Below are 64,508 nucleotides of genomic sequence, written 5' to 3' on the forward strand. Positions count from 1 at the left end.
CACCCCTCAGAGAGACCCTCTAAATTCGTCTGGGCTTCTGCACATGGGCCTGCTTTCCCATCCTTTTTTTTTTTTCCTATACTGAGCTCAGGGTGAGACGGGATGTGTGTGTATTTATGCACACACACGCGAGTTGCATGTGAGCTTGCGTGTGTGCTTGTGTGCATGCCTGTGCAGGCTCACTGTGGAAGGATCTGGAAAAAGAGGGCTTTCCTGGGTGGGTGGGGAGCCTGACCCTCTCCTGCCAGAGGCTGTCTAGTGCTACAAACCTCTCGGGAACTGTGGCCTTTTGGGGAGCTGGGGCAGGAGACACTAAGAGACAGGGAAAGCAGGATTCAGGGGTGGGGCGGGGTGTGGGGTGGGAGTTTCCCTGCCCCTGAGAGTCCTCTTCGGTAACCCCTTGTCATATGTGGCCAATGAGCACGTGGCATCCGGCTGGGGGGACCTACCTGAGGAACCGAAGGTTAAATTAACCCATTTCTCGTTTGTCCCAAGAGCACGGTGCTGGGGGGGCAGGCTGCACTTTCCTTTCGTCCTAAATGGAAAATGGATTAAATTTAATTTTAATGATTTAAATTTTAAAATGCAGTTATTGGAAAACGTTTAAGTATGTTTGGAATCCCTGTCCACATGAATCCACATTTTCAACCGTCGTATCCGAATGGAGATGTGTTACATAATACACACCGGATCTCAAAGCCTCAGTACCAAGAATGAATGTCAACTCTCCGAATTCCACATTTTTAACACTGGTTGGTTGCCTATGGGAATGATGGTATTTCTGTTAAGTTGGGTTCAATAAAACATATTATTGAAATTAATTTCACGGTTTCTTTTTACTTTTTAAAAATCCGGTTACTACAAAATTACAAATGACACCGGTGGTGTCAAATCCTATCCTGTTCCTCCTGTCCCTGTCACCAAGAAATAGTCCATCAACCTCACTGCACTGAGACATGAAGTTGCCTTGTTTGAGGTTGTTTTTATCGTCTTCATTCTTCTCTTGTTGTAGGAAGAAAAAGTTCCACCCAACTGAAATGAACAATTTTTAGAATGGGAGGATTAACGAAGCCTCGGACTGGTAATGCTGGTTTCAAAGCCCGCCCGCCCCCACCCGCTGTATTCCTTGTCTACTCTGGGGTGTGGGGGCGGGCAGCAGAGAGTGAGGTCTGTCTGGACTGGGAGTCGCTTTTTGACTCTGAGGTCTTGAGAGTCTTTCTTCTTCTTGCTGCTGGCTGGAGCTTCATCCTCAAAGAACTGGTTGTGTGAGATGCCAGACAGAGAAAGAGACCTGCCTCTCGGTTCCCCCAGGCCGGTGTGGTTTTGCTAGGACCACTGTAGTACCCTGAGGAAGATGAGGAAGTTGGCCCAGGACCCCGATAGATACCTGTGGCCAGGCGGGAAGCTGATGTGTAGGTCCACAAATACGCTGAGTGTCTTCAATGTGCCAGGCAATGGGTGGACAGACACCAGCCCTGCCCTCAGGGGTTCCAGCCCTATGGGAGACAGACACTGAACAAGAACAAACACTTGTACTGCTAAGAGACGCCGTGCTGGTTGGTTCCATGCATTACCTCATCTAATTGTCACGTCAGTTCTGTGAGGTGAGGCTTACTGCTCTCCTTATTTCACAGAAGAAGAGCCTGAGGTCAGAGAGCTGGGAAGCCTTGGCCAGGGCATGTGCACACTGAAACTGGGGCTCCAAAGTCAGGCAAGCCCCTCCCCTGGGCTGCCTCCTGAATGCTCCTAAAGGGGTGTGGGCTACAGGTGGCCCACCTGCCCTTTGTGGCTTGCTCCTTCTAGGCCAGTTCCCTCTCCCAGCTTTCCTTCACAGCACTCTGAATCCGTCATCTCTGCTTTTAATGAAAACCCTCAGTGAACCAACGTATATTTTTAGCCTGCACCACCTCTTGGGATAATGAGGCTCATACGTTGACTTCCCACTGAGTAAAGCACTCTAGCACTTTAATTTTTCCTAAAATGGCTTTGAGCGTCCCCGGGAGATGTAGGTGAGAGGAGAGAAGTTACTTGGACTCCCCCCCATCCGCCTCCCTGTCACGGAGCCTGTGTCTCTCTGAGGGGCGGCCGGTGACAATGGGCTGGCCTCGCAAAGGAGCCATTTAGACAGGAGTCTGTGCCTTCTCCCTGAGTCCGGGATTGGAGGCTGTGGCAAGAGCTTCCAGCTTGGCCAGGTTTGGATTTGCCCGTCTGTAAAGGGGGAACAGGGACACAGGCCCTGCAGGGCATGGGGGACTCCATCGAGGGCTTGTGGGTAGAGAAGGAAGCCTTCCTGGCCATCTCAGCTTTGGCATGGCTGTGCTTCACGGATACACGTGGTGGTGGGAAGGGGATGGACGGAAGAGGAGTGTAATTTATAGATCTCCAGTAGAAAACACACAGGATGTCAGCTAACATTCTTGCTGTTGCCCTGATACCTCTCTGTCCTCATTCTTTCTCCCTTCCAATGCTCCAGTGCCCCGGTCTCTTACAAGCCAGGCACATTTCAACCTCAGGGCTTTTGCGCTGGGGTGTTGCCCCTGCCTGTAACACTGTTTCTCCAGTTATCTGCACAATCACCTCCCTCTTCTCCTTCCAGTTGCTGCTCAAATGTCCTCTTCTCAGGGACGCACCTCCAGGCCACCCTATTGAAAAATCACAACCCTGTCCCTGCGTTTTCCCATTTGCCATTTTTTTCTATGTATCACCTTCTACCAAACTCTATAATTTATTTATGATGTTAATTTTTTTTTTTTTTAATTTTTGCCCACTTCTTCAAGAGCAGGGATTTTTTATGGGCCTTGTTCCCCGCTATGTCCTCAGCACCCAGCATTCTGCCTGACATACACCAGGTGCTCAGTACACGTGTGTGTAATCAGTGCTTGGTCTTTACCTTCATCTTCCCAGAGTCTTGTTGATAGGTTAATAAATATTATTATGTGGCCAGATACAGTGGCTCATGCCTGTAATCCCAGCATTTTGGGAGGCCGAGGCAGGAGGATCACTTGAGCTCAGGAGTTTGAGACCAGCTTGGGTAACACAGGAAGACCCTGTCTCTACAAATAAATGTGGAATATATTAGCCAGGTGTGGTGGTGCCTGCCTGGAGTCCCAGCAACTCAGGAGGCTAAAGTTGGAGGATCCCTTGAGCCCAGGAGGTGGCGGTTGCAGTGAGCTGAGACCACAGCACTGCACTCCAGCATAGGGGACGGAGTGAGACCCTGTCTCAAAAAAAAAGTTACGCAACAACAGCAAAAAAAAAAACCCAATAACAATACAATTGTGGAGGGGATGTTTATGCTCAAACACATTTAATAATAAACTAATTTTTTTCAGGAGGGCATTATTTTGGGCTGGGTGAATCAGATGCACATCCAGGAAATACATGCTGGGAAAAACCAATCTAGACCAATCTGCCCATTTCACAGCTCAGGAAACTGAGGCCATTGGTCTTGGACTCTCGGCCCAGATCTCGGACTTTCAGGACAGCTTTGCCTGCTCCTCCATACCTTCTCCATCTCCCAGTCCCAGGTCCCCATTCAAAAGGGGCTTCTTTAAGACATCACGTGGTTGACCAAGGACTTCAGGAGAAGAGGGATCGTCTTCTCTGCCAGGAAGTATGCAGGGGTGCCTGGGCAAGTGTGGAAGAGACGTGGATTTGAGCATGGCTTACTTTTATTAGTCTGTGGCCCAGATTCAGAGCCGTTATAAATATTTAAGAAAGATGTGCATTTTTCCATGCACAAAACGGAATGGCCTTTGATCAGAAATGTCTAATTTTAGTGAAAATGATCATAACATTGCCAATCATTTGATATGCTGACCAATGCTCAGGAAGAACCTTATACCCTGATTTTGCCCTAATGTCCCCACCATGGCCTTTCAAGGCTTGATTAGGCCCATTTTACAGATGACAAAACTGAGGCTCAGAGAAGGGAGCAATTTGTTCAAAGTCACAGGGCTGGTGAATGCAGGAACCAGTTTTCAGCTCTAGACTGAGCTTTTTACCTCTAATGCTCTTTGTGGAAAGGGGCTAAGTGGTAGGGAAAATATCATAATTACTTTTTTTCTTTTCTTTTCTTTTTCTTTTTCAAGACAGAGTATTACTTTATCGCCAAGGCTGGAGTGCAGTGGTGTGATCTCGGCGCACTGCAACCTCCGCCTCCTAGGTTCAAGTGATTCTCCTGCCTCAGTGTCCTGAGTAGCTGGGACTACAGGCGCCCGCCACCATGCCCAGCTAATTTTTGTATTTTTAGTAGAGACAGGGTTTCACCGTGTTAGCCAGGATGGTCTCGAACTCCTGACCTCGTGATCCGGCCGCCTTGGCCTCCCAAAGTGCTGGGATTAAAGACGTGAGCCACTGCACCCGGCCCCCATAATTTATCATAAAGAATAAAAAGGATGGACGACGTAGGGAAAAACCATCACAAAACCAAACAGATGAGATGTCTTAATTCCCATTCCCATCAATGCAACTAAAGGGTATTTTATTGTTTTGTTGTGTTCGGAGTCGTTTGCATTCTTTCTTTTCTTTTTCTCCTTTTAATACTGGGCATTATATTTGCGGTGTCATTTTGTGCCTTGTTCTCTTTTGTCTTTTCAATGACTATTATGTTACAATTATGTTTCCATGTTGTTATTCATTTTTGTCCACATTGAAATGGCTGTGTAATATCCTCTCCTATAGATAAGTCATAATTCATTTTTCATTTTCCCTTGGGTGGACGTTTAGGTCGCTGCCCATTTGGGGGCTCATATTTAATGTCACAGGGAGCATCGTTCCTTGTGTGTTGCTTTCTTCAATATCTAGAATGTTCCGTGGAAGCTGGGACACAGGTCCGAGGAATGCATGGTTGTAAAGAGTTTGAGATGTAGCACCTCGTTCCTCCAAAGACACGCTACCCTCACTGCCGGCAGCACATGAGCGGGCCCTTCTCACCCATCCTGGTTCAGGTGATGGACACATAACCTGAACAACAACAGCAATGACAATGTGCTTTTAGAAAATTAAGTGAAAATGGTACCTCCTCGCTTGAATGTCTTTTTCTCTGATTCCCACAAAGCTGAGCTTTTCCCCATATGTTTGTTAACCAGATACATTTCCACTTTTGTAAAGAGTCTGTTTATGGGAGGAATATTCTTAAAGTTAAAATAGAATTTGAAAAATATTCAGAAGCAAGAAATTAAGGTGGAAACTAGAAACCAGGCAACAGACCCTGAGCTTGTCTATTAAATTCATCGGCTCATCTCACTCCCCAGTTTGGACGCAAAAAGCACTGATGCCCTGCGGGCAGGGGTGGGGCAGAGGGTGGGTCTTGGTCCTGAGGTTGAGCTGGGGAGACTCAAATGTGGGGAGGGGTTCCCACACACAGATGGCCCTTGGGTTGGGGCTGAGAGGGTGAGCTCATCAATGGATGAGACACACCTGTCATCCAGAGCCCAGACCCCTCCCCATTCCAGTATAGAGCCAGCCAATTATGTTTCACTGTGCTCTGGGCTGGGACGAGGCTCGCCCAGGGGCTGGGAGGGACGGTTACAAGACAGTCTCTGACCCAGCCTGGGGCTGGGGGAAGGCAGCTGTCTGGGGAGGCACCATCTCCCTGTTTTCCTACAGCAGGTGCTCCTGGCTACCACCATCACCTGTTGGGATGGGACCAGAGCCTTTCCACTGGCCTCCTGTGGCCATTCTAGCGCCTCTCGAGTCCAGCCTCAGTCAGTCCAATACAGCAGCCACATACACTGTGATGGATCCTGTCACTCCCCTACAGGGGGAGCCCGCCTTCTACCCGAAAGGAATCCAGCCTCCTTCACTCTGCCCTCTTGGGTTCTCTAGCCTCATCTCCTTTCCTACCTCCCATCTCATGTCTCTCCAGGAACACCCACTTTTCTGTTCCTGAAACACACTCAGTGCACTTTGCACATGCTGTTCCCTCCGTTTGGAATGCTCTTCCCCAGATCTGCACAGCGCTCAATGTCACCACCTCAAGGAGGCTGCCCTGATTGCTGCTCACACTTTCCCTCTTGAGACCCTGTTTCTTTTCTTCCTGGCACTGAGCTGCCTCGGAAATGTCCTTGGAGCCTCTGCCTGCCACTGATTCTTCACTTTGATTGGCTGTAGGATCCTCCTGGGAGCTTTTAAAATTACTGATGGCTGGGCTCCACCCCAGACTAATTAAATCAAGACCTCTGAGAGGTACATGGGGGCCTGGGTTATGTTTTCAAAGCTCCCCTGGGGATTCTAATGTGCAGCCAGGGCCGAGACCACAGATATTTGCCCATTTATTGCTCAGTTATTGACTTGTCCGACTCACCCCCTTCCCCAATGTCAGTTTCACAAATGACAGAAACCACAGCTCCACCCTCAGAGCCCAGCACCTGGCCTGGCACATCTGAGATGCTTAATTTGGGGAATGATTTTTCAACAGAAAACCCTGACTTGCACAACTCAGCCACTGCAGAATCTACACTACGTCCAGTAGTTCCAAATGGCTGCAAAAAAAAAAAAAAAAAAAAAAAAAGAGACGGACGGATCACAGTACTATCCCCAATTTTCCAGATAAGGAATCACAGTGTGTTAGGAATAGAAGCAACTTGGGTGCTATTCCCAGTGTGGATTGGAGGAGAGTTAAGTAAACATCAGAATAAAGAGGGGAGCCTCGTTTTGTCAATTCAAAGGCTGACAATTAAGATTTGAAAAATAATAGAAGAGAAATTAGCAGGCCTTGCATCTAACTCTTTTGAAAACAATAAATAAAAGGACTGCGTGTCTCTAAGGCAGTGAATGTGGGGGAAAAAATAAGGTACCTCATTCTGTGCCTGTTCTCCAGGCTTGTCTGTATTCCTGTCGGCAGCCGGGCCCACATAAACATTCGGCACGCAGCACTTGCAGACACTTTTTAATAGAATCGCTTAAAACAATTAATTACTAGAGTTTTCATTCAAGCTGCAGTGCAAAAGATACGCTGGCAATAAAAGGCATTTATCCGCGGGTTTCTCGAGGCCTGTTTGTTATTAAGATGTAAATTAAATCATCACAGATGTTCCATTTTTTAATCTAGGCCTGGGAAGATCAGGGCCAAGCATGGCCTAAACGGGTTTATTTCATTACCCGCACATTCATTAGAAACCCACCGTCTTATTGGATATCATTTTTCTTGGGTGACTTTTTTTTCCCCTTCTTAAACAAATTATCAAGATAATTTGTTTATTTCCCTTTCTGTTCGTTCTTAGCTCCAGGGTGGGGTCTGAGGGCTCCTGGTGAGGGGAATTTGTTTGGGGTTCTGGTGGGGAGGTCATTTGCCCTCCTGGAGATGGGAGAAACCTAGCACCATCTCCAGACATCTGTGAATTTCTGGAAAATAATTCTCTTCTGCAACACAGATGCATTGGAGAGTGGGATTGAAATCCTTGGCTGTAGCTCACAGAGAGTTTAATTTCTGAATGGGAAGGGACTGTCACGCGCCCGACAGCTTAGCCCCACTCTTTGCCCTTGTTCTCCTAAGATGCTTAGAGTGTGTGTGCCACCATCGGAAGGCACCTGCCACCCTTGCCTGCTTTTTTGTTTATATTCTGCCTCTATGTCAGGGCTGTGAATGTTTTGTTTACCACTGTATTCTCAGAGCCTTGCACAGTGCCTGGCACAAAGTAGGTGCTCAGTTAGTAAATAAATGAATGTTAGCAGTGACTGTTTAAATGCCTGGCATGGTGCTTAACACACACAACTTCGTGTAACTCCCTCCCTCACCCAACAACCTAGGCGGGAGAGACTATTATCATCCTCATTTTAGTGATGAAGTCAGCATGTTGCAGAAGAGTACAGGAATTTGCCCAAGGCCCCATGACTAGCGAGTGGAAGGGTCAGGATTTGAACCCTTGTCTGCCTGGCTCCAAATGCCTGTGATTTAACTCCTCACTGTTCCACAGCTGGGCATTTGGGCATCACTGAGTCTCAAACTCACTGGGGTATTTAACATTTATTTGGTGTCAAGCACCTCGCTGGGCATAGGGAAGTGCTTACCAATAGCTCAGGAAGGCTCTCAGAGGCGGGCAGGCATCACCCTTAGCCTCACTCGGTCCCCATCTAATGTATCTGTTTTGCAGATGCAGAAGCTGAAATGCAGCCATAGAAGGGCTACGTAGGCTGAGACTCAGGATTAGCAAATAATTTGCAGGGTCCAGTGCAACACGACAATGCAGAGACCCCTGTTTGGACAAGGGATCTTATCCCATGATAAGAATTTCATGACCACAGGTGACAGAGCATTAAACAGAGCTCCAGGCCTTCGGGGTTCTGAGAGACTGCAGAGGTCACAAGCCAGTGACCTGGCCCTGCTGAGACTGAGGGCTCATCTCACTTTTTTCTACCACATGCTGCCCCTCTTCTTCTGAACTGCCCCACTCCACCTCTCCAACCCACCTGCCTTCCCACCTTTTCTCCAGGTTTATCTGAATTTTCCGTAGAATAAGCCCATCTGAGCTTGTGTAGCCCTCATGTATAGGAGGGAATTAAGCCATAGGATCACACATTGGGGTGAGCCACTGAGTAGGGTTTGCTGTAATGATGATGATGATAATTACAGATGAGATTTTGTTGCATCATCCAGACTGGAGTATGGTAGCGCCATCATAGCTCACTGCAGCCTCTAACTCCTGCACTCAGGGGATCCTCCCGTCTCAGCCTCCTGAGGTGCTGGGACTACAGACGAGTGTCACCACATCTGACACTTGTCCATGATTTCCTTGTGTTTCTCCAACAGCCAAATGCAGCAGATATCCCTATTCCCATCATGCAGGGGAGGAAACAGAGAGGTAAAGTGACTTGTTCAAGGTCACACAGCCTGTGGATTCCAATCCTGCTCTCTTCTGTGGCACTAGTGGCTGCTGGACCTGCTTCTTTTGCAAAAACAATCTTTCACAGAAACCTGACCCTCCTATAAGACAGAAACCCAAACGATTTGTGTGAGGTGGGACCTAGGAGCTAGTGTCTGAGACTTGCCCCTGTTGCCCAGTGGCTGCAGGAGGAGGCGCAATGTCCCTTCCCAAAGGCATGCTATCTCCCAAGTTCACACAGTGAGTAAGAAGTGGAGTAGCACGTGAACTCGGGACTGCCAGCATCCCTGAACACCTTCTGCTAGAAATCAGAAGGCATTTGCTTGGCCTCTTTAACTCCTAAGGCCCCCACAGCAAAGTGCGTGGCTCACCTAGAGCCTAGGCTTTACCCAGGGAACTCAGGGTATCCGAGACAGAGCAAGGAGGTCCCGGAGACAGCGGTGATGGGGGTGCTAGGGCACGCAGAGGGAAAGGGCCCTGCCAGGCTGTGGAGAGACCATCCCTCAGAGGCACCAGCCCAGACGCCCCCTCCCACTTGACAGCACACTCTGTACAGCCGCGGCAGTCCCCTGCTGTGAAATGATCATTTTCTGCTTCCTGCCTGTGGATGGTTTCATGTTTTCATCAAGTTCTGAAGAAAAAGAATGGGAAAATATCATGGCTTTTATCCCCCCCTGCGTGCTACAGAAATTGCCTTTTTATGAAAGTCCTTGTGGTTTCTTGAGTATTTCACAAACTCTCAGAGCTGGGAGATCCCTTCAATATAGAGCTTTATATTCCCAAACTTCTCTCTCTTTGAAAACTCCAGGAAAACTGGGTTGGAGTGTTGGGAGTGAGCAGGACAACTGAGAAAATTTAGATGGGAAGGTACTTTTTGCAGAAGATGGTTGAGATGACACACATGACTTCAGCTCCCGCGAGGCTGTTACAAGGAGGCAGTGCTGCTGTTCCCTCTGGCACCCAGGGAACAGCGGGTGTCATGCAAAAAGGGCCACAGGCTTTGGGAGCAAACACACCAGGTTGCAAACCCTATCTGTGAAAGCTGAATGACCTTGGGCAACTGCCAGGACCTCTCTGAGCCCAGTTCCTCATCCGTGAAATGTTATAGTGATCCCTACCATGTAGGGGTGTTATGAGGATTAAATGAGAGGCTGTTTATGAAGCTCCCAGCGTGGTGCCTGGCACACAGCATGCTCTCAGCGCAGGACAATTTGCCACTAACCCACCCCATTTCTCTTTAAGTCATTTTAGGACAAAAAAATAAATCACATGAGATTAAGATCTCTCTCCCCTCTCTCTCTCTTTTTTTTTTTTTTTTACCCCCCGCCCCGATTTGGTAAATGCTGAATGTATAAATAGTTTCAAAAAAGGCTTGGACAAATTCCTGCGTAATTGCACCATGGAGTTATTAAAGGTAAAACACCTGCTCTAAGATACTTAGCAAACTTCTGCTTGCACGTCCCTGGGCTTCAGGTTGAACTTGTTTGCCTGGAATTGGCATGGTTGTCACGGGGAGAAGCAGGCCTAGGGTGTATGGTCTGCCCAGCCAAGGCCTTTATCATTATGAAGAGTTAATTGAAGGATTAATATGTGTTTTCATGAAAGATTCCTTTCCTTGTTCAAAATCGAGTTCTCCATAAGGAATAATTGCAACATTCAAGAACAAAGCGTACACATCTACACACATACATGTCCACACATATATCTTATTATATATTTTATTTTATATATCTTATGAGATTTATTTTATTTTATTTTATTTTGAGGCCAGGTCTCACCCTGTTGCTCAGGCTGGAGTGCAGTGGCATGATCATTGCTCATTGCAACCTTGACTTCCCAGGCTCAAACAATCCTCTTGCCTCAGCCTCCAGCTAATTAAAAAAAAAATTTTTTTTTTAAGAGAAAGAGTCTTGCTGTGATGTCCAGGCTGGCCTCAAACTCCTAGGCTAAAGCAATCCTCCCACCTTGGCCTCATGAAGTGCTGGGATTACACACATAAGCCACTGCGCCTGGACTATGAAATATATTTTAAATCCTTAAGTAAGATTTTACTCCTAGGTACAAATATGTGTCTTTCTCACTGTTTCTTAACAGTTTATCTTCAGTCTCTCCCTCAAAATCGCAAAACTAAGATTGTTCAGCAACTACAAACAAAGCAACAAGAAAAAGCACTCTAGCAAATACTTGCAAGGAACAGAATTAGACCACATAAGGATATATTTTTGCAGAATTGTCTTTACTGAACTGATGCCATTTTAAAACAGTACTACGAATGTTGCTCCTTTGAAGGCATTGTTCATAAATTCAATCTTTTGTCTCTAAATGAAGTCCCATTTGGTACATTTATTTCAAAGTGGAGAGTAAGGACAAGGACATATTTGGCCAACATTAAGAAAATTTTCTGAAAAGGGTTTTGCAACTTACTTTTTAATTAATTAATTTTATTTTTATTCCTTTTCCCAGGCCTCTAGAAAGTTCCAAGTGAGATTTTATTTCTCATATCAGAGCATTCATTTTTTTTTAAAGCTGATTCCATTTTCCTCTGAATTATTTTTATTTTTTATTTTTTATTATACTTTAAGTTCTAGGGCACATGTGCACAACGTGCAGTTTTGATACATAGGTAAACATGTGCCATGATGGTTTGCTGCACCCATTAACTCATCATTTACATTAGGTATTTCTCCTAATGCTATCCCTCCCCGAGCCCCCTACCCTTCTACAGGCCCCAGTGTGTGATGTTCCCCGCCCTGTGTCCAAGTGTTCTCATTGTTCAATTCCCACCTATGAGTGAAAACATGTGGTGTTTGGTTTTCTGTCCTTGTGATAGTTTGCTGAGAATGATGGTTTCCAGCTTCATCCATTTCCCTGCAAAGGACATGAACTCATCCTTTCTTATGGCTGCATAGTATTCCATGGTGTATAAGTGCCACATTTTTTTAATCCAGTCTATCATTGATGGACATGTGGGTTGGTTCCAAGTCTTTGCTATTGTGAATAGTGCCACAATAAACATACGTGTGTATGTGTCTTTATGGCAGCATGATTTATAATCCTTTGGGTATATACCCAGTAATGGGATCACTGGGTCAAATGGTATTTCTAGTTCTAGATCCTTGAGGGATCACCACACTGTCTTCCACAGTGGTTGAACTAGTTTACACTCCCACCAACAGTGTAAAAGCGTTCCTATTTCTCCACATCCTCTCCAGCACTTTTCCCTGACTTTTCCCTGAACAACAACAGCACCGTTGTTCCCTGACTTTTTCATGATCGCCATTCTAACTGGCATGAGATGGTATCTCATTGTGGTTTTTATTTGTATTTCTCTAATGACCAGTGATGATGAGCATTTTTTCATGTGTCTGTTGGCTGCATAGATGTCTTCTTTTGAGAACTGTCTGCTCATATCCTTTGCCCACTTTTTGATGGGGTTATTTGAAGTGTGATGTGGTGCTGAGAAGACATATATTCTGTTGATTTGGGGTGGAGAGTTCTGTAGATGTCTATTGGGTCTGCTTGGTGCAGAGCTGAGTTCAAGTCCTGGATATCCTTGTTAACCTTCTGTCTCGCTGATCTGTCTAATATTGACAGCGGGGTGTTGAAGTCTCCCATTATTATTGTGTGGGAGTCTAATTCTTTTTGTAAGTCTCTATGGACTTGTTTTATGAATCTGTATTGGGTGCATATGTATTTAGGATAGTTAGTTCTTGTTGAATTGATCCCTTTACCATTATGTAGTGGCCTCCTTTCTCTCTTTTGATCTTTGTTGGTTTAAAGTCTGTTTTATCAGAGACTAGGATTGCAACCCCTGCTTTTTTTCACTTTCCATTTGCTTGGTAGATCTTCCTCCATCCCTTTATTTTGAGCCTATGTGTGTCTCTGCACATGAGATGGGTCTCCTGAATACAGCACACTGATGGGTCTTGACTCTTTATCCAATTTGCCAGTCTGTGTCTTTTAATTGGGGTATTTAGCCCATTTACATTTAAGGTTAATATTGTTATGTGTGAATTTGATCCTGTCATGATGTTAGCTGGTTATTTTGCCCGTTAATTGATGCAGTTTCTTCCTAGCATTGATGGTCTTTACAATTTGGCATGTTTTTGCAGTGGCTAGTACTGGTTGCTTCTTTCCATGTTTAGTGCTTCCTTCAGGAGCTCTTTTAAGGCAGGCCTGGTGGTGACAAAATCTCTCAGCATTTGCTTGTCTGTAAAGGATTTTATTTCTCCTTCACTGATGAAGCTGGATGTGAAATTCTGGATTGAAATTTTTTTCTTTAAGAATGTTGAATATTGGCCCCCATTCTCTTCTGGCCTGTAAGGTTTCTGCCTAGAGGTCTACTGTTAGTCTGACAGGCTTCTCTTTGTGGGTAACTTGATCTTTCTCTCTGGCTGCCCTTAACATTTTTTCCTTCACTTCGACCTTGGTGAATCTGACAATTATGTGTCTTGGGGTGGCTCTTCTCAAGGAGTATCTTTGTGGTGTTTTCTGTATTTCCTGAATACTGCTGCTTCAGCTCCTCTCTGGGGCTGCTGGGGAGCTCGGGATGAATTTTCTGCCACATTTTAGGTCATCCCAATTCCATGCTGAAGGGCAGAGAGGGTAAATTCACTGGAGCCTGGCTCCTTCCCCTTGCTGTTTGGTCTCAGGGTTTCCTTGGGGTCTGCCTGACAACTGCCATCGTTAAGAATCATGAGAAAACATGGGTGTCTCTGAGTCCCTTGGGCAGGGCCCTTGAGGCATTTCCCTTCTGTTTCATCTTTTTATTCTTTTTATCTTCCTCTCATTCTCAGTCTTTTCTTCCCCCTCCTATTTTCTGTCTTCAGAATCGCTTTGCCTATTTCATTTCCTCACTCCTTTCTCTCTCTCTTTTTCTTTCCTTCTCTTTTATTTCTCAATATTTCTTTTTTTCTTTTCTCTGGCCATTTTGCTAACTCTTTTGTTCCTTGTCTCCTGTCTCTCTGTTCTCATGTCTTCACTTTTGTCTTCCTTGTCTTTTTCTTCTCGCTTCTCCTACCCCTTCTTTCTCCTGCTCTATTTCATTTCCATGTCTGTCTTTCTTTTCTCTCTCCTTCTGTTCTCCTCTTTACCCTGCCTGTCTCCTCTTCCCTCCTCCCCATTTCCTCCCTCCCTCCTTCTCTCTCTCACACACACACACACTTTCTTCAGAACATGGCAGTAGATCAGGAACTAGACACATTGTGACTTTGGTATTTATTGACGGTACAGTGTCCTTACAACCTGACAGACCAAAAAGACAAAAAAAAAAAAAAAAGAACTCATCAAGTCTTGCAAGCACTTTGATGCTGAAAGCCCCATGTTTGACACAGGCGTGAGCCACCTTGAGGCTCTTATATTGATTAGCTCAAAGGGGAATTGCTTCCTCTCCCAAATCTGTCAGCGTTTTCGACATTTCTGAAAACGATAGGAGACTGGGAACAAAAACCTCCTCTCTAGGCTCCCTGACATCCTGCGTTAAGCAAAGGTACATGCCCAGTTGGATTTTCTGGCAGCCAAGACTGCTGTGGCATGGCTGAAGGTCACATGTTTTGGCTATTTCAAAAGATGTTGTGGCCTGATGGGAAGGTGAGGAGCTCTACATTGGGAATGTGTCCAAGGCTGGAGACACCAGCAGCCAGTGACAGGGTAGGTCTGCTCAGCTGCTCAAGGGCCTGCCCTTGGCAACAGTCCCCAATCCCCCACACCCCGTCCTCCTCACATGCAGGGCTGGTTACCCTCCAGACATCATCCCCCTTATGAATCTGACTCCCCAGGTGTGGGGGAGCAGGTAGGAGTGGGGTGAGATTGATAGACAGGCCTGGATATGCCACTTGGGCTCATTGATGCCTTTCTTTATGCAGCAAGCATTTATTAAGCACCCATTGTATACAAGGTATTGAGCAGATAGCAGTGAATACTGACAGAGACCTGACCTTCAAGGACCTTAAGTATAGCTGGGGAGATAGACAAATACAAGAGGGCAAGAAGGATCTAAACAAGTATATCTGGACATGCACTTACCTATGAGCCAGCAATTCCACTTCAAAGTACACACCCAACGTCACCAAATATTTATAGCAGCAGTATTTGTAATAGCCATCCACTGCCCATCAGTAGTAGAATGGATACATAAATTGTGGTCTGTTCACATGATGGAATACCACACAGTAATAAAATGAATGATCTACAACTACACATAAGAGTTTGGATGAATCTCAACACACAATTGTTTTAGTCCATTCTCACACTGCTATAAAGAACTACCTAAGACTGGGTAATTTATGAAGAAAAGAGGTTTAATTGACTCACAGTTCTGCAGGCTTAACAGGAAGGATGACTGGGAGGCCTCAGGAAACTTACAATCATGGCGGAAGGTGAAAGGGAAGCAAGCACTTCCTTCACATGGCGGCAGAAGAGAGAGAGAGAGCAAGTGAAGGGGGAAGTGGCATACACTTTCAGACAACCAGATCCCGTGAGAACTCACTCACTATCATGAGAACAGCAAAGGGGAAGTCCACCCCATGATTTAATCACCTCCCAGCAGGGCCCTCCCCCAACACGTGGGGATTACAATTTGAGATGAGGTTTGAGTGGCGACACAGAGCCAAACCATATCAACAATGTTGAGTAAATGAAGTGAGATGCAAAAAAGAACATATTGTATGTTTCTATTTTACAAAAACCAAGAATAGGCAAATCTAATGTGTGGGGTCAATGGGTAGGATAACAATTATATTGAGGGGGTTGAGTGAAATGGGGTGCAAAGGTGGCTTCTAGGGTACTGATAGCATTATATTTCTTAGTCTGGGTGCTAGGTACCCAGGTGTGTTGACTTAAATGAGGATTCTTTGAGCTGTAAATCATGCTGCACCTTAGGACGTGTACCTCTTTAATGATTTTGCAAGTGATGTTTCAATGTAAATATTTCACTGAAGCAATAATAGATCATGGAGGACGTTCAGCAGCATGGTTGACTGAACTGGGGTAGTATTTCCTCTCTCCCAATACAAATGCATAGAATTGTGACGACAATATAATAAAATAATAAACACAATTATAAAAATTTTCCTAGCGTGACAAAAGAAGGAATATCCCCGGGATTCAGAAACAAAGACAGAAGACAGAGGTCCAAGTCAGGGCCGTGTGAGAAGCTGACATTAAGAGTAGCAGGCTGGGCCGGGCGCGGTGGCTCAAGCCTGTAATCCCAGCACTTTGGGAGGCTGAGACGGGAGGATCACGAGGTCAGAGATCGAAATCATCCTGGCTAACACGGTGAAACCCCGTCTCTACTAAAAAATACGAAAAACTAGCCGGGCGAGGTGGCGGGGTACCTGTAGTCCCAGCTATTCAGGAGGCTGAGGCAGGAGAATGGCATAAACCCGGGAGGTGGAGCTTGCAGTGAGCCGAGATGGCGCCACTGCACTCCAGGCTGGGTGACAGAGTGAGACTCCATCTCAAAAAAAAAAAAAAAAAAAAAGAGTAGCAGGCTGGTGTTAGGACCTCAGACCCCAGCCTCAGGGCCAGAGCAGACACAAATCCTGAGGCTGGAATTTGGGGTCCTAGCACCATGGGCAACCAGAGATGCCACAAAGTAAAGGGCTCAGAAACAAACCTTCCTCCTCCACTTCACTCTGTAAAGTGCTCCTGGATCACATAGACTAAAAAAATTCAACCCTACCTCCATCACAGAGCAGCAGGTAGAAACAATATGGGGCTTTGCGAATGGCAGGTTGCAGTCAGCCAAGATTGAGCCACTGCAGTCCAACCTGGGCGACGGAGCAAGATTCCGTCTCAAAAAAAAAAAAAAAAAAAAAAACAGGGCAAAGATCATATAAAGAAAAGAAAATCTCCTAAACAACTCAAAACCTTATCCTGCCCCATGTATGGATATAGAGTACAGATGCCCTCTTCCTCTGTAGTGTGGGAACCACAAATAAGATGGTAACATAGGAACTGGCCCAGGACAATAGAATTCTCTTGAACTGCAAAATAGGAAGCCAGAAAGCCCTCATTGTGGATTGTACTGTAACTCAGGGTACACTAGAATCCCACAGACAGTCAGTTCTGCTGAGGACGAGCTCACAAGCAGAATTAGAGAGAAGCATAGGAAATAAATCAGTCAGGGGAGGGCCAGCAGCAGGAGCTATTAGTGGAAAATTAGTACCTGGAAAACTCAAACATATAGAGTAGTCTGAAGGAGATTTTTAAAAAGTGATATTTAAGAGGATTAAAAAGATTTAAAAAGTACAAGAAAATGTAATAAAAAAGAGGATGCTATAAAAGGCAGGTTTGAGGCTGAGTGCAGTGGCTCATGCCGGTAATCCCAGCACTTTGGGAGGCCAAGGTGGGTGGATCACCTGAGGTCAGGAGTTTAAGACCAGCTTGGCCAACATGGGTGAAACCTGTCTCTACTAAAAATACAAAAAAGTTAGCCAGGTGTGGTGGCGTGTGGCTGTAATCCCAGCTACTCAGGAGGCTGAGGCAGGAGAATCGCTTGACCCTGGGAGGTGGAGGTTGCAGTGAGCTGAGATCGTGCCACTGTACTCCAGCCTGGGTGGCAGAGTAAGATTCTGTGTCCAAAAAAAAAAAAAAAAAAAGAGTAGATTTGAAAAAGAAACAAGGAGTATTTGAGTATTTATTATTCTAAATTATCTATCTATCTACTTATGTCTTTATCTAATTTATCTATCTACTCACAGCCATTATAATCTCAATGGATAGGACCAAAGGCAAGTTATACAAGGGAAGAGAGAAATTATGAATAGGAAGATATGCTTGAAGAAACTCTCCTGGGTACAGCAGGGAGAAATAAACACATGGGACATATGGAAAGGCAACTGAGACACATGGATGACAGAATGAGTGAATCCAACATAAGTGTGATAGGGCTTCCGAAAGAACAGAACAATGGTGATGGGAGAGAGCATGAATCAAAGAGATAAAGACAAAATTGAGGAAAGATGTGTTTTCGGATTGATGGATCACAAAGTCCTTCTTCTCAATAGAGAAATGAATCAATAAATAAATAACAAACTATCTGACCAAGGCACATCCTGGTAATTGCAGAACACCAAAGACAGAGAGAAAAATCTGAAAAACTATTAGACATAAAAGACAAGTGGCCTTCAAAAGAACAAGTATCAGACTGACAGTGGACTTCTATTTAGCATGAGTACATGCTGGGAGGCCACATATAACATTTTCAAAGTGTTGAGGGAAGAGATTGTCAGGTTAAACTTTTCTTTCTTTTCTTTCACACAACTAAACCATTATAAAAGGGTAGAGGTTAAATATAGACACTCTAAAACAAAACGAAGAGAGCTTACTTCTCAGAGACACTCACTAAAAGAATTACCAAAGGATTTAAGTAGAAATTGGAATGTAGGGAGAAGAAATAGAATGGAAGAAGCAACACTGAGCGAAGAAATTAGTAAGATGTTAAAGAAATCCAAACCAGCACAGAGAATATAGATATAATAATGTCTATGGTTTAGGATAATTCAAAAAAATGAAACTAAAATATCAGTTATGAAAGAAGGGGAGAGTTAGGAGTTCTAGAGTTCTTATATTGCCTGACAGGAAGATAATAACAATGATAAATCTTAGCATTTAAGACAAGTTTGCATGTTAAAAATGTATGAGGCACTGGAAGAATAAACTAGAACAAATAACTTCTAAATCAGTAGAGTTAAATAAAAGAGAGAAGGGAAAGGATGTAAGGAAAATATCACACAATAGAAAGTGAGTAGGGAGGATCAGAAACAGGCTAAAACATATCAAAAGTCATTCGGAAAATACATTTATTTAGATTAAATAAGGGCAAAGTTTTTTTTGAAATCCGCATTTATTATCATTATTATTTTGAAGACAGGGTCTCACTCTGTCGCCCAGGTTGGAATACAGAGGTATGATCTTGCCTCACTGCAACCTTTGTCTCCCAGGCTCAAGCCATCCTCCCACCTCAGCCTCCCGAGTAGCTGGGACTACAGATGCGTACCACCATGCCTGGTTAATATTTGTATTTTTCATGGAGACGAGGTCTCACTTTGTTGCTCAGGCTGGTCTCAAACTCCTGAGCGCAAGTGATCCACCCACCTCAGCCTCCCTAAGTTCTGGGATGACAGGTGTGAGTCACTGTGCCTGGCCACATATATATTATTTGCAAGTGACCCACCTAAGACTAAGGAAAACCAATTATTGAAAGTAAAGAGTGTAAAAGGACAAACCAGGTAAATATTAAACTAAAAGACATACTGTAGCGATATCAGACAAAGTAGGGAGATTATTAGGGAAAGGCTGATTACGTAAAGTTGGAAGGCAAAAATGTCCCAGCAAGACAATTCTGAACCTATATGTTCCCTATTACGAAGCCCCAAAATATATATTAAAAAATTGACAGAAGACATAGGCAAATTCATAATTGTAATGAGAAATGTTTAGCATAGCTCTCCAAAAATGATAGACCAACAAAAAGTTAATATGGACATCGGAAATTTGAATAATGAAACTTGTGAATAATGAAACTCTATAAACTGGTGTTTATAGATGTGTGCCTGAAGTGACTAGAGAATGCAAAACACTTTCAACTGCATATAGAATATTTACCAATTACCGGACTACAGGGCTAGTCTCAGTATATTTCAAATAATCCACATTTTGTTCATGACTATAATGGAAAAAAAGAAAAAAAGACAAGTTTTTCCTTATCATATGTTTAGATAGTAAAACAATTCAATTATTAAAGAAGACATTATAATGGAATTAACCACAAATATTTAGTCTTGAATGATGATTAAAAACAGAGAAAAAAATTATGGATTTCTGGCTTCTAATCCAGCATGTCAGGAGCTTAAAAATTGCTGCTCTGTCCTAACAACAAGTAAAAGAATGAAAACAAGGAAATAACAATACTTGTTAAACAGGTCGGGGAAATGAGATCGCAGAGCAAACCACTGCCCTCAAAATTGGAGAGATGAACAGGTGGATACAGAGAATCACAATTTAGCAGAGCAGAAATCCGTTAGCAGAAACCTCAGTGGGAACCGATGCCAGAGATGGAAAACCTGAACTGGAATTGACAAATTTCTGGATACTTGGTGTGGACAAGTCTGAGAGTTAAAAACTCCAGGGGGATCCAGTTATAGGGAGCTACCACACTTTTGTAAGTTTTACCTCTAGGAAATTTGCCAGGTTCTCATAGTAAATTCATAGTAAATATAGGAAAAAATATTCCCATGTTTCCATCAGAGTATGTGGAAAAGGACCCATTTTGCCATTTTGATATGTGCCAGGGCATTCTGTTCTTAGCAATCCTGTCCTCAGAAGAACCGAGCCAATCTGGGGAAAGGAAAATATGCAATTCAAGCTGGCTCTAGCCTTCTATGTGGGGAAAGGGAAATACCCAAATCCACCCTACCTCTAGGCATTCTGTCCCACCTAAGAGGGGAAAATAACTTAGCAGCACTAGTGAAATTCATACCAAAAGACTGAGACCTAATCACAGGATGATAGAACACTTATTCCCCCCACACACCTTACCATCACATAACTAAAGGGCTATTTATCACAGTTCCTTTTACCCAGTACATTATGTTCACCATTTAACAAAAAATTACAAGGCATACTAAAAGTTTAAAAAAGCACAGTTTGAGGAGATTAAACAAGCGTCAGAACCAGATGATATATGGCAAGAATGTTGAGATGATCAGAACGGAATTAAAAAAAAACTATAATCGATATTAAGCCCTTAAAATATTCTAAGGGCTTTAATGAAAAAAGTAGACAACATTCAAAAAGAGACAGACAAAGTAAGCAGTGAGATGGGAATTCTAAGAAGTAATAAAAAAAACTCTAGAGATAAAAAACACTCTAACAGAAATAAGAATGCCTTTGATGGACTCATTAGTAGACCAGACATGACTGAATAAAGAATATCTGAGCTTGAGGATATGACACCAGAAACTTTCTTTTTTAAATTATTATACTTTAAGTTCTAGGGTACATGTGCACAACGTGCAGGTTTGTTACATAGGTATACATGTGCCATGGTGGTTTGTTGCACCCATTAACTCATCATTTACAAGAGGTATTTCTCCTAATGCTACCCCTCCCACTGCCCCCAGCCCCATGACAGGCCCCCGTGTGTGATGTTCCCTGCCCTGTGACACCAGAAACTTCCAAAGCTGAAAAGCAAAGAGAATAAAGACTTAAAAAAAAAACAAAAACAAAAACAAACAAACAAACCATAGCGGAATGTCCAAGAACTATGAGACAGTTACAAAAGGTGTAAATAACATATGCATAATGACAATACCAGAAGAAGAAAAGAGAAGAGAACAGAAGCAATATTTGAGCAACAATGGAGAATCTTCCCAAATTAACGTCAGACATCAAAACATAAATCCAGGAAGGTCAGAGAGCACCAAGAAGGTCAAAATGCCCAAAAAACTCAACACCTCAACATATATTCAAACTTCTGAAAGTCAAAAATTAGAAAAATTATTGAAGAAACCAGAGGGAAGAAACACCTTACTTACAGAGCAGCAGAGTAAGAATTACATCCAATGTCTCCCCAGGAACCATACAAACTGGAAGAGAGTAGAGTGAAAGTGATAACAGAAAAAAATCCCACTACTAGAATTCCATACGCTGCAAAATTATCCTTTAAAAGTGAGAGATAAATACTTTCTCAAACAAAACTTGAGAAATTTTGGTGTCAGTAGACCTGCCTTGCAAGAAATGTTGAAAGAAGTTCTTCAGAGAGGGAAAATGGTATGTAGCAGAAGCTCAGCTCTACATAAAGAGCATCGGAGAATAAACAATTGAAATTAAAATAAAAACTTCTATTTTTCTTATTTTAAATTGCATTAACAGACAAGAATTTGTTAAAATAATAACAGCAACAATGTATTTTATTACACACACACAAGGCACACACACACACTTATGCATAAGTGAAACTAATGACTTCAATGCTACAGGGTCAGGAGGGAGGAATTTGAAATATTTTGTCATTACAAGATAGTTGCACTAACAGTGAAGAGGTATAGTGTTATTGAAAAGTAGACTTGGATTCATTGTGAATGTATGTTGCAAACTCTTAAAAAATAAGTGTAATTGATATGCTAAGAATGGAGAGAAACTGAAATTGTATAAAGTGCTCAATTAAAGCCTCAAAAGTCAGAAAAAGCGTAGAAGACAAAAATAGAGACAAAAAACGAAGGACAACAAATAGAAAATAGTAACAAATATAATAGATGTTAATTCAATTTTATCAATAATTACTTTAAATGTCAATGGTCTAAATATACCAATTAAAAGACAAAGATTATCAGAGTGGATCACAAAACAAGACTCAACTATATGCTGTCCAAAAGAAACCCATTTTAAATATAAAGACATATAGGATAAAGTGAAAAGAGTAGAGAAAGATAGCTCATGCTAACACCAATCAAAAAAAAGCTGGAGTCGCTATATAATAATTTCAGACAGAGAAGACTTCAAAGCAATGAAAGTATAATGATATAACAATAAAGAGGTCAATACTCAAAGAAAATATAATAATTGTTAATGTAGAGGTACCTAACAACAGAGTGTTGGACTACATGAGTCGCAAACCAATAGAGCCTCAAGGAGATGTAGATAAATCCACCATTGTAACCAGAGACTTTAACACCCCGCTATTAGAAATGAACAGTTCCAGAAGGCAGAAAATCAGCAAGAACATAGTTGAACTTGAACTCAACAGCACCATCATTCAAGAGGATATAATTGACATCTATAGACTATTTTATCTGGCAATAGCACAATACACATTCTTCTCAAACTCATATGTAACATTCACCAAGATAGACCACATTCTGGGCTATAAAATATGCCTTAACAAATTTAAACAGTAGAAATCATACAATGTCTGCTCTCAGAGCACAATTAGGAATAAATAACAGAAAGATAGCTGCAAAATCCCCAAATACCTGAAGATTAAACAACGTACTTCTAAAATAGCATTGGATCACAGAATAAATCTTAAGAGAAGTTAAGAAATATTTTGAAATAAATGAAAATGAAAATACATCTTGTCGAAATTTGTGGGATGCAGTGAAAGCAATGCTTAGAGGGAAATTTATACCACTGATCCATGTTTTAAAAATAAGATTGAAAATCAATAATCTAAATTTCTACTTTTGGAAACTAGAAAAAAGGAGAAAATCTAATCTAAAGCAAACAGAAGAAAAGAAATAATAAAAACTGGAGCTGAAAGTAATAAAATTGAAAGCAGGAAATCAATTGAGAAAATCAATGAAACAGAAAGCTGGTTCTTTGAAAAGATTAATAAAATTGATAAGTCTCCACCTGGCCTAAAAAAAAGAAAGAAGACACAAATTACTAATATTAGAAATGAAGGAAAGAACATCATTATACATTTCATGGACATGGAAATGATAACAAAGAAATATTATGAACAAGTCTATGCCCACAGATTTGATAATCTAGATGAAAGAGACCAATACCTTGAAAGACACAATCTTTCAAAACTCACACAAGAGGAAGTAGACTATCTGAATAGGCCCATATCTATTAAAGAAATTAGATAAATAAGTAATTACCTTCCAAAACAGAAAGCACTAGGCCCGGATACATTTATTGGTGAATTCTAACAAACGTTTAAGGATGAAATTATGCCAATTCTCTACAATCTCTTTTACAAGGTAGAAGCAGAGTAAATACTTCTTAACTCACTCTATAAGGCCAGTATTACCCTAAAACCAAAACCAGAAAAAGTATTACAAGAAAACTATAAACCAATATCTCTCATGAATGTAGATGTAAAAATTCTCAACAAAATATTAGAAAATTGAATTCAACAACATATAAAAATTATATACCACAGCTAAGTGAGATTTATTCTATATATGTGGCACTGGTTTAACATTCAAAAATCAATTAGTGTAATCCATTACATCAACAGGGTGAAGAAAAAAATTACATTATCAATAGATGCAGAAAATGCATTTGACAGAGTTCAACACCCATTCATAATAAAATCGCTCAGTAAACTAGGAAAAGAGGGGAACTTCCTTAATTTGATAAAGAACACCTACAAAAAACCTCCAGCTAACCTCACGATTAATAATAAGAAACTCAAAGCTTTCCTACTAGGATCAGGAACAAGGCAAGGATAGCCCCTCATAACACTCCTTTTCAATATACATCCTGGCTAACGCAGTAAGACTAGAAAGTAAAATAAAAGGCATACAGATTGGGAAGAAAGAAATAAAACTGTCTTTCTTCATAGATGACATGACTTGTCTATGTACAAAATGTGAAAGAATCAACGAAAGAATGCCTGGAACTAATTATAGCAAGGTTACAAGATACAAGGTTAATGTACAAAAGTCAGTCACTTTTCTAAATGCCAGCAATGAACAAATGAAATTTAAAATAAAAAACATATTATTTCCATTTAAAATAAAACATTTAGGTATAAATCTAAAAAATGTACAAAATCTATATGAGGAAAACCACAAAACTCTGATGAAAGATATTAAATAATAACGTAATAAATGGGAAGACATTCCAAGTTTATGGATAGGAAGACCCAATATTGTCAAGATGTCAGTTCTTCCCAAGTTGCTCAATCAAGATTCAGTGTAATACCCAATCAAATCCCAGACAGTTATTTTGTGGATACTGAAAAACTGATTATGAAGTTTATATAAACTGGTGAGCACAGTGGCTCACACCTGTAATTCCAGCACTTTGGGAGGCTGAGATGGGAAAATGCTTGAGGCCAGGAGTTTGAGACCAGCTCAGGAACAACATAGCAAGAACTTGTCTCTACAAAAAGAAAAACAAAAGACAACAACAAAACCAAAATGTATATGGAGAGGCAAAAGACCCAGAATAGCCAACTCAATACTGAAGGTGAACAAACAGAACTGACACTATCTGACTTTTAAGACTTACTGTTAAGCTACAGTGATCAAGGCAGTATGGTATTGGTGAAAGAAAAAAACTAGATCAATGGAAGCGAACAGAGAGCCCAGAAGTAGACTCATGGAAATATAGTTAGCTGATCTTTACAAAATGAGCAAAGGCATTGCAATGGAGCAAATATACTCTTTTCAATAAATGGTGTTGGAACAACAAGATATCCACATGCAAAAAAAAAAAAAAAAAAAATCAATCTACATGCACATCTTTTACCCTTCACTCAAGATAGATCACAGACCTAAATATAAAACACGAAACTATAAAACTCCTAGAGATAACACAGGAGAAAATCTAGATGACCTTGGGTTTGGTGATGACTTTTTAAGTACAACACCAAGGGCACAATCCATGAAAGAAATAATTGATAAGCTGCATTTCATTAAAACTAAAATTTTCTGCCTGCAAGAAACAATGTTAAGAGAGCTTGGAGAAAATATTTGCAAGAGGCATAGGTGATAAAGGATTGTCATCCAAAATATACACAGGACTCTTAAAACTTGACAATAAGACAACAAACAATCCTATTAAAAAGTGGCCTGAAGACCTTTACAGACACCTCATCAAAGAAGGTATAGATGGGAAATAAGCTACGAAAAGATGTTCCGCATAGTATGTCATCAGGGAAATGCAAATTAAAACAACAATGAAATACTACTACAGACCTATTAGAATGACTCAAATCCAAAACACTGACAATACCAAATGCTGGTGAGGATATATGGAGCAACAGGAACTCTCACTCATTGCTGATGGAAAGGCAAATGGTACAGCCACTTTGGAAGACAGTTTGGCTGTTTCTCACAAAACAAAACATACTTTTATCATACAATCCACCAATTGAACTCCTTGGCATTTACCTGAGGGAGTAGAAACTTTTCACACAAAACTTGTACATGGATATTTATAGAAGCTTTATTCAGAATTGGCAAAATGTGAAAGCAGCTGAGATGTCCTTCAGTAGGTGAATGAGTAAACGGTGGTACATTCAGACAATGAAATATTATTCAGCGCTGAAAAGAAATGAGCTATTAAGCCATAAGAAGACATGAAGGAAACTTGAATGCATATTACAAAATGAAAGAAGCCAATCTGAAAAGCCTACATACTGTATGTTTCTGAATATATGACAGTCTGTAAGAGGCAAACCTGTAGAGATAGTTAAAAATATTAGTGGTTTCTATGGGGTAGGCTCAGGGAGGGATGAATAGGTGGAGCACAGAAGATTTTTTAGGGCAGTGAAACCATTGTGTATAATACTACAGGTGGGGGTACATGTCATTATACATTTGTACAAATCCATAGAATGTCCAACACCAAGAGAGCACCCTAATGTAAACTATGGACATTGGATGATAATGATGTGTCAATGTAGGTTCATTTATTATAGCAAATGTACCACTGTGGTGGGGATTTCAACAGTGAGGGAGGTTGTGCACGTGTGGGGGACAAGGGACATATGGGAGCTCTCTGTTTGTTCCATTCAATTTTGTTGTGATCCTAAAACACAATAAAGTTTATTAATTAAAAAAAATTACGCAAAGCAGCTATAGATGCACTTGGTGGCAGATATACAGACCTAAAATGAATCTATTTCAAAAGGAGGATGAGTGACAAGTAATGAGCAATAAATTTGACTTGAGAAATTAGGGAAAGGAATAGTAGGGCCAACACTTCAATGCTTTCTATTATACTCAGAGTAAAATTCAAACTCCTACCATGGTCTATGAGTTCTGCATGGTCTGGACTTTGCTCACTACTTCAACCTTGACCCCAACTCCTCTCACTGCCCCCAGCAGAGGCATACAAATGTGCATTTGTGTACACACACACACACACATACACACACACACACAGTCTAACTATGCCAGGCTTCTTCTGACATCTCACACATCAACCTCTGCCCTGTCTCAGGACATTTGCGCTTGCTGCTGCAGCTTCTCGGAACCCCCACTTTTCTCTCTCTCAAACCCCCATACGCATCTCTTCAAATGGCTGGACACTTGACATTTGTCAGGCCTTGGAGAGCCTTCCTGGGCCACGCTGTGGCCCTTCTCTCTTTGTTTCCAACATATCACTTATCATGGGAAACTATTTTATTTGCATACTTGTTTCTTTTCTTTCCTCCCCATTAGACCCTCAGCTCCATGGGGACAGGGCCCGGGCTCTTGCTTATGGCAAACTGGAATGATTGGACATCTTAGTTGTTACAGTGTGTGCATTTTGATGTGAAAGTGTTCACATTAAATTTCAATGACCTGGTCTAAGAAAATAACCACTATCCTTAAATAGAGCTTACATTTAATCCCCATATAGATGATCTTATTTAAATTATTTCATAGGATAACCTGCAAACTGTGCCATCGTTCATACTCTGTTGGGTCTACAAACCCAGGAGCAGGGACCCACATCTTTTCCTAGATGCCTGGTTCTACAGTAGCTTTGCTGCTGGCCTGGCCGGAATCTGGGCCCCAAATGCTGAACTCTGGATTAGGTAGCGCTTGCGTAACTTTCTCATTTTGTAAAACGTGTGTAGGCCAAGAAATCACAACAAGAGAAGGACAAAAGACTGGAAAAATTGCTTTATTAACTGAGCTAAAAGGCCCAGTAGGTGATAGCTTTGCTACCTATCAGGTAATTAGCCGCCCTGGAAGCCTGCTTTGTCTAAGGCCTCAGAAAAGAGAAGCCCTCCTTTGTCGCAGGTAAGCAGCCCATTTTCCAATCAGTGGCTCTAACTGCCAGATCGCTGGCTTGCACACCTGCTAGGGCTAGACTTGCTCTGTTGGGGAGGTAAGTGTAGACACAGAATCTCCTGGGACCTAGTTACCTGGGTCAGTGGGAACTGAGTGGATGTCCTGGTGCTCAGAAGTGTCTGCAGACAGGATGGAGAGCATGGGGGATTCAGCTCTAGGAGAGGATGCCACTTCGTGTTTAGAGCTGTCCATGGCTCCCAGCATCCTTCTGAAATAAACAGACCAGCACTTTTCCAGTGCGAGTGTGCTTTCCCAGGGGATCTTGGTAAAAAGCAGATCCTGATGCAGTAGGCCTGGGGGGAGCCACAATTCTACATCTTCAGCCAGCATCCAGATGACAGAAAGGCTGCTGGTCTGTGGACCACACTTTAAGGAGCAGGACATGGAGCTCCAGGACTGACTTTGGGAGAAGGGGAAGTGCAGGATTTGTCTGGCACCCCTGAAGTTTCCACTCCCACATCCTGGTTTATGCTAGGTGGTCCTTCAGTGCTCTTGTGACCTCTGTGAAGCCCATTGCAGTGTGGACCACACAATGTTGTAAATGCTTATTTACCTTCAAGGCCTGGGCACCTCCTGTGAGGCCACTCCTGACAGCAATGCCCACCCTGGGGCTTGCAAAGGGCACACATTGTGATTGTTCACCAAACTGAACTGGATTATGTGTACCTAGTTCTGCTGCCATAACCACATGTCACTTCACTACTCAAAGTTGCACTTTTCTCATCAGCCAAGAGGGCACAGTGAGAGGCAACCTACATCAACCACTCACCAGCTTGGGAGTACAAACAAGGTTGTGCCGCTCCTTCTTTCTCTTTTATTTATTCTTCAATTGAGGTATAACTTACTTCAACAGGGTAAAAGATACAAATTTCTCAATAGAATTTGCATTTGTATATACCCGTCTTATTCTGCTCAGGCTACCATAATGAAATACAACAGGCTCCATGGCTTAAACGACAGAAATGTATTTTCTCACCATTTTGGAGGCCAGAAATCCTAGATCAGGGTGCTGGCTGATTTGGTGTCTGATGAAGGGTCTGTTTCTGACTTGCAGAGCACCACGTTCTTGCTGTGTGTTCACATGGTCTCTCCTTGTGTTATGCATGCAGAGAGTAGGAGGGAGAGAAGGAGAGGGAGGGAGACAGACAGAGAGACAGAGAGTGAAAGACAGAGTGAGTGCACAAACTCTGCTGTTTCTTTTTATAAGGATGCTAATCTTATGGGATTAGGGACCTATGGTATCATTTAACCTTAATTCCCTTCTAAAGGCCCTGTTTTTAAACATAACCATATTGGGGAAGAGAGCTTCAACATATGAATTTGAAGGTGTGGGGAGACACAATTTAATACATATCTATACTCATACAACACTACCCAGATTACAACAAGAATATTTCAGGTATCTCAACAGTCTCCTTTATGTCCCATTTTGGTTAATGCTCCTCCTTCCAAAAGTAATCACATTCTGACTTCTGTCATCATAGATTAGTTTAGCCAGCTCTTGAATTTCATATAAATAGAACAATCAGTATGGTATACTTTTCTGTAAGTATTTCTGGTTTCTTGTGCTCAATATTAGGACAGTGAGATTCTTTCGTGTTGTTACATTCTCCTCATCCTTATTCTTTCTGAGTAACAATGCATTATAGAAACATACCACAGTTTGTCTTCTTTTTTTTTAACCTGTTGATGGGCATTTAGGTAGTTTCTAGTTTCAGGCTATTACACATAGTGCTGCTATGAATATTCTTGTGTAGGCACTTTGGTGGAAATATGTAAACATTCCTGTGTATATATGTGTAGTAATACCCAGAAATGAAATTACTGGGTCACAATCTATGCTTTCAGCTTTTGTAGCTACTGCTAAACAGTTTTCCAAAGAGATTGAACCAATTTGCACTCCCAAATTGAGTATTAGAGTTCTAGTTGCTCCACATCTTCCCCAACGCTTGATAATATCAGTCCTTATTTTAGCCATTTTCAAGGGTGTGTGGTGATATGTCATGGTAGTTTTAACTTAAATTTCTTTGATGACTAATAATGTTGAATAGGTTTATTTACCATTTAGCTATCTTGTTTAGTGAAAATAAAGTCTCTTTTAAATATTCAAATTTGTTAATCAAACCTCTAAATTACCAGGAAGTCCACCTTTTTCCTCTTGTGGTCTCTTCCTCTGCCAGCAAATTGTCCAGAAAGTCTGGTCCAAGAAGGTCAGTCTTGCTTCTAAAGATAGGTAGAGAATAAACCAGAGTTTCATTCATAAATTATCACTATCTAGTCTTCAGTCTCCACAATGTGCCGCTGTTGGGAACTTGTCTGGTGCAGTCTGGTGCCCCTGTTTCCCAAGTTTTGAGGATGCTGTTCCAGATTCCTGCCCAGATTACAGAACGACTCCATGCTCAGGGTCTCAAGTAGTCTTTTAGAGGTCACAGTCAACCACACAGTCACTGAACGCTATAGGTTGGTGGTCGTGTTTTAGAAACGATCAAATTAGGGGGCTATGACTAGATGGTGTGTCCATTTCAGCTATGGTCCTTTTCCCCAAGCACCCAGATGTTATTACGGGGCTGCATCTCTAGACCAGACACCCCATTCCTTCACAATGATCTCCACTGTAGGGCTTTAGATGTCCACCCTCTCAACCTGCTGCCTATTTCCTTCATCTGGGACTTCCCCAGCCCTGCAAAGAAGTTCTACAAATGTTGAATTTTGCAACAAAGTGAGTTCAGGTCTCAATCTTTTTCCTCCCAGGATGCTTCATTTACAACCGCAATGTAAATTTATCCTTGCCCATTGAGAAATCTTGAAGGGGAGAGTGGCAGTCATGTGTCAATGGTTCTATTACACCTTTCCTTCAAGGAATGGGTTTTCACCTCAACTGGAGACACCACTTATGTGGCTCTTTCACAATCCAAAAGTTTACCACAGGGTGATTTACCGTGTCTCCCTAGAGAAGTGGTTGGTGGGTTCTTTTAGTGAAAATAAACTAATTTATTAAAACAATATTTCAATGAAAACAAAATAATAATTACAAGCTCTGCTTCATCTAATATCTCATTACAGATATTTACAGGGCTATTTTGCTTAGTGATAACGGATTTAAGTATTAAGACCCTTGGGTTTGAAAGCTGGTTGAGAGATCTGGGTTTGGGGAATAATCTGGAAGGCATCAAGAGTGGCCTGTAGGTTTGATATGGTTTGGCTGTGTCCCCACCAAAATCTTTTTTATGTTTATTTTTTTTGAGATGGAGTCTTGCTCTGTCACCCAGGCTGAAACGGAGTGGCACAACCTTGGCTCACTGCAACCTCTGCCTCCCAGGTTCAAGTGATTCTCTTGTCTCAGCCTCCCGAGTAGCTGGGATTACAGGTGTGCACCGCCACACCTGGCTAATTTTTGTATTTTTAGTAGTAGAGATGGGGTTTTGCCATGTTGGCCAGGCTGGTCTCAAACTCTTAAACTCAGGTGATCCACCCACCTTGGCCTCCCAAAGTGCTGGGATTACAGGTGTGAGTCACTTTGTCCTGCTCCCACCCAAATCTTATCTTGAATTATGGCTCCCATAATTCCCATGTGTTGTGGGAGGGACCCAGTAGGAGATAATTGAATCATGGTGGCAGTACCCCATACTCTTATTCATTGTAGCGAATAAGTCTCATGAGATCTGAAGGTTTTATAAGGGGAAACCCCTTTCTCTTGGTTCTCATTATCTCTTGTCTGCTGCCATGTAAGATGTGCCTTTCACCATCTGCCATGATTGTGAGGCCTCCCCAGACACGTGAACTGGGAGTCCATTGCCATTAAACCTCTTTTATTTTATTTTAAAGAAAAAATAAATTACCTAGTCTTGGGTATGTCTTTATCAGCAGCATGAAAACAGACTAATGCAAAGTTGTAGCAGGTAACTGAAGCTGTAGAAGTGGATGAGAGTGTTCAGGAAGATGATGGGGAGAGAAGAGAGGTGGATGGGACTGAATTCTAAGAGTGTCAGCATTTAAGAGATGGTCAGAGAAGATGCAGGAAGCTGAGCAGGTGTGAGGGCACATAATCAGATGTGCCTTGAAGAAGATACTTCTGCCACTCTGCAGAATAGGCAGCAGATGTGCAGAGTTGGATGCAGAAAGACACCTGGGGGTTGGAGTGGAGGGTCAGGAAAGAGATGATGGGAACTTGGGCTTGGGGATGTGACATTTGGGGAGTCAGGTCAATGGGGGAAGCTGGAGATGAATTGGGAAGGGGGGTGAGTGGACAGGATAGATCAAAAGGTCTCCAGCTTGTGTTGGTGACATTCTGCTAGATGGGAAAGTCTCAAGGGTATCGGGGGCCTGGGCGGAGGTTCAAGGTCATGAGGATTCATTTGGACATGTTGAGGTTGAGGAGTTTTAGAGATATCCAAGCAGAAAGACATGCTGTTATAGTCTGAATTGTGTCTTCCCTCCACTCACCAACCAAATTTATATGTTGAAACCCTAACCCTCAGTACCTCTGAAGTCAACTGTATTTGGAGGTAGGGCCTTTAAAGAGGTGATTAACATGACCACATGTGTATTTGAGAGTGGCAGGTGGGAGAAGGGAGAGGATGGAGAAGCTACCTATTCAGTACTATGCTTATTACCTATGTGATGACATAATCTGCACACCAAACCCCATGACATGCAATTTTCCTATATAACAAACCTGTGTATGTACTCCTCAACCTAAAATAAAAGTTTAAAAAAAAGATGATTAAAGCAGGGTGCAGTGGCTCATGCCTATAATCCTAGCACTTTGAGAGGCTGAAGTGGGGAGATCGCCTGAGCCCAGGAGCTCAAGACCAGCCTGGGCAACATAGAGAGACCCCATCTCTACAAAAAAATTTAAAAAACTAGCCAGGGGTGGTGGTGCATACCTGTAGTCCCAGCTACTTGGGAGTCCAAGGCAGGAGGATGGCTTGAGCCCAGGAGGTTGAAGCTGCAGTAAGCCATGATTGCACCACTGCACTCCAGCCTGTATGACAGAGTGGAACCCTGTCTCTAAACAGTAATAATAATAATAATAAATAAAGAGATGATTAAGTTAAAATGAAGTCCTTAGGATGGGGTCCTATTCCAATCTGATTGGTGTCCTTTTAAGAGGAAACTTGGATACAGAGAAAGACACTGCGTGCACAGAGGGAAGACCATATTGAGGACACAGTGTAAAGGCATCATCTTTGAGCCAAGGAGAGAGGACGCAGGAGTAAACAGCCCTGCTACACCTTGAACTGGGACTTCCAGCCTGCAGACCAGGGAGAAAATAAATTTCTTTTGTTTAGAAAGTAGGCACCCAGTCTGTGCGACTTTGTTATGGCAGCCCTTTGCTGATTAATGAAGTTGCCCAGGAACTTCAGCCCTGCCTCAGATGCTGTGATTGACCAGGAGGAGCCTAGGGTCTGGGAACCCTTACTGACTCTTCCCTGGTCACTCTAAGCCCAGCCAAGAATATCTAGTTCAGCTTTCTGAGCACCCTAAGACTTCTAATCAGGCTGCCCCAAAGGAGAAAGCTGAACGGATCAGGATGTAACATGAGGCTTGATTTGGAGGCACCTCACTGCCTCCCTCACCCTTGGGTGCTGGCGATGCCAAATTGCACGTCACCTCTGACGGCCCACGTCTGTGCTCTTCACAGACCTCACAGTGGCATTTCATGCATATTTACTGAGATGCTCAGATATGCAGCAGGGAGAACAAATAGAAAGAGAGAGAGAGAGAGAGACAGAGACAGAGACAGAGACAGAGACGGAGAGAGAGGGAGGGAGAGGGGAAGGGGAGAGAAGGAGAAAGGGGACCCATCCTAATATTTGCATCACTCAGAGACAGGATGGAGTAGAGGATGCTGGTACAAGGGGAATCTGGTTTGAGAGTGTGAGCTTTTCCAGGGGGATAAAGGGAACAGCTTCTTGTATAATGAGATTGACTTTTAAATTGAAAGTGCTAGTGCTTGTGCTGCAGTTCAGACTTCCCTGCTGTGTGTTTATTCCCAAGGCTCTAACATTAAGACATCGTACATACGAGCTGGGAGCATTCAATTAGGTTTTCTGTTATTAATCAGCCAATTAAGCCACAAACTCTGGGATATACATTTTCACTCTTAAAGAGGTGAGAAGCGTGCTGGGGCCCCCAGTCTTGTTGAAATGCCAGCATGGTGTGGAGGGAGAGGCCAGGGATCCAAGAGAGTCTGGAGGAGAGAGGATGGGATGCAGTAGCGGGAGAGAGTGGATCCATCCTATGCGCAGTGTTGGTGTTTTGGTTCTAGAGACTTCTGGGACAATGGCCATGGAAGGTTTTCTTGTGGAGGAATGCCAACTGGAGACTAGGTGGAAGAAAAACCATTAGCTGTGAAGTTTGGCTGACTTTGGAGTCAAGTCTGCCAGGAGAAATACTGCTTTGCTATGCTGAGCCTCAGTTTTCCCATCTGCAAAACGGGAACTTTTAACCTCTGTTTTTGAGTCCTACCTCCTTTATAAGAAGCAAATCCAATAAGATAATGAATATGGAATTTTTTTTTTGGAAGCTATCACATGCTAGAGAGGGCATAAGGAAGCAGTAGTGGCCATTATGGACAAAATTTCTGCATAACAACATTTGAGGACAGTAATAGCTCTTCGAACATGAAAGATTAGTATATAGACTGAGTGGCTAATAAGCACCTATACTTCATTCATTAATTTAATCTGATGATTCCAATGAAACAGACAAAAGGAAGAGAACATTCTTACCCTAGCTAATACTCCTTAGCCTGCTCTAAGAGATAAATCCTTCAATTCACTGTACCCCAAAATGGGGTACAGTCCAGACTGCAACAATTGGACAGGATTGGGGAAGGGAGAATAAAGATCCCAAAACTTTGTGATATGGACTCAGACATTTTATTTATATTCATAATAAGTACCAATTAGAAGAAAGCTGTCAATCTGTTGAGATGATGGGTCCTTAAAGGAAACTAAATAAGAACAGCTAATCATTAGGTCATAAATCAATTGTAAGCGTTTGGATCTGTGATTAGCATACAAATAATTTGTTGTTAGATATTTTTGAAATTAAGTGTTGGTGTAATTAGCACATAAATCATTTGCACATGGGTGTTCCTGAAGTGTCTGATGTGTAATTAGATATAAATCATTTGTATTTGGGAGTTTCTAGGGTGTTTGTTATGTCATTAACACACAAATCATTTTTACATTGGTGTTTTTAAAGTGCCTGTTGTGTAATTAGCACATGGATTATTTGCAAACACTGTGTATGGTTCAGATTATTTGCTGTGTAATAAGCATGAAAATTATTGGTACATAGAATTGTTTGAAGTATTTAGTGGGCAATGAGCATGTATTTAGTTTGTAAATGATAATCTCTAAAATGCCTTTTGTAATTAGCACATATACCATTTGTATATGTGTATGTTTAAGTTTCTTGATTTGTAATTAGTGCACAGATCATTTTGTGAATGAGCTCTCTTAAGCAATTTATAATTTGCATGAAAATCATTTATCAATGGGTGTTTCTAGAGTACTTGATTTATAATTAACATATAAGCAATTTGTAGATAGATCTTTAATAACTGCTTGAGAAAAGTTCTTCCTCTTTTAAGAGATACTCTTTTATCCTGTTTACATTTGCTTAGCCAGCCTAATTGCACTTATGAGTTGATAAATTTTTATGCTTTTTTACCCACTGAAAGTTTGGAATGCATACTCAAAGCATTTCATTAGAGTCTGTTCTTGGTTTGTACTTGTATGAGATCAAAAGTCTGGTGCCTTCTTAGAGATTAGGGTCAGATCTCAGAGTCTCTTTCACCAAGGTGGAGTTGTATCCTACGTTTCACAGGATCATAAAGTGTGCTGTCTTGGACCTATTTCTAGGGATCTAGTGAAAATAATGACAGGCAACACCAATTTATAAAAAATATGAGCTTTATCCAAATAAGAAGCCCAAATACCCCAGAAAACGACTGTAAAGGAGACAGAAAAGATAATTAAAATTGTTGAGCACTCAGCAGATGCCAGGCATCACCCTAATTGTTTTATGAGAGAAATATCAATTAATTATAATAACCATCATGACAGTCAGGCATTATAGCACCACTATTAATCAAAGATACAATGTAAAAAGTTCCAGAGTTAAGGAAACCTTTATAGTGTGTCTTGAAAAGCATCCCATGTTATGAACAAAATAATGAAAAAAAAATGACCATGACTATATTAATTCTGGCTTTGAATTCCAAAGGTAAATGAAAAATCTTCTAAGGATTTAGACAGAAAAAATTAAACATTAAAATAATAATTTAACTTCAAAAGACTAAGATTTCTCCTCTGCAATAATAAATGCCCTCAAAAGGGCACCTTAAAAGAATAAAAGATGAGACCCAATAATTTTATACCCAGCCAAACTGTTTGTATTGTATGGATGTGGCAGAAGAAAACATTCTTATATATTTTTTAGTTTTGAAAAGCATATCTTCATATACTCTTCTAGAAAAAAATTACTTGAGGATGGTCTACAGACAATAAATATATCAAAATATGTCAAGAATGGCTAAATGATGGTAAGAAAGGACTTGCACATAAACCATGTCTTGGTTTGAATCCAGCAAGAGATTCCATCTGATCAATGTAGTAAAGAATGCGGCTTAGAATTTGGTCCCAGAAGAGAAGAAGGGGGAAACTCTCTCTCTGTTACAGGTAGTTAGGAATGAGCCGGGCAAGAGAGGGCTCTCTCCCCGACCCACTAGAAATTTGTGGTGATGGCTCAGCAATTACTGCATTGCTTCTCTAAAAGTGATAAACTGGCAGCTGGCACCAGGAGAGGTTATTTCATGATGGTCCACACCTGTTAACGCTCAAGTGTTAATTAAAGCCAGGCCCCAGGGAGAATCAACTTCTTGGGCATACACATTAAGAGACAAAAATGGCAAAGTATGATCTTCTGGGTATACCACCAGAAAAAGGATGAAAGCCTTGGATGGGCATGCCTGTAACTCTCTAAATACACTGCACATGCTCAATTCCCAAGGGTAAATAAAACACTGAACATGCAGAAAGCTCCCTCTAAGGGAAGAATCTTGGGAAATAGGTGAGCCTATAAAGCCCTAAGATCAAGACTAAATGACCTCCATTTTTCTCTCTCTTCGACCTTCAGGTGCCCACTTGGATCTCTTCCAAGGGTTCTTTCCTTTCTTACCTGTTCTAAAGCCTTTTTAATAACCTTCCACTCCTGCTCTGGAACTTGCCCCAGTTTATTTTTCTGCTTTATGCTCCTCAATCAAATTCTTCTTTCCGAGGAAGTAAGGGCTGAAGTTGCTGCAGATTCACATGGATACACGACAGTAGCTTGGGGTAACCTGGATCTCTTCTGCTGGTAACAAGATGTCTCCAGTCATAACAGATTCTCACTCAGTATTAAGAAAATCCTGGAGATGACATAGTACCATCCTTGCCAAACCACTTGTAGTGAGATTCCACAATCTTTAGTTGTTCATAAACCAGCTTGCAGTATCTGTATCAATAGTGTTATAATTGAGGTTTTTCTTTAAATCAATCCACTTGATTTTTAAAAACACATTTATTTCAAAAGATAATTTATGTAACACCTGTAAATGCAAAACCCTCATCATCAGCCATAAATAGAAGGCAATCATAAATATAAAAGCAGTGAGAATATTAAATGTTGCCATTACCAGGACATGCAGGATTTTGTCTGTTTCTTTTTTTTTATACTTTAGCAACTTGGGAATTAAAATGTAACTTACAACAAATGGTCTTTTACAACTAATTGGAAGATTAGTTTTCTGTCTTAGGGGTATGCAAAAATAATGGTGCATTTTAACAATCATGGCATCTTAGAGTGGGTGGAATACAGTAATAATATTCTATTGCATGTTGCTGGCCATATAACCACTTCTCACTGAAAGTTTTGTGTTTGAAGACTATTTGCTGCTTAAAAAGGGAGATTAGCAAGCGCTAGAGAAGTGTTAAAAACAGAGTAATAACAAGCGAAATCTTCCCGTATAATCAGACTGAAAGGGATTTGTGGAAGGCCTACTTCATTCTACGGGTCAAGGCTATTTAAAGCTGTGTCTGCATATGCCCCAGAAGCAGCTCTTCCACGCCCAGTGGGAAGCAGTGGTGTGTAAAATTCTTAAACAATTTCCTCTTAACAACAGTCTTTAAAAGAGTAGTGCAAGGTTTTCCTGGCTGTACCTCCGGCTTCACTGCCAAGCCAAATTTGCCCAAATACTAGAAGATTGTCTCCAAGACCCCACAAAAGCATGATGTATTTGTATACCTTTCAAAGAAAACACAGTGGAGACTCACGATTTCTATAACGGTATCAATACTGAAGCCCAGGCTCAATGAGGTTTTCCAGCTTGTTCCTGTAAGTGAACAGACAGGTTGGGGGTTTGTGGGGAGCAGTCAAAAGTCCTACTTAATCCCTAACTCACTGGTACAGGACCACGCTGATGGCGCTTAAGCACAATCATTCTGTCCTAGCACTTGCCAGCAATGGTGGAACCATTTGCACAAGGGTTGGGGGCTGGGGGGCGTTAGGTGGAAGGTAAGGAGAAAAGGATGCAACCGTATGGCCTATTCTTTGTCCACAAAAGCAGAGCTTCAGAGAGCAGCATGAGAGTTACTTTTCCTGTCAGAAACCTGAGAAAATATTTTCTAAATATTTAAAACTGACATTGAATGGCCTGATTTCACTAGACTTTTTTTTTCTTTTAATTGAGAAAGACAAACTGGTTGCCCAGTGGTAAATATTAGGTAACTCTGAAGGGCTCAACCTGTTGCCTTCTGCCTGGGATTCTTAAATGATCCAATGTTAACTTTACCTTCTTTTGAATGAATATACATACATGATGTATGATGTACAGTACATATGAAACACACACAAAGAGGGTGAAAAGTTAAAAAGCAAATCCTATAATGTTAACAGAGATGACCTCTTTGTTGGCTGAATTCTGATTGATTATTTTTACTCTACACTTCTCTCTCTTTCCCGAATGTTTGACCATGAGTGTTTATTGACCTTAGAATCAGAGAAGAAGACAAACATTAGAATTCACATTATTTACATACCTATCAATCTTAAGGATGTTAGAAAAAGCTTAGGAAAAAGTATGATTATTTTTGGATGACAGGTTTCGGGTGACTTTTATTTTTTTTTCTCACTTTTTAATATATTACTTTTTTTTTCTTAAACGACAATGGATTCATTTTGTAAGAGCAATAATGAAGTTATTTTGAAAGGGAACAGGCCGGGCGCGGTGGCTCAAGCCTGTAATCCCAGCACTTTGGGAGGCCGAGGCGGGTGGATCACGAGGTCAGGAGATCGAGACTATCCTGGCTAACATGGTGAAACCCCGTCTCTACTAAAAATACAAAAAACTAGCCGGGCGTGGTGGCGGGCGCCTGTAGTCTCAGCTACTTGGGAGGCTGAGGCGGGAGAATGGCGTGAACCCGGGAGGCAGAGCTTGCAGTGAGCCGAGATCACGCCACTGCACTCCAGCCTGGGAGACACAGCGAGACTCCGACTCAAAAAAAAAAAAAAAAAAAAAAAAAAAGAAAGGGAACAAAAACGACTGGACTCAACTGTGCCTTAAAGTAGTCCAGTAAACCTCCCAGTTACACGAACAGATGCGTGCGTGTGCGTGTGTGTATGTACGCACACACGTATATTTACATATACGCATATATTTACAGTTATGCATCACTCAACAGTTGGGGTATGTTCTGAGGAATGCATCATTAGGTGATTTCATTGTGGGAACATCACACATGATTTCGTTGTATGAAAATCACAGAGTGCATTTACACAAACCTAGAAGGTGTAGCCTGCTACATACCTATGCTTTATGGAACCTAGGAGCTATTGCTCTCAGGCTACAGAGCTGTACAGCATGTTGCTGTGCTGAATACTATAGTCAATTGTAACACAATGGTAAGTATTTGTGTATCTAACCATAGAAAAGGTACAGTAAAAATGCGGTATCACACTGTTATGGAAATGTTGTGTACGTGACCTGTCAATGACTGAAATGTCATTATGCAGCATATTACTGTAAATATTCATGAAATTTATTAATAGATATAGTTATTATATCTTCACTAACCTAGTTTGAGTTGGGTTTTATAATTTATAGCAGAAAGAGTCCCAATTAATACACTGTTGCTGACCAGGTTGGACTTTATCTTCCTGCAAACTCATGTTCATCCCTAGGTTCCTCTTACTGAAAAGCCCCTTACTACAAGTCATTTTTAATGGTTTTGCTTTCAAACTGGTTTTCTAAGAAAACAATCCCAGCAGTTCTGACAGAGTGAGAGCAGCCTGGAGTGGGTCTGGGAGAAGAGCCTTCCAGATTAAGTTACTAGCTGCAGAGGAGAGTGGACTGAGAATGTTTTCTAAATAAGCCTGGACACAGCCTAACGGCACATCCCTGCTTTATTTCTCCTTGTTAGCTCTGACCTCTCTCCCTCACCCAGCACTCCGCCATGCACTCAGGACTAATTTGTTCAAATAAAACCTGACTGTTTGCAAGCCCAGGTGAAAGGGATATATTTAAATACATCTTTAAAGTCAAATAATGTATATACACACACATACATATTATGAGAATGCTGTTCTTGCTTTATTAGCCTCAATTGGAGAAAGAAGAGGGGGAGAGGGGATCTTTCTCAGGGCTGATTCCCTGGCTGTGCGGCCTCAGGTAAATCCCTTGCCTTCCTTGAGCCTCTCAAATGGGTCAAGATGACCTATAGGTGTTCCCTTCCAGCGCTGACATTTTTATTATTTGTGAGAAATGAGAGGATCCACAGGCATGTTAAACATTCATGCATGTATTTACTCACTTCATCCTACCAGTCCATTCATTCATTCATTCTGGTGCTTGAGTAAACAAGTAAGCTGGTGAGGCGGGATAGCTAGCGTAATTAGACAGGCCTATATTCAAATGTCAGTTCTGTGACCTGGGACAGCTCCCTCAAAGTCCTGGGACCTTACTTACCTGAGGACCCAGGGACCTCTATAAAGTGAGTATAGCATTACCATCCCCAAGTGCCGGAGAGAGGAGATCTACATGAAGGTAAAATTAGAGGGCCCGGTACAAATAAATCCCCGGATTACACCAATTTCCCAATTTTAGAGCCCCTCTTCATATCTTTATTATTATTTTTTATCAGAACTTAATCATACAAGGACTTTGCTTCCAGCAAGATGGGATGATAGGGCCTGGATTTACCCTCCCATATGAAACAACTAAAACAGAACAAAAGAAAACACGTAAAACAATGGTTTTCAAGACATCGAACATCAGATATCAAAGAACAGTGATCCCAGAGAGATGGCAAACAAATGAGGTGAGCTCTACAATTGCCCCAGCTTATACCTTGAGAGAGACTCCAGTCCACAACATAGGGAGGGGAACTCAGACAGATCTGGGTGTTCTTAAGTGGAGGAGATAAGCCTGGGTGTTCAGGAGGCCAAGTCTGCTACAATTGGCAGAGCGAAGTACCAGAGAGAGAAAGCTCGAAAAGAGAGCTCTGGAGATTTGCAGAGGGCTCTCCTTAAGTACTCAGCAGAGTGCTTATCAACAAATGCTTGTGAGGAAATGACCTGAGGCAAAGAGGAAGAAGTACTTGAAAGGATTAGATACCATAATACCCAGGAATAACTCCTGTTCCATCAGGTGGAGCTCTCAGAAACATTTTACCTTAGTAGTAGGGAATAATTATTCCTGGATCAAACACTTTTCTGGTCCCACATGACAAAGCTTAAAAGCGAGACCTGAAAGGATCAAACTGTTTCCAAGTAACTGCATCTAGGAACAAAGCTCAAGAATATTTATAGAAATACAAAAAAATTAGCACCTGAAAGGATAAAATTCACAATAGCTGGCACACAATCAAAATATTACCAGGTATGCAAAGAAGCAGGAAAATAGAACCCATAATGAGGAGCAAATCAATCTATTGAAACAATCAAAATGGCAAGGACATTGAAAGAGCTTTTAAAACTATTTCTTATGTTCAAGAACCTGGAGAAAAGATTGAGCATGTTAAGTGGAGACATGGAGACATAAACATTTTCAAAAATAAAAACGACAATATCTGAAATGAAAAATATATTGAATGGCATTAACCGAAGATTAGACATTGTAAGAGAAAAGATCAGTGAACCTGAAGACATAGAAATAAAAACAAACCAAATCAAACACACAGAAAAACAAAGAATTAAAACATTGAACAGAGCATTAGTAAGCTGGGGGGCAACTTTAAGCAGCCTAACACACATGTAATTGGACGTTCTGAAAGGAGAGGACAGAGAAAACATTTAAAGAAATTATTACTGAAAATTTTCCAAGTTTGATGAAAACTCAGATTCAAGAAGCTTAACAAACTTCAAATGCAATAAACAAACAAACAAATAAAACCTATTCCAAGACAAATGATAAATACCTAAAACAATGAAAAAGAGGAAATCTTAAACATCCAGAGAAAAGAACGTATTACACGCAGATGGAAAAAGATAAGAATTATAGCAAACTTTTCATTAGGAACAATGCAAGTCAGAAGATAATGAAGCAGTATCTTAAAAAAAAAAGGGTTTGAAATTATATATCCAGGAAATATATTTTACAAAAAAATGAAGTCAAATAAAGAATTCTTTAAACAAAAAGACATGTGAAAGCTAAAACTTTCTCAGAAATGTTTAACATGTCTTTTTTTAGCTTTATCTCTGCAGGAAATGTTAAAGAAAGTCCTTCAGGCCAAATAAAAATGATACTAACATGGAATATGGGTATACAAAGAAATAAAGAGCACTGGGCATGGTCACTGCATAGGAAAATGTAAAATACATTTTTCCTAACATCTAAATCCCCTTAAATGATAATTCATGCTTTAAAGGGAGAACACTAACAATGTATTGTGGGGTTTATAACATACATAGTATGTTATAAATTGTTACAGCAAATGCACAAATGCCAGGTGGGGAGAAATAGAAGCATATTGTTGAAAGTTTCCTATACAATATATGAAGTAGCTTAGTAGCATTTAAAGGTAGGCTCTAATAAGTTAAAGATGTATGCTATAAACTCTAAAGCAACCACTACAATAACACAAGAGAGTTATAGTTAATTCCAAATGGGATAAAACAGAATAATAAAATAACATCCAATAAATCCAGAAGAAGACTGGAAGAAAGGAAGAATAAAACAAAAAACAGATGAGACAAATACAAAGTAAATAATAATATGGTAAGAAGATAGATTTAAGCCCAATCATATGAATAATCATATCAAATATAAATTATTCAAATACCTAATTAAAGGAGAGGTTATTAGATTGAATAAAAAAGCAAGACACAGCTATTGCTGCTTATAAGAAATTTAATTTAGATATAAAGATGCAATAAGTTGAAAGATGGAAAGATATACTTCCTAACACTAATTAAAGAAAGCTTGTGTGGCTATATTAATGTCAAACAAAGTAAATTCTTGAGCAAAAAATATTTTTATTGATAAAAGGAATGCAAGCCTGGGTTTCACATTAAAAAATCAGTGTAATTCATCATATTGACAAACTAAAGATGAAACATCATATAATCAACTCAGTAGTCACAGAATAAGAATTTGAAAAAAATTCAACATCCATCAATTTCTATTAAGAACTCCTAGCAAACTAGAAACAGAAAGAAACTTCCTCAACTTGATAAAGGTTATCTATGAAAAACTTACAACAAACACAATACTAAATGGTGAGTAAGTGAATGCTTTCCCTTTGATATTAGGAACAAGACAATGATGTCTGATATCAGCATTTTTATTCAACATTTTTCTGGAGGTTCTGGCCAGTACAATAAAGGAAGAAAAAGAAAGTAATAAGAGGCATCTAGATTTATTAGCAAACAATATAATTATCTTTCTGGAAAATCCTGCTGTATCTACACTAGAGCTTGTAGAACAAACAAGTAAATTTAGCAAGGCTGAAGAATACAAGATTGATACACACTCAATTACGTTTCTATATATTAATAACAAATAATTGAAAATTGAAATGAAAACCCACTACTGTTTGCAATAGCATGTGAAAATACAAAATAGGGATACATCTGAGAAAAGATGGGCAAAACCTTCATATTGAAAACTAAGGAATATTGTTGAGAGAAATTAAAGAACATCAAAATAAAGGAAGAGGTAGGTATACCATGTTCATGGAACAAAAGAGTCAATATCATCAAGATGCCAATTTTCTCTAAATTAATCTATGGATTCAACATAATCCCAATCAAAATCCCAGCAGGCTTTTATTAATTGGTAGAAAAAAAGATACAATGATTCTAAAATTTGTATGGAAAAACATAGAACCTAAAAAACCCAAACCTCTTTAAAAATAGAAACAAAATTTAAAATATATTTACAGTACCTGATTTCAAAGACTAAGTCCAAGTTTCTTCCTATTCCTAGTATGATATTAGCAAAAAGATCAATTTATCAATGGAACAGAATAGAATCTAGAAATTTACCCATACATATACAATCAATTGACTTTCAACACAGGTGCCTAGGCAATCTAGTGGTGGAAAGATAGTATTTTCAACAAATAATGTTGGAAAAATGGGATAGTCATATCCAAAAATTAATAACTTTTGTCCATACTTAATAAAATAAACAAAAATTAGGTTATAATTGATTAAAGATCAAAATATAAAACCTAAAACTATAAAACTTCTAGAAGAAAGCATATCAGAAAATCTCTGTGACCTTGACTTAGGCAAAAAGATCTTTGATATGACACCAAAACCATTATCCATATAAGAAAATATTGATAAATTGGACTTCATAAAAATTAAGAACTTTTGCTCTTTGAAAGGCATTGTTAAAGGAATCTAAAAATGCACAGAGTTAGAGAGAATATTTTCACATCACATATTTGATATAGTACTTTTATCTAGAATACATAAAGAACTATTAAAGCTTGATAACAAACAAACAGCCTGATTGAAGAATGGGCACATGCTCAAAATTAATGTCACAACTAACTCAAAACAAGATGCTTAATTTTGAGAATGGGTGAAAAAGTTTGAATAGATGCTTTAACAAAGAAGATATACAGGCGGCAAATAAGCAATGAAGAGATGCTCGACATCATTAGCCATTAAGATACTTCAAATTAAAATCTCAATGTTATACCATTGTACACTGATTTGAAAGTCCAAAATGTAAAAGGCTATTCCTATCAGGTGTTGTCAAAGACAGAGAGAAACTAGAATTCTTATTTACTTCTGTTAGACCTGTAAACTGTACAGCCTCTTTGAAAAATGGTTTGTGGTTTTAAAAATACTTAAACATACTGCTACCATATTATCTAGCCACTTCACTCCTAGGTACTTATCCAACTGAAGGAATCTATTCATACAAACACTGTCCATCAATATTCATGGCAGCTTTATGTGTAATAGCCAAAAACTGGAAATAGTCTAAATAATACCCATCAAAAGTGAATGGATCAACAGACTGCAGTACATTCACGCAATGGAATACTACCTAGCAATAAAAAGGAATGAGCTATTGACATATGCATAAAATTGGACAAAACTCAAAGATATGCTGAGTTAAAGAAGCCAGACACAAAAGATTACATGCTATATGATTCCATTCATATAGAATTCTAGAAAAAGCAAAAGGAATCTATACTGACAGAAAGCAGAACCGTGGTTGCCTGGATTGCAGGGTGACAGTGGAAGTGGAGAATGACGACAGGAAGAGATGACAAGGTGACTTCTGGGGCACGAGAAGTCATATGACCATCATATGTTTATGATCTTGAATGTGTTGATGCTTTTATAGGTGCATACATATGCCAAAACCAATGAAATAAGAAATAATTTTAGAAGTAAACATAATCGCAGAGTCCTGCTGTTGGCAATTTGAGTCTACTATCAGCCCCTGAGGGTGAGAACTACACAAATTTCCTCTTATTAATCTAAGGTCCCAACCACACTTGACACATAGGAGAGAATGGATAAGCCCTTGACTTTTGCTATCAAGTAGATCTGAGTTCAAGCCCCCATCTTACTTTATGCTTGCATTGAGAATGAGAGCAAATGGCTTAACTTCTTGGAGCCTCAATTTGCTTTCCCATAAAGTGAGCACATGAGTAGACATCCAGGTATTTACTATCACCTCCATGATTCCACATTGTAAGGATCAGTTCACTTATCTGGCCTCCCTTCTGCCATGCTGGGGTCAGGCGCTCTTCAACCTGCCTCTGCTTCCTGAGGCCTGGCAGACAGTGGGAACTTTCCATGTTCATCTCACTGTCTCCAAGTGAAAAGTGATATGTGTCATGCAGCAGAGAGCCACTCCAAGTGACCAAAGGCTACTACTGTCCAATTCCCAGAGACTCTGACCAAGCAAGCTATGGTCCAGGGTGGGAGTGTGGAGCTGAGAAGTGCCCCCTCTTTGGTGAGCAGTCACTGCAAGGTCCTCTTTGGTGTCTCATTCTACTCATGCCTCTCTGAGTGCATGGCCCAGCATAGGGAGGTGACCAGCATGCCAGTCCTTTGCCATGTCTGTTCTTTGGGAAGACACCTCTTTTCTCCTGAGGGCTCCAGCCTGTCTTGCATCACAGTCAGTTACCTGGGGAGATGTAGGCAGGTGGCGGGAGGTTGACTGTTATGATAATCAAATTAGAAAATAAAAGGACAGTGCCTGTAGCAAGTGTTTAGTAAATATCTATCATTATTATCATCATGGTATTTAGGATACTGAGTTCTTTGGGGCTGGGTATTGTCCACTGCTTCTCCACTCACAGTACACTGCCTGCACATGGTAAATTCTGAGTTCACTAGCAAATAAATGAATTCATATGTTTCTTAGCAAATGAATGAATGAATTCAGGCCTGACTTTACCCAGGTACTGACTGCCTGACCACCCTAACCTTGTCCTATAATTAGGAGTTTGGGCCTGCCTCAGTGTGTGGGTGAGGCAGTCTGTTTCAGCCCACATGTGTCCCTGGGCATCAAACTCCATGGAATAGAAAGATGGGGGCAGAAAATCAATATCTACAAGCAGGAAAAACAGAAGGTTACTTGCATTCTCATATTCTAATATCTTGAATCCTTAATCAAACCTATAATCTAAAATGCAAAAGAGGGCTCAGGGAACACAAAGACTGCTTCATGCTAAATAGAAGCTTGGGCCCTGGTTGAAATGCTTTGTAGTTTTGTTCTATGAAGTCAGGAAAAGAGAATGAGGTAGAGGAAACAGCAACAACAATATCTAGCTACCATCAGTTGAGTATATCCAATGTGCTATGTACTGTGCACACCATTGAATCTTTATGACCTTAGCAGTGGGCGTGATTCTCATATTCAGGGGGAAACTGAGGCTCCAAGAGGTGAAGTGACATGCCTTTGGTCATAAAGTGGGTAAATGGTGGAGCCAGACAAAGCCAGCTCAACTGATTTGCAAAATCTCTCTCTTCCCCTCCATCCCAAGCTGTCTCTGGTCCCATTGGTTACTCCCTTCCCTCTGCTCACACATTGTCTTTGTTCATGAAGTGTTACTATAACAGAATACCTGAGACTGGGTAATTTATAAGGAACAGAGATTTATTTCTTACAGTTCTGGAGAATGGGATGTCTAAGATTGAGGGGCTGTATCTAGCAAGGACCTTCATGCTGTGTCATTCAATGGTGGAAGGTGGAAGGGCAAGAGAGAGTGAGAGAACAAGAGATTAAACTTGCAGCCTCGAGCCAGACCTTTTATAATTGGCATTAATTCATTAATGAGAGTGGAGCCCTCATTAAACACTTCCCATTAGGCCCCACCTCCCAACACTGTTGCATTGGGGATCAAGTTTCTGACACATCAACTTTGGGGTACACATTCAACCTGTAGCACCCATCTGTTAGAAATCTTGGGCCAGGTGGGGTGGCTCATACCTGTAATCCCAGCACTTTGGGAGGCTGAGGCAGAGGGATCACCTGAGGTCGGGAATTTGAGATCAACCTGGCCAACATGGCAAAACCCCATCTCTACTAAAAATACAAAAATTAATCAGACGTGGTGGTGTGTGCCTGTTGTCCCAGCTACTTGGGGGGCTGAAGCAGAAGAATCACTTGAACCTGGAAGGTAGAGGTTGTAGCAAGCCAAGATTGTGCCACTGCATTCCAGCCTGGGTGACAGAGAGAGCCTCTGTCTAAAAAATGTAAAAATAAAAAAATCTTAGCTCATATCCTTTCAAAGAGCAACTCTAGCAAATTCTACACAGCCCTTCCGCTCTTGTACCTAATTGGTTGGTTTTTGGAAAATGGAATGACCCCTGAGAAACCAAGGTGGACTCTCAGTAAGAGCTTGAGCCTGGGAAGTTAAGAGACCTTTTTGAAATTGGATTGCAACCAGACGAGCCCATGTGACCCACAGGAGAGGACTTGGAGGAGGGCTAGTGGTAGTGTCAGTGACATCAGGACCCCTCACACATGCTGGGACTTTGCACATGCTGTTCCCACTGCCTGGAATCCCCTCCCCTCTCACCTCATTATTCTGAGGTCACAGCCTCACCTTCTCACTCCGGCCTCTCCTTGTTGCCTCCACACCCATTCTCCTCCCCTGCCTAGTTTCCTTCCATACATATTACTTGATACTTTCTAGGGAATCATATATTTTCCTTTATTTCTTTGATCATTGCGTATATGGACCATAGTTCACTCACTTGGCTTTTACTGATGGCCATTTATGTTTTTGGTCTTTGGCCAGAAGGAGCATCCTTATGCATACATCTTTGTCCACTGTGCAGTGACTTCCTTAGGATAAAAAAGTTCCTGGTGATGGAATTGCTGAACCAAAGATATGCAGTATCTTTCTGATGTGGTACCTTATGACTTAATATCTACTGTTCAATCCAGAGGAGGCTTGTTGAAGTGAGTTTTTGTATGGACTTTGACTAACCATGTTTGACTTGCTCCCTTGTTAAGAAGAAGTGTGGCCTGAGCCTAGTGCCATGGTGGTCAATTGGAGCAATAGGCACAAATCTTCACTCCTCCTTGCAACCACATTCTTTACCATGTCATTTTGCAGAGCCCTTCAACACTAACCACATGACATGCTTTGGGCAACAAGATGTCAGCTTATGGGATACATAAGCTTCGAATATGCTTTTTTGGATGGGCTTTCTTTCTCCTGCCCCTTGCCATCACTGCAAGACGTACATACGCAGGCTAGCCTGGAGGATGAGAGATATATGGAGCAAACTGAGATGCCAGAATCGTTCCAACTGAGGCCAGTCTCAATCAGCCAACAACCATCCAAGCCCTGGACATGTGAGTGATCCCCCGTAAGAGCAGCAGAACCACCTAGCTGAGCACCGTAAATGCACAAGCAATACAAACTTATTGCTGTATGCTGCTGAGGTTTTGTGGGTTTGTTTGTTTTTTTTTTTTAATGCAGCATCGGTCAATTAGTGTAAGTCAATAGATAACTAATGCACAAGGCATGACCGTGAAACCAGTTTTCTCACTGCTCTGCCAATAGTAGGGGCTTTTGCAGTCAGGTCTGCAGGCCTGGACATATTCTAAAATAACTCCATTGGTATGTACATTTACAAAAATTTTGATTCTGCTCATCAGCTGGGGGACTTGCTACTGCTTCTTGGAAGAGGCAGAGCCCAAAGTAAGATTTTGAAGGAGAGAGGAGGTCAGAGGACCTTGAAGGTTATGCAAAATGATGAATGACGTCAGGCCCATGACCACTGAGTTGTGTTCTAAGCTCCTTGCCATCCACGCTTACCCTGCATGGTTAGAGATTTCTGATGAGAGAAAGCAAGGGAAGTCATCTACAAAGGCAAGTGTTAACCTTGAAATAAACTTGCATGGGAATTTACTGTGTTAGTTACTGGCATGAAGGACACAAAATAACAAAGGGCAAATTTATCAACCACAGTTTTGCAAAAAGCCATGCAGTGGTGTGGTTAAGAGACCTGGTTAGGGCATCAGAATGTCTTGGCATGAATCCCAGGTCTGCTACTAATTTTTTGTGACTAAGGACTGATGCTATAACCTCTCTGGATCTCCTTTCCTTGAATGCACAGCAGGGATAAAGGCACCTGCCTTGTGAGTGCTCTGCTACAGACGTAGATTCCTTCCTTGGGATGCTTTGCTCTGCTCTTCTTGGCTTGTTGTGCTTCCCGGGATCTCCCTGGAAAATATATTTTGTGCTGGGTGTCCCCTTTTTATAAATGCTCCCATGGGGAAAGTTCTGATTCATCCACTCCAGTTAAATGGGTGAGACTCAGAGGAATCAGGTGGGGAAGCTGGCTTTGGGGAAGCCTCACACTCTTCATTATCCAACAACAACAATAATAATAGCTACCACGATTTGAGCACTTACTTGGATTATCATAGCAGCCCTGAGGGAGAACTTGTCACGATTACTCCTATGTTACAGGTGAGAATTTGAGCCTTGGAGAGTTGAGTCATCTGCTCAAAGTCACACAGCCAGTAGTGCAACTCAGGTCTGTCTGAGCCTGAGAGGTTTTATCCAAGACATATACCAATATAGCATAGATCTAGTTAGAAATGTAGTTGCCCTTGGAATAAGAACAAACATACCTCCCGAGCAAATCTCACCCAGAGCTCAAAACATAAGATAAGAGATTTGAGCACATCTTAGTGCTCTTTCTTCTAGGCTCATTTCTTTCCCCTCTAGAAGCCTTTGGCCTTGATGTTGCTTCCATGGGCAGTTAGAATAGGCTAAGCTATTCTGCCGTAACAAAATAATTCCTGAATTTCAGTGACTTCCGACAATTTTTATTTCTCACTTATGCTACTTGCTCCCCATGAGGCAGCTGAGGTGTTGCAAAGCACTGGCCTCACTCAGAGTTAGCACCAGCTCTGTAATTTGCAGAGCTCAGTGCACAATGCAAATGCAGGACTGCTTGTTCAAATATTGCTAAGAATTTGAAGATGGCGACAACACAGCAATAAACCAAGTGCAGGGTCCCTTTAACTGTGGGACCCTGTATGACTGCATGGGTTGCTCACCTGTGAAGCTGGCTCTGCTGAGGGGTCCAGATTGATAGAGGCGTCATGATTTGGGGCTCTGCTGTCATCAGAGCAGAGGGCTTGGGAGCCCAGCAAATCACTCACTGGCTCTTAAAGTTCTCCTGGAGGGGATACTCATCACTTCCTCTTGCTTATGTTCATACTCTCCACTTCTGTTCCAAATGGAGGGAGGAGAAGTGGGATATTTGTACACAGACCTCAATGGCCACTGACCTCCTGCATCTACCTCCCACTGAGACCTCCCTTTCTTGCCAGTGTTCTCACCCTTGACCTAGCCATCTTCATTATGAATGTGCATGGTCATCTACCTGCAATTCAGGTTATGATGCTTGCCCCCAAATTTATTTTCTAGACAGTAACCTAAGGGCTCTCTAAAAAGCACCATTCCTCTTTTTCAAACCCTCCAATGACTTCCAGTTGTGGACTGAATGGTGTCTCCCCACTCCAAAGAATATATTAAAGTCCTAATCTCTGGAGCCTGTGACTGTGATCTTATTTGGAAATAGGGTCTTTGCAGATGTCATTAAGCTGTACATTATGATGGGGGTACTACTGGAGTTGGGTAGACCCTTAATCCAATAGGACAAGTGTCCTTAGAGAGAGGACAAGGAAACTATAATGGACACACAGGAAGAGAATGCTATGCGGTGACAGAAACGGGGACTGGAATGACATGCCTGTGAGGTAAGGAACACTGACGAGTGTTAGCAACTCTGGGAGCCAGGAGAGAGGCCTGAAAAAAATTAACTCTTTTTCTCTTTTTTTTTTTTTTTTTTTTTTTGTTGAGATGGAGTCTCGCTCTGTCACCAGGCTGGAGTGCAGTGGTGCCATCTCGGCTCACCACAACCACCACCTCCCGGATTCAAGCGATTCTCCTGCCTCAGCCTCCCAAGTAGCTAGGACGACAAGCGCACGCCACCAGGCCCAGCTGAAAAGATTAACTCCTAGAGCCGTCAGAGGGAGCATGGCCTTGCCGACACCTGAATTTCAGACTTCTGGCTTTCAGAACTGTGAGAAAGTGAATTCTTATTGCTGAAAGCCACACAGTTTGTCACAATTGGTCACAGCAGCCCTAGGGCACTAATACACTGCCCGTCACCCTAAGAATAAAATCTTAATGTCTCCCCTCACTTGACCTATAAGTCCCTGCATGGCCTGAGTTCTACCTACCTCTCAACCTTATTGCAAATCACACTCCACTATGCCACTGTACTTCAATGACACTGGCCTCCTTTCTGCCTTCAGACTTTTGTTCTTGCCATTCCGTCTGCCCGAGTGCCCTTTCACCGCAGCAAGATTGGGTTGTTCTCATTCATCAAGTCTCCACTAAAATGATCTCTTCATGAGAGGCTATTTCTGGGGCCCTGTGTAAAGTAGCTCCTTCTGTCTCCACATTGTCCTTGAACTAGCCTTTCACTATCTTTGATCAAAGATCCCTCGTGATTTTCTTCCTCACATTTTTCACTATTAGTGATGATTTTCTTGATCTATGCATGTGTTGTCTGCCTTCTCTACCGAAACATAAGCTCCATTGCCAATGTGGACAATAAACTATAAGGTGGGCCCCATGATCTCCACTTCCCAGTACTCACACACTCTTTTGTGACACTTTCCTTGAGTGTCTTGCCTCTATCCAGTGCTACAAAGGGGATAGGAAGTCTCGTCTATGATTATACTGTATAAAACTCTAATGCCTATTTTGCTAATATGCTAATACATTCTCTCCCTTGCTAGCTTGGATGGCGCCAGTGGCCATGTTGTAAGCCAACCTATGGAGAGACCCCCAGGGTAAGGAACTGGAAACAGCCTCTAGCCAACAGCCAATGAAAAACAGAAGCCTTCAGTACTCAGTGTTAATGGAACAGAATTCTGCCAACAACACATGAGTTTGGAAGTGGCTCCTTCCCCAGTCAACCTTGCAGATGAGACTGCAGCCCCAGACAACACTGTGATTGCAGTCTCATGAGAGATCCTGAGCAGAGGATCTTGCAAAGCCTGGATTCCTGAGCCACAGAAAACATGAGATAATAAGTGTTTGTTTTTCTCGACTACAAAGTTTGTGGTGACTTGCTATACAACAGTAAATAACAAATACAGTCAATGATCTACTCTGTCTTGTTTGCTCCTCTGACTCAAAGCCTGGCATAGTGTCTGTCTTATAGCATGTGCATAGTTAACACGCACTGGTTGATTGAATGTGTGGTGCTCATCAACATGGCACTGTATCATGTTGCCAAAGTGTGTGTATGTATGTATTGTGTGCATGTGTGTGTGTAATAGATACTATCATATACATATTAATATTCAGGGTAGATATATATAGTAGATAGTGTATTATAGATAATATAATGTGTGTATACATACACATGCACACATACACAGAGTAGAAAATTAGACTTTCCAATGGTGATGAAAGATAGCCAGCACTAGACCTGACATCATGGGTTAGGGATTTTTGCCACAATCTTCCTCCTTGTCTTTCACCTTTTTTTTTCTTAACACTTATAAAGAAATAGGTTGAATTGTACCATTACTAGGGTCTCCTGCAGTTTTGCTTTCTATTCCAGTCTTTGGAGGAAGGTCATGAAAATGCTTACTTTTTCATGTTATTTTTTTTTCTGGCCTGCTCTCAAAAAATATAAGACTCTTTGAGTTAATATAATAAAATTAGAAAGAGATTGAGAGAAATCAAAAGAGATGGGGAGAGAGAGAGAGAGAGAGCGAGAGAGAGAGAAATTGAGAGAACCAAGCAAGGCAACTCCTCCTGGCTGAAGTCTAGCGAGATGCTTATTTAATATTACAAGGAGGGTGAACAATTAGGACATCCTCTCCTTGTGCCTGCAGACTCCATCTCGGAGACTAATAGATATTTACTTAGTCCTGTCGGTCGTGCTGTGTTTAATATTTATCCATCACAGGAAGCTGCTGCATGTTAAATGTCAGCCTCTTGATTTCGACAGCTCGTGGCTATGCAGCTCACAGCTACGAGCAGGCAGAATTGCACAAACAGCCCCAGCGGCCCCTGGTCTCAAACCTGGCTGGCTTCCTGACAAACCCATGCCCAGTGTCTGTGCAGTGCCCAGGACTGGCCACTTGGTGGGTCCTACAATCTCTGAGGGGTCCGACCCAAGGTCCTTGAGCTTTGGGGTGTCAGTCAATGCCAAGGACAGCAGGGCTGTGGCAGCGGGAGGGGACTTACCTTTAGCAGCTGACACGTGCACCAGGGACCCTGCCAGCTTCTGACCTCCACTCTCTCCTTACGTCTTCAGCACAGATATGCTCTACATTGTTCACTTGTCCCTTCAGATCCTTTTTGCACCCTGCTACCTTCGGCTATGCACCCCAGGAAGCTGACTTCAGTGGGCTGCATCCAGTTGTGGGGGTCTCCCTAGGCAGCTTCTGGCTGAATTCAGCCAATAGAGAATCCCAGAAGGAGCTCTGCGGGTGGGACAAGAGAGAGATGAAGGCATTTATTTCCCCACATTCTTCCCTGCAGAGTTGCTGTGGGCTGGCTTCTTCACTTGCCTGAAGGCGTCAGCTTCCCCTGCCAGGCAGCCCTTCCCTCAATCTCATTCTCCTTCTGTCTCTCTCTCTTTCCAGGTAATCCCACCCTACTCCACTCTTTCAGGCCTGAGAGTGCAAACAGTTCCCCACTGTTACTAACCCTTTGGTGCTGTTCCTTATCACCCCTAATGGCTTCTCTATACCCTGCTCCATCTTAATGACCAGCCCCTGGATCAAATGGTCCCAATTTGAAATATGCCATCTCTCTCCTGCGGGAATTCTCTCTATACATCCCTAAGAGGCAGTTATTGCTTGTTACATTTTACAGAAGACAAAACTGAGTCTCAAAAAACTTGGGTGGAGTTTATGACCTTGCATGAGATCATAAAGAAGTTACGGGCACAGCGGGGGTCTTTGGATCACCTGTTTGGTCAACTTTGCCTGACACCATCTAATCTACTGGCCACAGGTAGTGGCCCCAGCTTGGTTTTTCTCAAATGCAAATGTGGCAATGCATATTTTGTTTGAAACTTCATTACTGTTCCTTCATCTGAATGATGCCTTCTGACAACATTGGAATAGAGTCCCAGCCACCTCTTTGGCCACTGTCCACACACACACACACACACAATGTGTAATCTGCCCCCAATCAGGGTAACCTGTGCCGAAGCAGCTGTTTCTTCTGCAAGCCTCCAGGGATCAGCATTGGGATGTTTCATAAGTTTAAGGTCTGGACTTAATAGCTATGAAAGTGAGTGAGCTCCCCATACCTGAAGGTATGCAAACAAAACAGATCAAGCATCTTTCTGTCAGGGAGGCTGGAGAGAAGATTCATACAAGAGGTGCTGGTGGAGGGGGAATGAGATGATTCTGAACTGCTCATCATCAGGTCATGACAGGGAGAGAATATTGAAAATGCAGGTTCCGGGGTCACACCCTTAAAGATTCTTATTCCACAGGTAGGTGTGAAGTTCAGACACCTACATTTTATACAAAAATGCCCCCAAGGTATTAACTGTAGATGTTCCATAACATCTGAGGTCCCTCCTAGCTCAGTAATCAGCCAACCCCAAGCCCATTCCTTCAGGGTGAAGGTTGTCATGTCAGTCACAGAGCCAGGCAACACACACTCTGCCCAGTTAGCTGAACTGGGGTAGACGGGGCAACAAGGTAGAGTCCTGGGTTCTAGTCCTACTTGGGACACCAAGCCTTGCCCCAGGACCAAGGGGGGAAGACATGGGCACAGGTGGGGGCCACCAGGGTTGATCTTCTGTTGTTTTGAACAGTGTAACAGGAAGATGTAAGTTCAAATCCACACTCCAGAGCTGTGTGACCCGGAGGTAAGTTATTTCAATATCCAACTCTCTCCTCACCTGTAAAGTTGGTAAAATAGTACACAGGCCTACCATCCCTCATCCACATCTTTTAGGGCCAGGTCTTTTTCAGATTTCAGAGAGGTCTCACCACCAGCGGCTGGGGCAGTGTCAGTCTTTCTGCAACAGATTGTGCTGGCTCCCAGTCCAAGGGTTCACAAAGATTCCAGAGTACCTCTTGTCAGGTGAAGTCAGGGTGTGCCGTCAAATGCATTCCCAAAATACTTGAAGTTTTCAGAGCTTTTTGGATTATAGAATTGAGAATGATGGATTGAATCTACCTAAGAAAGTTTCCTGTGAGGATTAAAATAATCCTGTATATGAAGTGCTGGGCATATGTCAACTACTCGATAAATGTTAGCTGATTATTATCATCATTAGCAGTGGTGCTTCAAGTAGTAAAATGCTTAGTACAAATGCTTTATGTATAGTAAATGCTGGTTAAATTAAGTTTTCTGTAATTATTATTACAAGTTTCCACCAGTGCCCAATTTTGCATGCTCCCCATTGCTTCTTCAACGACTAATAATAAAGGCAGAAGAGCTGCTGGTCCCAGAGATGTGAGTGTCGAAGGAGCAGTGCCTGTGGTCTGGGGGATCTTTCTGATCTCTGCCGAGCTCACTTCCTCCAATCGCATGCTAGACCTAGCTAGTCCCCTTCCACTCCCCATTCAGTTCAGCGAGGTCCTTCTGTTTGGTAAACTGGATATTAAAAACAAATGTACCTAATTAGAAATAAAATGTTCCCAACCAGCTCGAAATAAAATAAAATGTAATTACTAATGATATTTAAATGTTGTAGATATTTTATTTTTTTTTAAATTCCCTTAATTTAAAATGAAGTATGACTTTAATTTAGTCGAGAATACATTAAGCGTAGAGGAAAGTGGTCTGGCTTTTGCCGAAGGTCTTCTTCTACTGCCTAAGAAGGAAGATGAGGGTTTCCTAAAGCATCCTTGGCCAGGGAAATTGGCATGAAGGTTTTTATGTGTGTTTGTGTGGGGGGGGTGGGGTGGGGGTGGTTAGTGTCTTCCACGGAGCCCTGAATTTTCTATAGGGATTATAGACCTGTTCCTTGGATAGGAGACAAAGTTCTTACAGAGATTTTTATAGATCAAGGTGTGTGTCTTGTCTCTGTCTTTAACACACGATTTGGGCAGCTCCCTGCACTTCTTCGTGCCTCAGTTTCTCCTATGAAAGGCAGCATGCTAACCTCTACTTGGGAAAAGTTTAATGAGGTTACATGATGTAAATATCTCTGGACTATAGGCAACACTTTTGATAAGAGAGCAAATGTTACCAAAACGCTTGTGCTATCACTTTCTCTGCAAACTTCATGAAGACAGACCATGCTGATTTTTTCTTTTTTTGTGTGTGTGTCTCCATATTTAACCCAGTGCCAGGTGCCTAGTAAATGCTCAATAATTGCATGAATAAATCTATAGATGAATGACTGACCATGTATAGGGTGTTAAGGTTGGGAGAAGTAATACAGAACATCTAGTATATCCCAACTGAACATTTGAAGCCCGTGTATATACAGTGATTGACTACTTTCTGCTTGTTTGCCTCCAGGGATGGGGAGCTCTCTACCACATGCCCACAGCCAATTTCAGCTTTGAAGAGTTCTGGCCCTGGAGAGTATTCGTTACACTGGTCCCTTCTATGTTCTATACATTGTGCCTCTCTCTGTCCTCGGGGGCCACAGGATGGAGCCCCAGGACAGTGATTAATAGACTTTTGTCATTTCATAAAAGACTTGTTCATCAACTGGGATGTCAGGGCCATATGATGGTGGTTGCAATGTGAGCCCTGGAGCAGGCTGTCACAATTCAAACCCGGGCCCTGCCAGTCACCAGTTATGTGATAGAGGAGAATCTCCAGGGAGGCCTTAGGCAGGTTACCTGGCCTCTCTGAGCCTCAGTCTCCTCATCTGTAACTGGGTGGTCAAGAGAGATTCAGTCTGTGCTCATGGTGTAACCAAATCCCACAGACTGTTGTAAGCGGGTGTTGTTGAGAGCTTTGGATGGTTAACTGAGGGAGCTGGTCCACAGTGGGGTGGCAACCAAAGAAGCTGGCCCCCCACATCTTCACTTCCAGCAGAGCAGCCCTGCAAAGTTCTCCTCCTGCTATGGAGTGTTCCAGACCCCACACCCTCTCAGCCAACCTGCTCCTGACCTGCCCTGGGCCTGTGAGTTTCATAAGGGAGATGGTCCCTCCAAAGCCAGTTTGTCTGAGTTCATCACAGAATAAACAGGTTCCACTGAGTTAAATCACTGTTTTGTTTTGTTAGTGGGGAGGGGTCGCTCCTGCTAAGCCACACTCATCTCTCGCTTGGACTGTTGCAGTAGCCACTTCTGTCCTTGCCTGACTGCGGTTTGTTTTCTCCTCATCAACCTGCTGGGTCTTGTTATAATGTGGATCTTGCACAAAACCCTTGGATGGTGAACATCCCAAGGCATTTCTCAGTCCTCCAGGGTCCTATGTGATCTGGAGACCTCATTGTCTTCACCTCCTAGCACCTTCCCTCTCTCCTCATGCCCACCCTACTCCAGTGCCACCGGCCTCCTGCTGTTCCTTGCTTGTGCCAAGCACCTCTGTCCTGCCTCAGGGCCTTTGCACCTGCTGTGCCTATAGCCTGGGATGCTCTTCTTGGTTCTGCACATGGTTTTCTCCTTCACTCAGGTCTTGGCTTAAATACCCCACTTCATGGAGCATGTCCCTGAACTCCTCTTGACTAAAAACTGGCACATATTGGTCACTTCCTGCTTTCATCTTGCTTGATTGGCCTCTCACAGTATATTATCTTTCTATTATTTCTTGTTTGTCCTCTCCCCATGACAGGCTGCAATTCTCATGACTCCTGAGTTGAAGCAGGTCACAGAGAGAGAATACTCTGTGCTTGGAACCACAGGCTCTATCTCTGGTACGTCCTTGCTCTGTGTCCTTGGAGAAGTTACCTGGCCTCTCTGAGCCTCAGTTTCCTCATCTGTGAAATATAGATGTGCAAATCTCTTAGGGCTGGATCAAGATTAGTCTTGATGCATGCCAAGTCCCTGGCACGAAGTAAGGATTCCATAGATGTGAGCCACTCTTCTCATCCCTTGCTTGAGTGGGTAGAGGTGACAGTCCAGCTAACTCAGGTTTGGTGTCTAACAAAACACTGACTCCCAGCAATGGGCTTCCCTTGCAGCCCATTGGCCTACCTGGGTCCTAGTAGGTACTCAAAAAACATGTGTTGGAGGAATGATGGGACTGTCTAAAAATACCAATGGATCTACCCCATACGAGGCTCTCAATACAACTTTGCTTTGAGGTACACAGGAGTCTCTGAGAACTAAAAAGGGGTAGCTTCAAGACGAAACAGTTTGGAATTGATTGCTGTGGTTGCATCCCTGACATCATCATTATTTTTCCGAGCAAATTTCCTTATTTTTTTTCTTGAGGTTGACAAAGTGGGAATGGCTTTTCTTTACCGGATCACGAAAGTCCTGCATTGTAATTGTGGAATGGTCAGTTAACATGACATGTGTAAAAAAGTAGAAAACAAAAATATCCTGCCACTTAGAGAAAGCCACCAGAATGCTTTGACATAAGCTTCTCTAAGTCCTGTTTTTATGCACTTAAAACAAAATAAACATTAGTGAGTTCATATTGTATACATACTTTTATAACATATACGAATTATTTTATCTTTACTTTCCTTCCTAAGTATTTTCTCCTATCATTAAAACACCTCCCCTCTGACTTATTTGGTCATCATGTTCACATGAGGCTGCGTCGAAGTTCCCTGTTGATACTTTTTGAGGACTGTCTCCCAACCTTTGCCATTACAAATAAAACCACAATGACCACCCGTGTCCTGGGCCCTTCCTGTATCCCTGATTATTTCTCCAGGCTGGATCTCAGCAGGAAGACAATTAGACCAAAGAACTTCAAAATGCTTAAGGGCATTCCTTGATTATATTTGCCATCAGACATGCTAGAGAAACTAGAACTAAAACATATTCAATTAGTTGATTTATTCATTCAACACGTGTAAGGATAGAAAGGAAAAAACTAACACCTTTTTTCCTACTCTCTCTCATCACTAATACAGCACAGCACCCCTGGTCATCAGAATGTTCAGAGATTTCTGCCCTCCCAAAACCAATTATTTTCTCTAGCAGATTCTCCGATGGACAGCAGCTGGGTATCCTCTAATTCAACCGAATTCTGACACTGTCTACCTGGAGATAGTGTCAGATCCCACAGGTTGAGGGCTCCATCCCCCACGTCAGATGCTAGTCACAGGTTCAGGCCTCTGGAGCTTCTGACCTGCTGTCTATAAACTGGGGTTCCCGCGAAGCCCTTTCCAGGTTCAATTAATTTGCTAGAGCAGGCTCACAGAACTTGGGGGAACACGTGATTTACGTTTACCAGTTTATTATAAAGCATATTACAAATGACGCAGATGAACAGTCTGATGAAGCGACGCACAGGGCAAGGCACGTGGAAATGGGCACAGAGCTTCCATGCCCTCACCTGGGTGTGCCACCCACAAGGATCCTCCACGTGTTCAGCTAACTGGAAGCTCCCAGAACCCAGTCCTTTGGGATTTTTATGGAGGCTTCATTACATAGTTTTGAATTGATTAAATCATTGGCCATTGGTGACCAACTCAATCTTCACCCGCATTTTCCTCCCAGGAGTTGGTGGGGTTGAGGCTGAAAGTCTCAACCCTCTAATTATGTCTAGGTCTTTCCTGGCCTCACCCTGAAGGTATTTAGAGGTTGCCAGCCACTGGTCATCTCATTAGCATACAAAGACACTCATAACCCCAGAGATTCCAAGGGTTACAGGAGCCTTATGCCAGGGACAACCAAATATATTTCATAATATCACAATATGTAATTAAACATTTACAATGTGCAAGGCAACTTTTACCTTTGAGGAGTAAAAGAAATTCTTCATTGACCCATCTTCCCCCCATCTACCCACTCAGTCACCGTTCATCCACCTTCATTTTTCACATATCTTTCTCTTGTACTGTCCTGCTTCCCATCTAGTGCTCTGCTTTTATCCCATTCTACCTATCTGGTGGTCTTGGCAAATATTTTCATTCTCCTCCTTTCTTTTCCTCCTGTTTCGTTATAATGTCTGCATGCACCGGTCTCCCAAGTGAGTCTGAGTTCCTTAGAGGCAGAGGCTAGAAAAAATTTGTCTGCATGTCCCAAAACAAGCACAGGGCCCAACATGCACCAAGTCTCCATAAATGTCCACTGAATGAGTGTCTGCGTTTGTCTATCCATCCATCCAACCATCTACACACATTCATCCATCCATCCATCCATCTGTCCATCCATCTATCCATTCACCTATCCGTCAGTCCATTCATCCATCCATCCATCCATCCAACAATCCATCCATCCATCCATCCAATAATCCATCCATCCATCCATCCAACAATCCATCCATCCATCCATCCATCCATCCATCCACCCACCCACCTGTCCATCAGTCCATCCATCCATCCATCCATCCATCCATCCATCCATCCATGCATCCATCCATCCACCCACCTGTCCATCAATCCATCCATCCATCCATCCATCCAATAATTCACCTATCTATCCATCCATTCATCCATCCATCCACCCACCTATCTATCCATCCATTCATCCATCTACCCTTCCATCTATCAACCTGATGGAAGGATGAATCAATGGATTCATCATCCATCCATTTTGTGTTGTAGCATTTATTTTAAAAAATGAGCTACAAAACTTACATATTAGAAAACTGTATGGCCAAGCTATACCAATCTTCATTGTACAACTTGATGGGCCTTCAGCTGCATAGACACCCATGAAACTGTCAGCCAGAACAAGGTTTAGAACATTTCCAATATCCCAAAAGGCAACCTCTTATCCCCCAAATTCATATTCTCCCAGAGATAACCATTCTTGTGACCCCTAGCATAGCTTGGTTGCGCCTGTTTGGAAACTCACACAAATGGGATTGTCCAGTTTCTCTCCTTTTGTGTCTGGCTTCTTTTGCTTATGCATATGCCTGTGAGATTCGCACATGGATGTAGCAGTAGATTGTTCTTTACTGTGTGTAGGATGTCATGTTATTTATATATATGTCAAACTTCCCTTGATTCACCTTCTCTCCTTCCTTTTCTCCCACCTCCTTCCTTCCTTTCTCCCTCAACTCTGGCATGGGCCATGTCAGACCCTGTGTTCAGCTCCAGCCATATAGAGCTTAGCAAGGCTCAGACCCTTGAGAGGCAGACACAGACAGGGCCCTTCACCGTCCAGGGAGGTGAGTGAGATAATAAAGGCTGCAAGAGGCCCAGGGGTCCAGGGGAGAGAGAGGTAATGTGTGGGTCCTGGGCTGATCCTCTCCAGACTGCCTGCTCAGTGCCTGTCTGCTCATGTCTCCATCTTTCTGTTCATCCACCCACCCACCACACACATCAACAACCCTCCCCCAGGTCAGCCATAGGGAAAGTTGCCCTTTCCTGCTCCCCTCTTCCCTACCCAGGTTTTCCCTTTCAAATCCCCCTTGTGTGAGCAGCTACTCTCACTCCACAAAGCAGCCAACTGCAACCCAGCCAGGCACTGGGAACCCACATTGGAGCCGGATTTGCTTTGGGATAAGAAAAAAAATATGGCCAAATGTTGAGAATCGGGCGTTTGAAGTTCGCACTCCAGGACGCTGAGCCGGGGGAGATCACACCTCCCTTGGCAAGGAACCCCTCAGTCTGCCCGTCCGGCTGCTGAGCCCGAGCGCTCGGGCCCCCAGCCTCTCCACATCTCGCCTCCCCCAGAAGGAGGGTGGGTTTGGCTGCTGCGCCTGAGCTGCGGGAACTGACACCCCAGGTTTGGGAGCCACGTGGAACCTTCTGTCTGGGGAGTGGGACGTCCCTCCCACCTCTTGTGGGTTGGTCTGGGATGGGGGTGGGGGAGCACCAGGAAGAGATGGAGAATGAGGGTGGAAGAGATACTATGGTAATTGCCTGCCAAGCCTGGGGAGTCCCACACCTGCCTGAGGTTCAGCCTCACAGAAAAGTCCCAGCTCCTAGAAATCACATGGGCAAAGGGAGGACTGGACACATCCAGGTGGCCTCAGAAATTTATTTCCCCTCTGAGCATCTGTTTCGCTTCTCCAGCATGGGGATATTGCCATGAATATTAGGTGGAATATTGCATACAAAGCTCTCAGGCGAGGGGCAGCCCCCAGTGAGGTTCTGACAAACATGATTACCATTGCTGAGCAGGAAGCCATGTGCCAGCACTTTTGTGACAAGTCTTTTCACTACTCTACACCTCAGTTTCCCCTTCTGTATGATGAAAATACCAATCCCTATTGCAGGGTTAGTCATAAGGAGTTAAACAAAATAATGTGAGTAGGATCCCTGCAAAATTCTGGCACATAGTAGGTGCCCCATCAATCTGAATCTCCTCAAAAAACCTCTACGGGCCAATGTGTTGCCTTTCTGAAAATTAGAAGCCTGTCTGTTCCTCTGGGTAAAAGCAGCTCTCTGCCAGGGTGCACGACTCTTACAGAATGGGAACTGGGTTTCAGCCACCGGTCTTTTACTCAATCACGGGTTCTTGCGCAGTGTGCAACCTGCACAGCTGTCTGCCTATTCTGTATCCTGGGAGCCCTTGGCTCTATTGATAGCTCTTGTTTTAGAGCCTAGCTCTGTCTCACACACTTCAATTCTTCTCTGTTTTCTGATGCTGATTCCCCAGCCCATAACTGCCTCTCTCTGCAGCCTCTGACCTCCTGAAAGAAACACCACAGGTGCAGTCAGAAGATTTGGATTTGCACGAGCTGTGTGACCTGGGGCAGGTGCCTTCCCCACTCTGGGCTTCCGTTTTTCTGAATGCAAAACGAAGATATTTGGTTAATTGACTTCTGAATGGCACTCCAGCTATGGCAACCAGATTTTTGTTCTTTGTAAATTCATTATATCAAAGGGTTATTAGTTATGACTCTCAAATATAAACTTCATTGTTTTCAAACTTCATATTTTGCCAGCAGAAAACTGGTGGCAAAAGGTCCCAGAGGTCCCAGATGAACAATTTCTGGTGGCTGCAAGCATCCCCAGCAAACGACGGCATGCTCAAGGCATTACACAGGTCATAATCCCACCTCGCCTTTCTTTTATCGCCCTCTTTCTACTCTCCTCTTCATCTCTCTTGTTTTCTTCGCTTGTTGCTTGTTACTTTAGTCTCTCTTTCCTCCCTCCCTACTTTCATTTTTCTTTCATTCTCTCATGTTATAGACTGAACTGTGGCCTTCCCAGGCTCATATGTTGAAACCCCAACCATCGATGTGACTGTTTGGATCTAGGAACTTGAGGGAGATGATTAAGATTAAATGAGGTCATAAAGACAGGACTCTAACCCAATAGGACTGGTGTTCTTATCAGAAGAAGAAGGGACATCAGATATCTCTCTCAGAGCACAAGGAGAAGAAAGGCCATGTGAAGACCCAGCAAGAAGGTGGCTGTCTGCAAGCAGAGAAGAGAGCCCTCACCAGAAACAGAATTTGCTGGCACTTTGATCTTGGACTTTTGGCCTCTGGAAGTGTAACAATGTACATTTCTGTTGTTTAAGCCACCCACTCTGTGGTATTTTTGTTACTGCAGCTGGAGTTGATGAATACTCCCTGTTTTAAAATATCCCCATGAGTTATTTTTGCTTAGAGAACTCTTGCCACTATCTGCATCAATCTACACCAGGCTTGAGCATGAACATCCTGAGGGACCACCCTGCTCTGATGCCAGGCCCTGCAGGGGCTCCATGACCATGGGGCATGAGTGAGTTCACAGCACTGAGATGCACACGAACATGGCTTCAAACCCCAGCTCACCTCTGACGCCCCTGTGAGTGTGGGCACATGGCTTTAAAACCTCCACTTTCTCATCTGTGAAATCTCCTGTCATGTCCTCCCTGGGAGCTGAGGGATGGGGCTCTAGTTAGATATTGTGT

The 64,508-nt window shown here is 42.3% G+C and overlaps 1 long non-coding RNA gene across 1 annotated transcript; it reads right to left on the reverse strand.

Annotated features, from left to right (window-relative positions):
* Positions 1 to 28,563: 28,563 nt before the first annotated feature.
* On the reverse strand, positions 28,564 to 54,133 carry LOC126929557 (uncharacterized). Its single transcript, XR_007717201.1, has 4 exons — positions 53,845 to 54,133; positions 50,625 to 50,797; positions 29,708 to 29,794; positions 28,564 to 28,662 (listed from the first exon to the last, which is right to left on the reverse strand). It is a non-coding gene; the product is annotated as an uncharacterized LOC126929557 (long non-coding RNA).
* Positions 54,134 to 64,508: the final 10,375 nt, after the last annotated feature.

This window comes from Macaca thibetana, chromosome 10 (assembly GCF_024542745.1).
Source record: "Macaca thibetana thibetana isolate TM-01 chromosome 10, ASM2454274v1, whole genome shotgun sequence".
In the NCBI taxonomy this organism is placed as follows: Eukaryota; Metazoa; Chordata; class Mammalia; order Primates; family Cercopithecidae; genus Macaca; species Macaca thibetana.